Consider the following 70,968-nt stretch of genomic DNA (forward strand, 5'->3'; position numbering starts at 1 on the left):
CAATGTATGCAAATTGCTGGCACAAGTTTTGACCATCTCGGAATATCTTCTAAGAATTGTCGTAGTCATTCAACCTCTTCACCACATTTGTCAAGAGCTACAAACTTAGATTCCATCGTGGATCTGGATATTACGGTTTGCTTAGAAGATTTTCAGGAAATGACTGCACCTGCTAGAGTGAAGACATATCCACTCGTAGACTTAGAGTCTTTTATATCAGATATCCAACTTGCATCGCTGTATCCTTTGATTACAGCGGGATATCTCGAATAGTGCAGTCCATATTTACGAGTATACCTCAAGTACCTCAATACTCTTGTTATCCCTTTTCAGTGCTCAAGACCGGGATTACTAGTGTATCTACTCAGTTTGCTTACTGCGTAGGCTAAGTCTGATCGTGTACAACTCATTAAGTACATCAGACTTTCAATCACTCGAGAGTATTCTAGCTGAGAGATACTTTCACCTCAATTTTTCGATAGATGTTGGCTCGTATCTATCGGCGTTCGTGCCAACGCAGTATCACCTTTGGTGAATTTCTCAAGAATCTTGTCCACGTAATGGGACTGACTAAGAACAAGTCCTTCTATTGTTCTAAGAATTTTGATCCTTAGAATCACATCAGCTAGGCCCATGTCTTTCATGTCGAATCTTGAGTTCAACATCCCTTTTGTGGATTTGATTATCTTATCATTACTCCCAATGATAAGTATGTCTTCTACATAGAGGCACAAAATGACATAGTCACTCTCTGTGACTTTCATGTAGACACATTTGTCACATTCATTGATCCTGAATCCACATTCCTTCATGACATTATCAAATTTCTCATGCCACTGCTTTGGTGCTTGTTTCAAGTCATATAATGACTTCACCAATTTACAAACCTTATTTTCCTGTCCTGGCATAGAAAACCCTTCAGGTTGGTCTATATAGATTTCCTCTTCTAAATCCCCGTTTAGAAAGGCTGTCTTTACATCCATTTGATGTATTTCGAGATTCCATAGAGCGACGATAGCCAACAATACTCTAATGGAAGTTATTCTCGACACCGGAGAATACGTATCAAAGTAATCAAGGCCTTCTCATTGTCGGTATCCTTTGATTACCAATCTGGCCTTGTACTTATCGATTGTGCCATCTGATTTCATTTTCTTCTTGAAGATCCACTTGCAGCCTGGTGGTTTACTTCCCGGAGGAAGATCCATAAGTTCCCAAGTGTGATTTTGCAAGATAGATTCTATCTCAGATGCAATTGCCTCTCTCCAGTGAGGTCCATCAGACGAGCTTACTGCTTTTGAGTAACTCTGAGGCTCACTTTCCAGCATGAAAGTGATAAAATCTGATCCGTAGGATTTTTCTACCTGAGCTCTTTTACTCCATCTAAGCTCAACCTCAACTGGTTCATTATTTTCTTCGCCTTGTGTTTCATATGCTCGGTTTGAGGAGCTAGCATCCTCTCGGATTTTATATGGAAACACATGCTCGAAGAATGAGGCATTTCTCGATTCGATTATTGAGTTCTTGTGTATCTCCGGTATGTGTGACTCATACACACAAAATCGATACGCACTGCTGTTATGTGCATATCCAATAAATATGCAATAAACAATTTTTGGTCCTATCTTAATCCTTTTCGGATAAGGTACCAAAACTTTGGCAAGACACCCCCACATTCGTAATTATTTGTAGGATGATTGTCTTCCATTCCACAACTCATAAGGGCTCTTATCTATTTTCTTTTAGGGCACCTTATTTAAAAGGTAATTAGCTATTAACACAGCTTCCCCCCACATGAACTCTGACAGTCTAGAGTTCAATAGAAGAGCATTCATCATCTCCTTTAGAGTTCGATTTTTCCGCTCAGCAACTCCATTTTGCTGAGGAGTATAAGAAGCGGTTGTTTCATGTCTGATCTCATGTTCAGCACACAACTCAGTGAATAGTGACATATATTCACCGCCTCGGTCACTTCGAACCACCTTAATCTTTCTATTAAGCTGGTTTTCAACCTCATTCTTATAGAGAGCAAATTTCTCTATAGCTTCATCCTTACTTTTGAGGAGATACACATAATAATATTTTGTGTTATCATCTACAAAAGTGATAAAGTATTTATTACCACCACATGTTGGCGTACCTGTTAGGTCGCACACATCAGTGTGGATTAGGTCACGTTACTTCTTTCAACATGTTGAAAGGATGACCTTGTCATTTTCGCTTCAACACAAATCTCACACTTGTGTTTCGGGTCAAGGTGGAATGTAGGTATGTTTTGCATGTTTATTAATCTACGCAACACATCGTAGTTAATATGTCCTAGTCTACCATGCCACAAACATGAAGACTCAAACATATAAGTGGAAGAGCTTTCATTTTTATTTATCTTAGGCTTAATCGTCATTATATTGAGCTTAAACAGCCCATCAGATACATAGTCTCTCCTTGCAAACACTCTATTTTTGGACAATACAACTTTGTCCGACTCAAAAACATTACAAAAGCCGTGCTTGCTTAACAGTGATCCGGACACTAGATTCTTCCGAATCTCTGGAACATACATCACATTGTTCAGAGTGAGGTCCTTGCCTGAGGTCATCTTCAACACCACCTTTCCTTGGCCCATGATGTCCGAGGTTGCTGAGTTCCCCATGAATAGCTTGTCTCCAGTGACTTCTTCAAAGTCATGGAGCAGCTCCTTATTGCAGCAGACATGTCTGGTGGCTCCAGTATTGATCCACCATTGTTGAGGGTTTGAACCGATCAAGTTTAGCTCGGAGACCACAGCGCAGAGGTCGTCCATTTCTGGTCCCTCATTCAGGTTGACCTCTTGCTTTTTCGTTGGCTTCCTGTACTCCGAAGATTTATGACCTACTTTATCACAGTTGAAGCATTTCCCAAAGAACTTCTTCTTACTGATACCTCCTCTAGGTCCTAGCTTGGAAGACTTGGGATTCTTCCGTTTCGAGCTTTGTCCGTGCTCAACCACGTTGACTTTCACAGTAGCCTGAGAGAACAGCTTCCTCTCTGAACTCTTGTTGTCTTCTTCAATGCAAAGTCTGACTATGAGTTCCTCCACATTCATCTCCTTCCGCTTGTGCTTCAGGTAGTTCTTGAACTCCTTCCAGCCGGGAGGCAGCTTCTCAATGATAGCTGCCACCTGGAAGGTTTCACTCATAACCATTCCTTCCGAGTGGATCTCGTGCAAGATCACCTGAAGCTCCTGGACTTGGCTGATCACCGTCTTGGAGTCAACCATCTTGTAGTCTAGGAATCGGGCCACGATGAACTTCTTGACCCCTGCATCTCCCGTCTTGTATTTCTTGTCCAGGGACTCCCACAGCTCCTTAACCATTCTCTTCATGCTATACACAGTGTACAGCGAATCGACAAGGCAGTTGAGAATGTAGTTTCGGCAAAGGAACTCAGTATGAGTCCATGCCTCCACTGCACTGATGGTCTGAGCATCAGCATCCTCAGCATGCTTGGGAGGGTCCTCGGTCAAGAACTGAGCCAGATTGAGCGTGGTTAGGTAGAAGAGCATCTTCTGCTGCCACATCTTGAAGTTCAGTCCACTGAACTTATCTGACTTTTCCCCATGATTGATTGGTACAGTTCCAATCGGGACGGAGGGGGCCTTTATTTGTTGAGTCTGTTGCACCTCAACATTCTGTTCTGTGGCCATCTCAACAGAAACGAGTCTGTTTCAAGATTGTTGGACACAAACAATCTGTAGCCGGAGATTTTACGGGGTATTAGCTGAATTTAAATATACCGAATTTAAATTCACTTATATGTTAAAATGACCTGAGCTGATAATCTCAGGCTGCTAGCAGGGGCTGATTTTCTGACCATGGAGTGGCTGAGTGAGCAAAGCAGCAAAGTCCGAGCGGACTGAAGGTTAACCGGGCCGGGCAACAAGACATGCCGATCGGGCGAGTAGTGAGACCGACCGGGCGTATAGAGGGAGGACGACCGAGCGAGCGAAGATGCTGATTGGGCGAACGAAGGGGCCGACCGAGCAGCGAGGTCGGGTAGGCAGAATGACCGGTCGAGGGAATAGTGAGACAGGCCGAACGGGCGAAGAGGCTGACCGAGGCCTGCGAATGACACAGTTTCCTTGAAACAGATTCGCCCACCTCCGGCTGTACTTCGAGGTCGTTTGTTTCCCAGGATACAACGGTGAAACTACAATCTCCACATAGCACTGGTGGTTGCGGCGAATTGAGAAATACCCGAATGTTATCACCAAGGTTCTATCGAGTGGAAGAAAGAAACTGTTGGAGCAATCCCAATGGTCCGTGCGACCATGTGTTTTGGTGTTTGAGCAAAGGGTTTAAGTTAGGTTCACTCTTGTATTTGATATGTGTATTTGAGTTGTGCAGGTTTGCAGGATACACATGTGACTCAGGTTGATGGCTTCGGGTCTGGTGAAGGATGGAGCATCTGAGGGACCATGGACAAGGCAGCGAGGACAAGGGCCGAGGGAAGCGACTTCGAGGCATACGCGAAGGATGGCATTGGGGACGAGCCGCGGGCTTGAATGCATCCGAGGGACGAGAGCCAAAGGAAGTAGGCTTGAAGGTAAAAGGTCAAAGCTGCAAAGGAAGCATCAAGTGAGTCATAAGGGTGAGGGTACGAGTGCACGAGAGATTGTACTCGGAGTAAAATATTAGTTTTTAGGGTTTTACTGTAGCAGTATTGTAGCGCTACTGTAGCGCTACTGTAGCAGTACTGTAGCAGTCGACTGCATGTTTTAGCAGTCGACTGGTGCAAACGGTCGAATTTCCACAGAGGGCAGTCGACTGCATGTTTTAGCAGTCGACTGGTAGGCGGGGTTTTCCAACCCGTGGCCTATAAAACCAAAGCTTGGGAGCTTGGTTTGAGTTGACGAAATAGAGGTGGTTAATCTCTATTAGTAGTCTACTTGTGCCCTAGCGTCAAAAGAGCTCTTGTGAGGGTTGTGGTGAGGTTTCTCCACCCACAAGGAGGTTTGAGCTAGCCGGAAGTTTTCTGGGGAGTAATCCACCGACGGATCGGGATCGTCCACCTTACGGACACGCCGTGGAGTAGGAGCTTTATCTCCGAACCACGTAAATGATCGTGTAGCTTGGTTTGAATTCTTTCCTTTAGTATTTAGCTTTCTACTTGTTTTGTTTGCATTTCCGCTTGCGCACTAACGTTGTAGAAAGAAGCGAGTATTTGGGGGCGCCGTCTATCCAACCCCCCTTCAAGCCGGCCGTCCGATCCCCAACAGAAACGACAGAGAAGAAGAAGAGGGAAAAAAAGATAGATGGAAAGAAGCCACACACAAGAACAAACTTCTACTCATTTATTTGTTCACAGCACATATTCTTATGAAACAATATAAATCAATCATCAAACCTTAAAATATGGACTAAAATCTTCTTCACAATCTCCATTCACTCATTTTCAACACGTGAGTGGTAGAGTTACTACATGATAAGGGTTCGAATCCGTTGGCCTTTTTAATAGCGCACGTATTATCCTCTTTGCCAAGTCACCGCCGGAGAAGCGAAAGGCCCTTCGGCTCGATCGAACTCGGCGGAGGGCAGGATTCGGTAGGGTTTCTTCGTCGTGTGTTTTTAAATCGCTTAAAATTTCTAGAGTCTTGTATTATCTTACTCAAGTGATCGGATATTATCTGCATTTGAGGTTTGTTTTAAGTAAGCGATCGATTGAACTTCGTTAACTTTAGCTTATGGTTTTCTTTTTGTGTGCGGTTCGTGTAGAATTGATGGCGAACATCGACATCGACGGGATTTTGAAGGATCTGCCTAACGATGGGCGGGTGCCGAAGACGAAGATAGTGTGCACGTTGGGGCCGGCGTCGAGGTCGGTGCCGATGCTGGAGAAGCTTCTGAAAGCCGGCATGAATGTCGCCAGGTTTAATTTCTCTCATGGGACGCACGACTACCACCAGGAGACCATCGACAACCTCCGGATCGCTATGCAGAACACCCAGATCTTGTGTGCCGTCATGCTTGACACCAAGGTACTTTCTTTATCTGAAGAAACTGTGATGCAAATTTGTTCTTTTATCTGGTTGTTACCTTGAAGAAAAACCTTGACCTGTGCGAGCTGTTTCCTTGATAGATATTTTGGAGCAAATCGAACTTATTTGAGTTTAATAGATACGTTCTCAGTAAAAGGCTTATTCTAGTTAACCTCCCCCAATCTATTTGTTCCTTTCTCCCTCAGTATGGAAGCCTTTGGATATCCTATTGTATGATATTTGTTAATTATACTCTTTTATACGCACCTGTGCAAGAAGTTGGCATTTAATATCAACGCCTGGATGTAACTTGGCGAGTTTGTCTTCAATAGCCTATTTAATTTCACTATTATTAATGGCCATATTAGCACAAAAAAAGGGAAGTTAGGCAAATTCCTAAAATTTCCTTCTTGTTTCAAAACTTCTAAAACAAGATTCCAATTTTTAAGAAGTTCCATCATTTAAAGTTAAATATGAGAGTCATGGAACGTTAGTTGATAGGCCACTACAGTCTTTTCTTTAAGAAACCTGAAATTTGTTCTACATTTTTTTTTGTGGCGGTTAATCAAGATAAAATGGAAAACAGGAGCAAACCGAAGAGTGCAAACAATGAATATTTTGTTCCACCACTAAATACTTTCATTTAGTGTTAGTTATTTATGAATGTAGACCTAACATATTTTGGAATAAATAATTGTCCAATAGTTGTTTCATAAGCACCCATATTTATTTATTGGCATCATCTATTTTTTTCTAGTGTTTATATGAGGGTTTCTGGAAAGGCTTTGGAGGATAAAAAATCCATTCAACTTATAACTTCTATTCTGGAAGAATATGATTCAGGACTTCTTTCTAGTTGATCTAATTGATTGGGTTTTGTGATTAATACAAAATATTACCAAATAAATGAGTTCCACACAATTTCCCAATCTTGTTTTATCAACAGTGTTGCATCTTGTATTGCAACTTGTGATTGTTTAGTCGTCATATCATGCTTTAATTACTGATTCTGTTTCAAAAACTATATCATATCAATAGAGTTACTTGCATGGAAGGAATCATAATTTAATTTTGGAGCAGTAACGCATCCCGCAGATCTGATTATGCATAGCATTTATTGGAAGATAAACTTTTGTCTATTATGGGGTTACAAACATGGTAAACCAAGTTAATGTGCCATTCAAAGTCAAAAAGTTTACTCGAAAGTTTTTAAACTTAATGCGCTTATTGCCAATTTTCTTCATTTTGCTGATTGTCATTATTTCATTCTATGAGTCATGAGTCCTTTAGTTTATAGCTTTTGTATTTTAGCATCCATGGAAATGACCATTTTCTGACTTGCTTTTGTACTTTACCAGCCATGGAAATGCTCATTTTTTATAGTTGCTTTTGTCATTTATCATCCATGGAAATACCCATTTTCTATAGTTGATCTTATGGTTTCTGATGAAAGTTTTTCTATTTTTCTTTTGCCATCATCATTTATTTAGATTGACAGGTTATCAGAGTATCTCTCTTGTCTCTTATCGTGTTGACACAGGGCCCTGAGATTCGTACTGGCTTTTTGAAGGATGGGAAACCTATCACACTTACTGAAGGCCAAGAAATTACAATCACCACTGACTACAGCATCAAGGGGGATGAGAAAATGATTTCTATGAGTTACAAAAAGCTTCCTGTTGATTTAAAACCTGGGAATACAATATTGTGCTCTGATGGTACCATAACTTTGAATGTCCTATCATGTGACCCAAAGGCTGGAACTGTGAGATGTCTTTGCCAGAACACAGCAACCCTAGGTGAGAGGAAGAATGTCAATCTTCCGGGTGTTGTGGTTGACCTTCCAACACTAACTGAGAAAGATAAGGAAGACATTATGGGCTGGGGTGTTCCAAACAACATTGATATGATTGCAGTGTCATTTGTTCGCAAGGGATCAGATCTTGTTTCTGTTCAGCAGTTCCTTGGGCCATATGCAAAGCAAATAAAGTTGATGTCAAAGGTACTTGTTTCCTTATCTGCTACTCCATTTTAGTTTCTTTTCAGTAGTAATTAATTACAGGAGAAAGACATAATCCATCTTGTATAGTTTGTATGGACGAATTGCACCAATTTGATTAGTTTTAGAAGGTAAACCAAAAAGCAAGAATAAGTAGGAACATTTTATTTTTAGTTAAACTATTCAACTTGTTGATAGCTTTGTTTTGGATCTACTTGATTTATGAGATTTGGATCATGATTTTGGTAACTTTGTCACATGAATCTTTTTCTCATATTTGATTAATTCAGTTAATCATTTGCTGGGAGAAGATATGTTTCTCTCCTGCTATAAAATCAGAATTATGTGTAGGCATGGGTATTAGTATCGCTATAATAAAAAATCAATTAGCAAGATTTTTATCGTACTATTGTCTATTAAATTTTATGCACAAAGTAAATAAACACAAATAATACTAAAGAAACATAAGTTAATTCATTTTGTCTTAAAGCAATAACTCACTTTTTGGCGTAGGTTGGCTTTTATCTCTACCCAAAGTGACAACCAGGGTTGAAGGCTCTACAAACGATTGATTTGACACTAGGAGCTCATTTCTAAACAACATGATGCATAATGAATTTTAGTTCCTTGCTCATTGTCTACCTTGAGCACTATTTTGACTTTCTGACTGAGAACTTTAGGATTGAGCTGATCATTCATGTGTGGTAGTCATTCCGCAAACAATAACTGCTGTTGCTGAAAAAATAGTAATTTTTGTTTTCTCTCACTATTTGTCTATATATGTAGGTTGAGAACCAAGAAGGTGTTATAAACTTTGATGAGATCTAGAAGGAGACAGATTCTTTCATGGTTGCTCGAGGTGATCTTGGAATGGAGATACCTGTTGAGAAAATTTTCCTTGCACAAAAAATGATGATCTACAAATGCAATCTCATCGGCAAGCCTGTAGTTACTGCCACTCAAATGTTAGAATCAATGATCAAATCCCCACGTCCAACCTGCGCTGAGGCTACAGATGTCGCAAATGCTGTTCTAGATGGAACAAGACTGTGTCATGCTCAGTGGTGAAAGTGCAGCGGGTTCCTATCCAGAGATGGCGGTGAAGATTATGCGTCGTATATGCATTGAGGCCGAGTCCTCTCTCGACTATGTGGCTATTTTCAAAGAGATGATACGATCTACTCCTCTGCCCATGAGCCCACTGGAGAGTCTAGCATCTTCTGCTGTTCAAACAGCAAGCAAGGCCAAGGCCACATTGATTATGGTCTTGACTCGCGGCGGGACAACGGCTAAGTTGGTCGCAAAATATCGACCCCGAGTGCCAATTTTATCAGTTGTGGTTCCAGTGTTGAGCACTGACTCGTTTGATTGGTCTGTCAGCGATGAGTCACCTGCAAAGCAAAGCCTTGTTTACAGAGGTTTAATTCCATTGCTGGCAGTGGGTTCCGCCAAGGCTACTGATTCCGAATCAACAGAGGTGATCCTTCAGGCGGCACTCAAGTCGGCAGTGGAGAGACAGTTTTGCAAACCAGGTGATTCTGTTATTGCAATTCATCGTATTGGCGTCGCCTCTGTTGTAAAGATCTGCATTGTGAAGTGATTTTTGAATCGATAAGGTTGGTTACATTCTGATCCCAATCTTCTGCTGTTAGTGCTCATTTATGCCTTTCCCAGTTTGTTATGATATGCTCTGTCAGTTTCCATGCTCATCCCAATTGATAGACAATTTTATTACGTCAGGAGACGCTAGAAACAGAGCTCCTTTTTTTTCGTTGTTGTTAAATTGCTTGTTGTTGTATTATGATCTAAAGCCACGAATGCTTCTGGTCTCCAGCCAGTCGATAAAGATTGCCTTGTTCTAAATTGCTGACGTAATTAGGAATGATGCATGACTGATACTTCTCCTGTGGATTCGATTATGTAAAATTTACTAAAAATATGTTTACCCCTTCAATTGAATTTGCTGGACAATCAATCTTTTTTCTGAGATAACGTAAGGCAACGAGAAAGACAATAAGATATCGATAAAATTGTCATTTTATTAATTATACAGTTTAAAACTTGAAAAAAAACATGTTTTCTTTTTATTATTAGTGTGTTATTAATCAATGAACAAAGCGGATGAGGCCTTAGCCCAATGACCAAGGCTAATGAGCACGTCTCTCTGTCAGGAGGTGAGTCAATATTCTACTTGTACCCTTATGAACAAATAGGAATATATATCATGCATCGCAATATGACATGAGCAGTTTTTATGGAGCTTGTCATCTCTAAAATTAATATTTTCTGATTTATTATGATAGATGAATTTTTTTTATAAAATTAAATTTATCATTTTCAGAATTAATCTATTCGAAAAGCTGAATATCTTTATTACTAACAAATCTAACCCCCACCCCAAAAATAAGGATAGTTATTTAGTTTATGTGATCAATAATGGCGACATACCTAAGTGATTTGGACTGTTTGATGGCAGGGAAACAAAGTAAAATGTTTAATATTTCAAAGGAAACTTTCCTTTTGAAAATATTTAAATTGGCCCGTCAATTATTGTTACATTACTCCCAATTAATAATATTATTTGTTAAATAAATTAATGGCGTTAATAGCAAGTATATTTTAAACAATTTAGCTTTTCTAAAAAGCTAAACTTTAGTGTGGAAAATAACTTTTTCTTTATTTTACTTGTTTTTATCTAGAAATTTCCACAATGACTTTTGACCTTTTACAAATATTTTTTGGGTGTTATGATACATTAAATTTTGATCATAATAATTTAAAACTCATGTTCGATACATCTGTTGTATGAGAATTTATTCACATGTCATTAAATTCACTCATGCGACTTTAAGTGAAAATTAATGATGGTTTATGACTTGATACATTGAGTTTGGCCTTCTTCCATTATCTCAGTCAAATTGACTTGGGCATTGCCTTGATTTGGAAGCAATCTCACATGAAATCTTCCCATCGTTCTCCAGATATTTTCCTAATTTATTAATTTTGGATTCAATTGACTCAATTTTTTTTATTAACTAATTATTTATTTAGTTAAAAAAATTCCTACACAAATCGTATTTTGTTATTTAATGTGATCTTTTAATATATTATTAATCCACTTCATTTCTAATTTTCTATGATCGGGGAGCTCCAAAGTCAAAAAAAGGCGCATACAAAACTCCGTGCGCCTTCGCGTGCAAAGCTAAAACACTAATTTACACCGAGATTGGTCACTCGTATCCGCGTGCGCTGATTCTCTTACCCAAAGACACTCTAGCTACTTTTCTCACCCGCTTAGTCATCGTTGCTCCGCGGTCCCAAAGGTGGGCCCCTGGAGTCCGCGCGCACGAGCGGCGCGAGCTACGACGAGAAAAGCGGCCACTAAAAACTAAGCATTAATTATTACGATCGAGGCATCGACGCACACGTGATGCGAGCCTACGAATTTCCCAGAATACCCTTGTAGCTCCCCTCCGGGTATCTGCGTCCCTCTCCGTGATATCGGTCGTCGATTTCGACGATTCTGGCATTTCGACGGTGGAGATATGCTTACGACTGCGGCACCGAGGGAAGCAGGTAAAGTGGTAATTTTGGTCGGCTTGACGCCAACGTTTGGTAGCGTGTTTGACCTGCTCGCTTCAAAGCTTTTCCGGTGGAAGTTTAATATGATTCGCTTTCGAATGCTGCTCCTCTCTCCATCGCTCCCTTCCGTCTCGCCGTTGATTCCTTCCTCCTCCCTCTCCCTCCCTCTTCGATCTCTTCTCTCGGCGTATCGTGGTGCGATTCGATTCGTTTCTCTTTGAGTTTCATCGGTTCCTGTTGGGATATTGTTCCGATGCGGTCGTAAATTGTCGCTCTTCGACGGGATTTGAGTTGTATTTGCTAAAATTGGTCCGCGATCGGGGGAATTTTCTCGGGGTGGGTGACGTCTTCTTTCTTCCGGATTTAGGAGGAGGAGGAGGAGATGAGGGGCGTCAATAATAGCGTGGAGACTGTGAATGCGGCGGCTGCAGCGATTGTCGCTACTGAGAGTCGCGCCCAGCAAGTGACCGTCCCGGTTGGTTTCCTTATCGTCTTTGTTAATTTGCCATCTGTCGCTGTATGATTTTTATGTTAGGTTTCTTTTAGAGTTTTGCTTGTTTAGATCTGCGATGGCTTTGGTGTGTTACCAGTAATTTTAACTTTTGATGTATTTCCCAGGGCACGCAGGAGACATGGGCAATAGTTCTGTTACCATGATTTTTTGAATTTATCCTGTTTACTTTATGTGTGTCAGTCAGTTAATGACTAATTCAGGTGGGTTACTAGACAATCGTGTAAAGGTTTTATTTATTGGAATTTTGGGAGTTTCTTGGTGGGTGTTTAGTTCGTACTGTTTAATAATGATAAACTTTAGGAAATACCTAGCGATGCAGAGCATAGTAAACCATAATTAAGCTTTGCATAATGTGTTGTGGGGAAAGGTGAGATTACATATTATGGTTCTTTTCTGGTAAGGTAGGATTTACATGGTATTGGTTGGTGTGAAGGCTATGGAGTCTAGCCAGGTAATTTGAGGTAGGGAGACACTACTAAACTGAAAAAAAAGGAGAGAGAATTGGCAGATGCTTTATTCATCATTTTTGCACAGATAAGTTATTTGAGTTCAGATGTTTATTTTGATTCACGAATTGTGCTTATTTGTTTCTTTCACATTTGCTAAATTGTAGATAAAGAGTGAATGACTGCTTGATGAGGATGTCTTGAACTCTCATGTGCCTTTTAGACTAAAAAGAAATTATAAAAATTGTGGTATGGTTCATTATTTTGGATAGTTAGCAAACAATCTGTTCCAAATATCAACGTAAAAAAAAAATGAAAGTGGAAGATTATATGTTTGAGGTTATTAAATATGAATCATTAAAATAATATTATCTTGGAAGCAATCAGTTACTCTAGTGGATGCTAAAATAAAGAAATTTGGTTGAGATGTTATGAAACTATTCGAAGGTGACCAATAGATTGCATGATTAGATGAATTTAATCGATTAATGTTGTAGTCATAAGAAGTAAAAAAAAAAAAAAAGGTAATCCGGTGCACGAAGCTCCCGCTATGCGGGGTCCCGGGAAGGATCCATTGTACGCAACCTTACCCTGCTTTTTGCAAGAGGCTGTTTCCAGAGTCATAAGAAGTAGAGAGTGACTAAATAAAACTCTAGTTGATGCAGCAACAAATGATTTAGTTGATTTAATGGTTAAGACACATGTACCTGACCCTAAATAGGAATAACATGACCTGGCAATGATGTAAAATTAAACAACCTATGTAGTATTTAAGATCCAACAAAACCTGGAAAGGTTAAAACTTTCCTATTTCTTATTAGTTTCCATGGAACATGATATATGATCTCAACTTGGTTAAGGGTGGGTAAACCTGGACTGAGAACTTGACAGAGATATTTTTTGATAAATTGGAATAATTTGATAACAAGAAGATAGAGCAGTAAGGATTCTTAAGTTGCAACAAGCACGTTGGGAGCTTAAGCAGATATGTTGAACATGATGCTCTCTGTTATGTCCCTTTAGATCAACAGATCAACTTCATGGCGTAGCCAAAATATTCTCCAATATTACAGGCTGTGCTGGCATCATATATTCATATTCATTTGTTTCTAAAATATTTGGGTGTATTATATCTTGAGGTGTTGGATTTACTGATATAGGACAAATTGTATAGATATTAAAAACTGTAATCAAATTGACAATGCTTAGACTAAGCAGTTAAAGATAAATGATTTGTTTTTTTAAAAAAAATCTTAACCAGAGTATGTTAGCTCAATTGATATGCTTTCTGAATTCCAAGGAAGAAGGAAAATGTCTGAAGTGAAATGGAGTAATCATATTGCAAATCTAATTCAGATTTTGAAATTATGTGAACTTTTAAGAAATAGTCCAAATCAGGAAAGTAAAGTTGAAATAGATGGGAAAAATAAGGTAGATTGTTGTGATTTATTCCATGCCTAATATATATTTTTCCCCTTCCAGTTACTAAATCACCATGTTCATTTTCCTTCCCTTTCCTTCTAGTTGCAACTTCAGCTTCAGTCATTTGGCTGGACAAGCATAAGTTTCATTGATGAAGTTTTGTATAGCGTAAATAAAAATCTGCCTCCTGTTTCAATTTTATGCAAATCCTCTTAATTGCATTTGTCCTATTTACTGACTTCTAGTGATACCGAAGGCCATTCCAAGTGAAGAAGTTAAGTTCTCATCAATCCTCATGGTTTGTAGGTTTCTTCTGGGTATACAGTGGATAATCGTTTCAAGGATCTTTGAAAGGAATAGACACATAAAAAAATATACCTCTTAGCAGTGCAATTTATGCTCTTTTAATTATCTTGCTTTGTAACAATAACGGTAACTTTGCGCAATGCTTTATCACTAGATTTATCACTAGTAAAGGAGTAAAGGAAATATGAGCGGCTATCCCTATTCATTAGTTGTGTATATTCTGATATTCAGTCTTTGTCACTATATAATCCATACCTTACATCAATAATATGAAAATTTGACAATTTACTTTAGCACATGAAAGAGAAAAAACATTATGGCATAAGTCCAAACAATAAAAAGTATGGTAGCCCATCAATAGTTAGTTGATAAATAGTTTATTTTTAGCTGGTAAATCTGTAATTGTTCATAGGTGCATTTATGCATTGGTTATGGGAAGGCAGATCAATTACATTACACGACTTCTTGCAATCAATTAGATTGTTCTTGTAAAGTTTATCTATACCTTCCAGTACTATTCTCATTTTTTTTCAAATCATTGTTTATTTCAATGGAAATCCCATATTACCTAATTATTGTGCCGAAAATTATTATACATATATTATATTTCTGATGTTTTTAGGTCAAATTATTAATGATTACTGAAAACAAGATAAATTTTGTACATAGTAGACTTTGTTGTTAACAAAGCATATTGAGATATGTCTTTTCAACATTTATTGTATGAGCTTATACAAAGAACAACCAATATTTTATTATTAGCTGACATTATTATTTTTGTACATCAGGTTCCTGATGGTTTATGTTAAGATAGTTTTCTCACTAACTACCATTCTAATTGCTTTCAAGAAGACTCAGGAGGTCTATATTGCAAATCTTTTGGGCTCCAAGAAAATCTTGAATCTGTTTTGCACCTTAAACCTTAATTAATTGTGCTTCTTGTATTGATTGAAAAAAGTGAAGGCGTAATAATCACCATTTGTGAGAATTTGTCACTATTGTGTGACAAACTAGATAGTATTCTGCAAAATGTATTATTAAATTCTAGTGTGGTATTTTTGCTTGTGTTTTAAATTCTTTTTGGATAAATGAGTGTGCCTGTTCATTTCATACCAAAACTCCTATCTTAGCCATGGTCCAGGAACAATTATAATAGGGTGATTCACTTGTCTAAACTCAAGTCTAATCCCAAATTTGAGGGATAATTCCCTTTATAGTTTGTTTCTGGGAATACTTTTTATGCTTCTTCTTGGTGGTTATTCATGTTCTCTGGAGTATCGTCTTCTGACTCTTGTTTATCTGTTACCTAGTTCTTTTTTTATGCATTTTCTTTTATAACTTGTTGGCTTGCCCTTAGTGTTTGGTATGAAGAAACAATCTGAAGAATTATCAACTTAATAACTAAAATGTTTTTTTTCACCTTTTTAATGAATCGTAATGGATGGAATGGTCCTCCACTAGGGATGGCAGCATGTTGACGTTTACAATTTTTGGTACTACATGAACCTGTATGTGTTTAAATATCTGCTACTTCAGCCATTCAAATAGATGCGTTGGTTGATAAATAGGCACTTGAACCCATAGGCATCGAACTTAAATCAGTAAAATATGTAGGTGCCTGCAGTTTTAAAAACAAACTCAATTCTGATTTGAATCCATTAAGTATAAATTAAGTACCAGAGTCCGACTAAGATGGGTGGATATCCACGGATACTTGATTTTCAAGTACCCATTACCATTCCTATTCTCCACCATGAGGATTCCTCAAATAAATTACACGGACACCATTTCTACAATGATTACATAACCTACAACCTTTGAACAATGAAGAGGGAAACCTGCTGCTTATTTATGTCAAACATTTGCTACCTATTTTGTCTAACAATGTTCAGGGTCATTTTTTTTGTTTTCTGCTTCTTTGAGCTGAATGATTTGCGATTTATATATACCTGTAGTTGTGGCTGATATCTTTAATTGGTAATTTAATAGTTTCGTCAAAGTAAAGGATGATTATATCCACAATCTATAAGAGTTCTGTTTGTTATTTGCATGCAAAATTCACGGGTTTCATGGTGTTTCCTAATACTGGCTCATAATATCTCTAAATTCAATTCCTGAGTTCTTTATATTTTTTTCTTTGAATTGCCAGAGAAGAAGATGGACTGCCTGGCTCAGTGTGTATTGGTGCTTTGGATCGCACAGAAATGAGAACCGCATCAGCCATGCTGTCCTTGTTCCTCAACTTGCATTTCCTCGGTCGGATACCCCTGCAATTGAGAACCCAAACAATCCACCTGAAGTGAGGCTTCCATTCATTGCCCCACCTTCCTCTCCAGCTTCCTTTCTACCATCAGGAACTCCCTCTGCCATGCAATCACCTGTGGCTCCTATTTCTCTCTCTGTTCTCTCAACAAACACCTACTCCCCAAGTGGTCCGACTTCCATCTTCGCCATTGGGCCTTATGCAAATGAGACTCAATTGGTGTCACCCCCAATCTTTTCCACCTTCACAACTGAACCTTCCACTGCTCCTCTTACTCCCCCACCAGAGCCTTTGCACTTGACAACCCCTTCTTCTCCTGAGGTACCATTTGCCAAATTGCTGACTTCTTCCTTTGATGCAAACTGCAAGAAAGCTGAGGCGTATGAGTTCCCATCCTACCAACTTTACCCTGGAAGTCCAATCGGTCGCCTTATCTCACCAAGTTCAGCATGTTCCGGTCCTTCCTCGCCATTCCCTGATCCTGATTACCACTCAGCTGACATCTCTTTCCAATCATTCCCTATTGGCAAACCACCGAAAATCTTGAGTGCTGAAGGAGTGGCTGCAAGAAAGCTTGTTCCTTGGAATGCTCGGATTGGTGGATCACATTTGGACGGTAATAAATCTGCAGCAGCGCCAGCAGTGGAATCTGCTGTTCCACCTAGGAATAATGAACACGGAATGGATCACAGAGTATCATTCGACTTAACTGCTGAAGAGTTCACACGCTGTTTGGAAAAGAAGGTAGCAATCTCCTGCGAAGGGACTTCTGAAAGCTTTACAGCAAGAACTGATGGGGTTCTTGTGACTAACGAGGCAGATAACAATAGGAGAATTGACATTGACGATAGCTACCATGACTTGACTGAGAAAGTCCAATCTTCTCTCAATCTTCCTCCAACTAAAGAATTTAATTTTGACAACTCAGATGGGATTTCAGATGCACCTAGTGCTGGTTCTGACTGGTGGGCCAACGAGAAGGTCATTGGCACAGCATCTGAGCATCAAAAGAGTTGGGCTTTTATGCCGATGATACAGCCAGGGGTGAGCTGATCAGCCATTTTGCTTGTATTTATGCAAATCAAAAGGAGGAGCTTTTTGTCAACTTTCCTTGGGGAGCCCTATCTCAATCTCGATAGACTGCCATAGTCATATTCAGAGGCATCTGTGAATATCTTTGGTTAGATAGTGAAGCACACTAATATAGTGTTTGTCTGCATGATTTAATACTGGAGGTCATTAACATCTGCATCAGACAGGTTTAGAGAAGCTTTCGAAGTCTTTATATGAACACCTGTGATACATTAACGGCCTTGTTGCCCTCCTGATTAAATAATCAGGAAACCAGTCTTTTTTTTTTTTTTTTTTTTTTGTAACATCCTTGTAGTAGAAACTAGAAACATACGTCCTGCTTCATAATTCACCTCTAGGATTTTAATTATCTACAGCTTGCTACTTGTTTGACAGCTGCTCTTTCTAGGTAACATATAGTTTCTTATCCTTCAAGTTCAATCCTCTTGAAGGTAATGAGGTCTTGATGTATCTATATCATCATTGTTTTGATCAGGTCGTCTTCATAGACTTACGTGCAGATGATCCAAGGAAGCACGAAATGGAGACAACTTTTCTATGGAGGATTTCTCTGTAGTTGCCCGATATCAGTGGTCTCAAATCAGATAGTTGTAAAAGAGCTCTCCTAGATTAGATACTATAGAAGTAGAAGGGTTCTTCGTAGCCACTTCATAGAAATAACGTTCTTAAACAAAAATGATTAATCAGAGTAGGTAACATCGAACTTAGGATGTCAGATTTGATTTCATGAAAATTTCTTATCGGTCATTAGGATAAATCGGGAGGAGCTCAATATTTTTTAGTTGTGTGTCTTATTTGGAGAATTTTTTTTTATAAATTTATCATAGATAGAGTTCAAATTATGAATGTCTGAATGACAATTTAAATATCTTATTGCTGCATCATAGCTCCGGGGGCATCGGAAATAACATTCCTAGAACTTCCATTGGGTTTTTAATTTTTAGATATGGATTATAATTTGATGATAAAGTATCCAATCTCGACTACGAGAAGTAATTGGGTGACTCGTTGGGTCGACGGTATTGGCTTCCTTGATTATTTTGAATATTCGAATAAATAATAAGAAATGCAAGTTTTTCTAAGAAAAAAAAACGAAACTGGAGCGAGTGAAACATTTGCAAAATTTACGAACTAAAATGGAATTAAACCTTCTCATGTTTCCAATACTCGCGAAAGATCGACGGCTAGGATGTGCACAAGACGAACCCCACGACGCGTATAAAAGCGTAGTCCTGCGTAGCGTACTACCGTTGCCGTCTTGTCAGAAAAGTTGAAGTACAAGTCAACAAAAAAAAATAAAAATCTCGCCTCTTCGATTCCTCGTCTTCGATCGATGGAAGGCGGGCGGCGTCGGCTCCTCCCCATTTCTACCGTAGCCACAGAGGTGTCCTTCCTTGTCCCTGGCTTCCTCTTCCAACCACAGACGAGAAGCTCGTTGTGTACCTGGACGGCAAGATCCGCAGCCAGCTAATCGCCGAGGCGAACCTCGACTAGCGCAAGCCATTGGACCTCCTCGGCCGCTCCAGATTCGCAGCCCCAGATTGGGTACTTCTTCATCCCTCTGGACCGCGAGTTCTCTGACCGATCACGGACTCACCGCGTCACATGAAACGGGTACGAAGGATCTCTCGCGCCATGTTCTACTTTTCCTAATGTAAAATTTTAATCTCGCGCGTTGTTAAACAACTAAAACTGAGAACCGTTGTCCGAGGAGGCAGGGGCGGAGCTAGAGTCTTTGATTTAGGCAGCAATATAATATAATTCCGTGGAGCCTCGCTTGGGGTGGGTCAGCGTTATTACATTTTTTACCATACAACAATATAATATAATTAATAAAATAAAAAAATAAAATTTTATAATCATACAACACCGTAAAATAATTAGCTTACGATAACAGAATTCTCAGGGTAGAAAACTCTCTTTCAACCGTTGCAATCGCAATCAAAAGAAATTAGAAATCAAAGTAACGATATATATTTACCACAACATTCAGAACATTTACAAGATGATTCAATAACATTTACCACATTACGAATGACACTAAAGAAATTAAAAATTAAAATATTTTTCTTAGTCATAGCTATAAGAGTTAGTTGACCATTAAATTTAACCACCATCTTACTTGCATGCTCTATCAAAACCCTATCATCTCAATTTAGACATGCTCAAATTATATTTGGATTGACAACTTTAAGTGTATAGTACCGGAACATGTGGTTCGAATCTCGGTAAAGTCGAGATAAATACCTCCCTTATGTACTAGTCATTATTTCAAAGGCTAGTAGCCGTCCATGATTTACCTCCTCCGTGTTAGCCTTGGGACGGGTTGACACTTGGGACAAGTGTATTCGTCTTTTTACCACCATGTAGTACCGGAACATGTTCAATTCCGATAAAACACTCATTTACATGCTATGCTCACTACTATCCACATAACTTAAAACCACTGTCATTTAGTTCTTTTTTGACACGATACGAGATTCATCGACAAAAATAAAGAAGTTATTTGATACTCCTTGGAAAGATAAGTCCTTTATAATAAAGCATGACCATGGTGATTACATGGCAGATTTACAACATTTGTTGGCATATTTGGTTGCCCAAATGGGTTCTATATCATATATTCATATAATACATCCTTAGTTAACTCCTCCTTGGGGTAGTTAATATTGTTCGTGTGATTTTGTTTTTTTTTTTGCCGGCATGGACAATTAATACTTCTCCTTGGAGCTAATATTTTTTAAAATTTTTTTCTCGAAACCAGTGTGGGGCACACACTGGGCCTACATTAGCTCCGCCCATGGGAGGAGGCGTATGGTATGACAGATCTTGAGGAAGAGTGAGAAGAGGAAGTGATCGACGGTGTGGGGAAGATGAGTTCAAATCGAAAGAGGGCTGTTTGCAGTTCAGTATCTCCTCAGGTGATTGTTCAATATGTCCTGGAAATTCATTGTTTGTTACTCTTTTAGCGTATCTCTGGCTTGAAGTTTGCAAATTCATTGTGCTTTCGTCTAGCAATTTTGAATATCATGTGATTGCTGCAGCTTGCACATGCTATTCTATAAGTGTAGGAAATTGATTAGATGAAGGATCTTTGGTTGCTTGTATTGTCGGTCTAGAGGAGATCACCCTTGGGAAGATCTTTCTGATGCATAACCTAAGTATCTTCTTCAATAACAATTCCTTTGATTATTCTAAAGATAATATAGTCGTTAACAAAACACATTATGCCTTTCGTATCAAGTATAATCGCCTTTCATTTGGGATGCAGTATTACTAGTCATTGTAAAATGAAACACGCTTATGCTTCTATCACTACATTGTTGTTCAGCATGGATACATTTCTTAGTAGATTTTCACATAACCTATAAGTTATTTTTCTGTTATCAGCTCGCAGCTAGTTGCCCTATCTCACAATCAATACAATAACTGGTGAGATTTTTATGCATATGTTTAATCCCCTTGCTAAAAATTTCTTTTGTAGTTCATATACTACAATAACTTGCCACAAAATTATCATAATACTGTATCTCCTATCACTTAATTTCAATTTTGTTTTGTTCCCATTCCACTAGAAATTTAGGATACCGGTGCATCTTTAAACTTGCTATTACGGCTCATTGTGACCAAATTTATCATTTTGAAAGAGAACCTAATTTGTAATTTACTCACCATCCTTTGTTCCTCATTCTTTTTGAAGACGTTGTTAAGCTAATTATAAGGTTTTTTTTAAAATCCTATTTTCAATAATCTAACAGTGGTAAAATTTTCTATTTTAGAATAGAAAAACAACAACTTTTTTCTTTTCCACTGCAGAAAAAAACACAGAGAATTAAACCAACAGAAAAATAATATATGGCATCAATGTTCTTGCTTCAAAACATTATTTGATCTTATGATTGATTAACTCAACAGTTAAGTTGCTAATTCTGGATCAATGTCTTTTTCAAAAGAAACTGAGAAAACCGTTGTGTTTTCCACAATTTGTGCATTCCTTTGAACTAATTTCTGGATGAAAATAGTGAGAATTGGCAAGGAAATTCTTCCAATTTGGGGGCGGAATCTAATTGCAAGGACTTCAATAGCCTTCCAAATGAGAGACGGCAGTTTCATTGGATAATGTTCTTGATGATGTTTACTGATTGAGTGTAGTTATGAACTAGTTATGAACACTTGATGTTGAATGACAAGGAAAAGAGACCTCTTGTCTCTTGATGATTTCAGTCTCAGTCATTGCCACCTAAACTAGACATGAACACATCAAGTTGAACGGAACTAGCTAGCAGATCTTTCAGTTATCCCGGGAATCGTAATGCTCAGAATGCTCGATCTCCAGCAGCAGAATGTTCCCATCATCGAGGTGAGTTAATCAGCTTTCTGTATCTGATTGATTTCAACAATATAAAACATAAATCTTGTTCCTTTCAAAAGATTTTGTGGAATATTTAGGATTTTTTTTATCTCATAAAAACCACCACACAAACACAGAACGAAAATATGAGTCGAAGGGATAATAAACAAAGCTTTTTATTTATTTTGACTCGATTGGACCGGATTAGACAGTTAGAAGTCGTCGTCCTCGTAACCGTCGTCGGCGACGTCGTCCTCCACCTTATCCGCCACATCGTCGGCGATCTTGTCCTCCACGTAGTCCACTCCCTCCGCGATCGCCAGCCCCCCGAGCAACCCCGCCGCCGCCCCCACCGCCAACCCCGTACCCATCCCCATCTTCGACTTGCTCTTCTGTTGCTCCTGCCCGTAGCCCACCGGCGGAGGCCCGTAATCGTACCCGTACCCTCCTGCCCCCGAGGGAGGGCCGTACGAGTACTCCGTCGGTGGTTGCCCGTAGCCGTACCTGGCGCCGGAGGGCGCATAGTCCCTGGGAGGCGGCGCGGCGTAGGGGTCGCAGTAACGGGCCGGCTCCTTGATCGCCACCGTCACCTCGAGCTTGCCTTGGGGGCGGCCGGATGGGCGCTTAAGCTTCAGTTTCTTCATCAGCTTCGCGCCGGCGCCGACCTCGTCGAGGACTTCCGCGAGGCGGAGTCTGGCCGATCCGACGAGGGGCTTGACGCCCTCACCGCCACCGGCGTGGACGACGTCCATGTAGATGGCGGCGTCCTCGAGCGGGACCCCCGGCGGAAGCGGCAGCGTGAGCTTCTCGTCCCAAATCGGGTCGTCGTCATCGCCGGCGGTGGCAACGCGGGTAGAGCACTTGGCGGCGGGATCGACCCATACGACGACGTAGGGGCAGAGATCGCCGTTGCGCCAGTTGACGTTCTTGAGATCGTGGCCGGAGGCGATGGTGAGCTCGACTTCGGAGCAAGATCCCATGGCCACAGAGAAAGAAGGACGGAAAAGAAGAGGAGAGGCGGAGAATGGAACGGAATGGGGGAAGGAAATGGAGATTTATAAGGCGGGGTAAAGTGGGCATATCCATCTCTGGGCGGTGGCGTAGCAACGAAGAGAATAAAGAACAAACCGAATGGTGGAATATTCTTGTGTTTACTATGACGCGGGATGAACGCGCATGGGCTCGTCAGGATCGGAGAAGGCCCAGTAGAGGCCTGTATAAATTTATTCAACACTGTTCCGGCTGAGTGTGAAAACCAGATAAGTTGAGTCAAGTTTCACTATATTCAAATTTGTTTATTTATTTATATTAAACTTGTTCAAATTTATTTAAACAAAACCACTTTATGATAACTGATATATTTTTTTCTTTTGTTGATGGGTACAACATAAATTATGATGGTATTTGGACTTAGACCCAAGATTAGGTCAACACTCTTTTACTTTGTTTGACAACTTGAGATTAATAATGCAAGAGATGAAAGACAATAGGAATTAAATGAATGGCCTAATAAACCAAATACTTTGCTTTAGTTAAATATAGCCGTGCTTTTCTCATCAAGAAGCATTATATTTTCATTGATTACCAAGTCATATGGCGTTTTCAAATAGGAAATGAATCGAAGAAGTTATGATGCAGTCATGTTGAGTTTAATTGGATAATCTTTTTTATCCCAAAAGCTTAAGATGGATGCTAAGCTTGATTTCTTTTATTGTTATCGACAAACATATCACTTCCTTTATCAGTTGCATTACCTTTTCTACCTCCACCATGCTTTAGGCAAAATGAGCAGACCTTTACTATATTTGCTGTAGGTGAAGAGATTGCTGCAGAAATTAGGAATTTGCCTTTAGTATTATCCTTGAAGTTAGAACTTGTTTGGATCTTACAACCCATACGAGTATTTAAAACTAATAGGTAAAAGCTAGTAGGTTATTTGTTTGTTAAAGGAAATACTCATTAGAATGCATTACTTTAATAGCTAATCTTGATCTTGAGGGACTTTTCCCAAATTCCAACCATTTAAAAACCTGGCTCATCATGATTCCTAGGTAAGATGTCCAATCCCAATGTTATCCTAATTTGTCAATCCTAGCACTACCATTCTCCATTATGAAGGAAGTAAGTTTGAATAAACTGTCTTATTTCTGTCTAGCTATAGTACATTCACAAACCCTGTCAAGTATTGCATAGCATCAGTACCCGGAAAAGCCTCTTCCAAGTTCCAGGAGCTTGTGGCACACCTCATTCTATCAATCAAAACTGAAGGTGATGTTCCATGAGTTGGTCTCTCATGCACAATTAAGATGGCCAAATGCTACTGACTGGAGGTCCTCCATTTCGAGATAGGATGATCTCCTTGCATTGGGCTCTATGTCAAGTGAGGCCATGGCACATGATGAATTATCATCAATGAAAGAGGTGTGATCACTGTCCATATATGAAAGTTGATCATAGTATTGAGTAGATGGGAAGGAATTTGGACTGATAACTCCATTCTCGAAGTGCAGCATCGCTTCTTGATTTGAAAAAGTGCCTGAAATTAAAGGCTGGGTTATCCTCCCTTCTCCATTCAGATTGAATCCATGTCCCAGTTGGTAAGGTGGTTGCTTCTGATTCAATTTCTCATCCTCTAGTATGGAAGTCATGGAGTATCCACAAGCTAAACCTTGAGCAGTTTGAGCCTTCAAGGAAGCTAATTGTGCTTCCAGTGTTACTACCTACAAAGCAAGAAAAGACATTATTGCAACCTAGAATCTCAAAAATCTTACTGAAGTAGAAAAAAAGGTTAAATAGGATTTTTTTTTTCTCTCTAGATGTTGATAAGAAATATCATTTCAATGCTTCAGAGGATTGAAATTTATTAGTGTTGGCTAACTTCTTTTTATCCTGAAAACTAATGAAAGATTACATGTGCAATCACATTGGTGAATTGCCAATTTGCTCAACTGTACTAAACAAAGTTTATTGTTGCATGTCTGGAAACTGACTTTGTCCGAGATTACTGAATATTTGATTCACATTTTTTGTAAAATCATATGTACTAGTTGATACTCACTTGTTGTTGCAGCGCAAAGATGTGAGCAACACAGCCATAGATAGGATCTTGAAGCCTAGCTTGAGCCTCATAGGAGATGGTAAGTGCGGCCTCTGACCTGTCAGATACTGGGAGGTGCATGAGGAGCTTTGAGGCATTGCTAGCTCCAAAGACCTTGTGAATAGCTGCAAAATGAGTGGCACCTTGTTCATGGCAGAAGTAGGGAGCAAAAACACATCCTCTCACACACTTCCTCCTCAAGAATTTGCATGCACCGCAAGGAGAACCAAGGCCTGTCATTCTTGGATTCTAAGGACTTTGATCTTTTCTTCTCTTTTATTTCCTATTCCTTGGTCTTAGCCTATGTGGTGAATCATCATCTCCTTTTAAACACTAGAATGCTGAATAATTTATTAGCTTTGGTCCCCTTAATGGCCTGCATTAGGCCATTTTTAAAAATAAGCCCTGGCCTTCCATCATTTCATCTGCAATTCTATACTTTTCAGATTCCATTCAAGGAAGACAAAGAAGTTCACGATGACACAACCAATTACAGTTTGCTTCAGAATTCTTCCTTGTGGTGGTGAGTTTAGCCCGTCTTCTCTGATTGTAAAACACGTTTCCATTTGATTATATTACTTTCTCTCATTTAGAATTCAATCAAGAAAAGGCCAAAAACTCAAAAGAGCTTTGCTCTCCATGCTGAATAGAATGGTGTGTTTATGCTGATTGATTGATTTCAATCAATTTAGTAAGTGACTAGACAAACCACAACATTGTCCTATCATTTCATGGTCTATTTCAGTAAATTCAAACTAATCCTAGTTCCTGTTGAAGGATTGGGACATCAAGGGTTGGTGAAACATTATTATCATCCTAGAGTAGCTGACATGTTCTTCCAGTTTCATAAAAACTCAAAATTTAGAAAGAATAAGAAAAGGTCTTCTCTTCTTAGTGAATCAGAATTTTGCCAGTGGTAACTCAAACCTAAGTATGATGCAAGTTTTGTGGCAATGCCAACAATGGTTTAACTAGTGATATCCCAGAGAAAGATGATTACTTTTAAGAGAACAAAGCTCACTTCGACTACTATGGCGTGCTTATGATCAATATCACTCACTTCATTGTCTTCTTTGCACATGCAAACTATATTTGAGTTGAATGCTCATGCTTACTCCTGTGAAGGTTTATATATATTTTTTCTCTCTTCTTCTTCAAGAAACTGCCTTCCTATTGGTTGTCTTGCATGAACCCGTGCATGCCAACCATTGCTGGCTGGGTCTATAAACCTGTGCCGTGCCATGCCGTGCCGGTTTTCATGGCATATTTCTTCCTGCAAGACATTGCTTTGTGTTTGCCACTGTTCTGATCATCCCCATTTTGTTTGCCATCTGACTAAATGTGGAAGTATGGCTGGTTCTGTAGACACTCAAGCCAAACCACTTTTTTTAAGCAAGAAGTAGGGAATTCCCTCTACTCAATGCCAAAGCTGCTCCTTTTTTAAGTGATGGCAAACCCATTTGCCCAATATAATAAGATTGCATGGACTATTATTGTGGTTGTGACACGAGTAGGAGGGAGCACAGAGAGAGCACTTGAAAAAGATAGGTGTTAACTTTGAAGATGCCTAATTTTTGCAAAGCAGAAAGAGCATGGAAACTGCCCCCACCTCTTTCATGTCATTCTAAAGTTGCTTTCTAACATCCATGTTTCCACCAAGTTGCCTTGCAATTTACTTCAATTCTGTTTTCACTTTTTTTTCCCTTCTCTTTTCAGTCAATTTTCTATGATGCATGAATTGTGTGACTAGAGTCTGAAGCAGTACTTGAGATTTTTATGTTGCAACTGATGACATGATATACATTCTTCAGCTGAATGAATGCTACTGCTTTTCTTTGAGTTCAGAGACAGAGAAGCATGTCAGGGTTCATGAATCATCACTTGGTGAAAGGACGGATACCAGACTTTAAATGGAACATGTAACGCAATCCTAACAAATTATTGAATTTACTGGCCCACAAAGTTCTCCAACGCAGCTTTCCCGAGTTCCAAGTAAGTTTCAATCCCCACTCTCCCTAGGCATTTTCCTAGCTGCTTAGAGTATGGATTTCAGAGAAAATTTCATTTTACCACTAAACTTTTGTTATTTTTTAGAATGGCCTTTAGAATTTCACTATTATCATTTTACCTTTGTACTTTTGTGAATGTCGTCAAAATACCCCCTGTAGTTTCTCTCTATTATCATTTTATTCTACACTTTACGATGTTGTTGATTTGTCCATCCGTGATTGTTAATGGCAAAGAGGATAAATTGACAATTTAATTCTATGAAAGTATGAGGATAATATGGTGAAATTGCAGAAATTATCTCGACAATAATTGAGAAAGTGCAGAGGTAAAATAACAATAGTGAAACTACATGGCCATTTTGAAAAAGCAATAAAAGTTTAGGGGTATAATAAAATTTTCTTGGGCTCTGCCACCACATTATATAAGCTTTTCTATAGTCAAAATTCAACTATTATTTCATTTTACATAATTATTTTTAAAAAAGAGTTTTTTTTTTTAATGAGGGCAGTGTAACTATTATTTCATTTTACATAATTATTTTTAAAAAAGAGTTTTTTTTTTTTTTTTTAATGAGGACAGTGTGTCTTATGGCAGCAAATGGCCTGTCAGAATTGCACAGGGAAAGCAGAACAAAGAGCAAATTAGGGGCTGGCCTTACCTTGCCCCAAAGGAAGGCCATGTAGGATTTTAGGGGGAGGGCCCCTAAATTGGGGAAACCAGAGGAAGTGGGAATGAGGAAGAAGGTTGGGGAGAAGGTAGACATGGCCAAGACTATATATATAGATATATAGAAAGGGCTCAAACAAAGACCTCATTTTAATTTGGGTTAGTGTGAGGTTTGCATCATTAGGATTAAGTGCTCTAATAATTAAAGGCTATCATCATCATTATTGACTACTTCTCTCTTAATTAAATAATCATCTTTTAGGTTTCTGTACTTGTTGATAAAGGTTAGTGTGAGTTAGATCCACCTAAGAATTTGAAATGAGTTTAATAAAAAGATTACAGCCATCCATCGAGATGCAAATTGAATTTGATAAAAATAAATGATTTGACTTTGAGTGTTATGTTTAATCATTGAGCTTATTCTCTCAAAATAAGCAAATTCTATTGAATGAAGTTAGTTATACGAGGAGTCAACTTTGAGAATAGCACATGCTAGTGTTACTAATAACTCTTTTTGTACAAGAGATTAAGGAGAAGGACAGTGCTAAATGGTTAAAATCTAACCAATTAGAATAGATTTTCTCCTAATTTTTAGAGTCATTATTAAGAATATCCAAGTAATATCATATTTTATGAGTCAATTATATTCTTTCCCATATATTTTCATATTTAATTTTTAAAATTATCTCGCTATATATTAATGATTAATTGCATTTCTAAAATGGTATGCATTGATTAAACCTTACGGTAAATCTAGATGACCAGATTTACCATAAGGAGAAATTAGTTGTACTCCACTTCAATATGGCTGGCTACCTTCAATCTTTTCGATGAACCCTGACTCTAGAAATGATGTTTACAAGTGCCTCACGAATGGCCCAAGACTATTTTTTTCACCTCTTCTTTTATCCTAACAAGCTTTTCATAGCAAACAAATAGTTGATGATGATCAACTCTCCTTCGACTTCCTTTTAAGAGAAAGAGAATCAATTGACTATTTAACATTGTTGTTAAATAAATTGATCTTAGATGTGTAACTTCAATGGTAGCAAAAGGTAGAATCCGCCATCTAGCGGTCCCACATGATCGGTCCCACGACCATCTGTAAGGAAGTAAATCGGAAAGTTATACTTGGCTAGTATGTTAGATGTATAACTTCAAGATAGTTAGGCAAGTGAGATAATTTTATATCCACGTTGGGTTAAGAGTCCACCTTGTCCATCCATGTACTAAATGTGAGGCATGAGAGTGCAAGTTAAACCCTCGTGTTAAGAACAATGCTTGTTTCTAGATTTATGAAGTTCTTTTTAAAATTTGTAACCTCACACGAACTTAACTCAGGCCAGCTGCAATATAAAAACCAGTGAATTAATTAAGTGATCGATTGATATAAAACATTCACGTGTTGGTCAACAATATACATCCAAAGCTTCATCCTTCACCTGATTCTAGGGTTCAATCTGTCTTCTTCCTCTCAATCACTTTGCAGACATATTTTCTAACCCTAGCTAACATAGCTTCATATTTATATATAGGATGATCCTTGGTTGTTCAATTAGTATATGTATATGTGCTGAAGAGATTACATAATTGTTATTTGATGGCTTTCAGTGTTTGTGGTGGACTGGAAGTTTGTTCTGGTCCAAATATAATAACACTTCCTTGGACCCAGGAATAGATCCAAGACAGATATACAATTAGAGTCAGTCAAGAGAAAAATCAGCTTCAAAGTGCTAGGGATGTAGTCAAACTGCTACCATGATTTAAGAAAGTTTGTACTTGGGAGAAGGATGCCCTTCACTCTCTGTTTGTAAGTATCAATCATACTTTTCAAGGTCCTTTTTGATCTAGATTTGATGAAGGTCTTCCTAGGACGTACTTGAACTGCTGCTAAGATTTTTGTGATTAAGAAAGTACTCAGGTTCATGAAGGATGCCCCTCAAAAAAACTAAAACTAAAAATATAGGTATCATCTTTACAATTAATTAGGGTAAAAATTCTTATGAATAATTTCTTTATTGATTTACAGGTCCTGTTTGAATTCCTTTTTTTATTTAATTCAAACAAATGCCCTCATTTATTTTAGTTTATGATTTTCATAGGTGTCTTTATTTCTTGTAATTCAATTAGGTGTTTTCATAATTAGTTTGTCTACACCTTAACTAGACGCCTTCATATAATATAATTTACTTTTTTACATCAGATAAAACTATTTTAATCATAATATTTTAAAATTCATGCATGGCGAGTGTCATACACAATAAAAATCATTATCAAGTATGAGGGGAAGAAATTTTCACCCTAGTTCTATCATATTTCCTTGCCATTAGTTGGGTCTAATCATGGTATTATGATATTTTAGCAATATAATTTAAGTTTATGGACTGATAAGCGTTTGAACACATGGATGATCATTAAGTTTAGATAACTCAAAACTTTTTAAAGAGTATTCGAGGGTCAAACAAAATTAAAATGGATCTCAATATACTTTAGAAGTTAAGTTGGGTTTGATAAAAATGATAAATATCCACTAATTTTAACTAAATTTGAATGTTGAAGTCTCTAATAATTATATTTCAAATATTGGTTAACATAAGGTAACACAAGTTTAGTGACACATGACCGAATCATATATTATTTAGTGCCACCATTAATACATACTTATTTGCTACAATTAATACATACTTATTTAATTTTTTTTGTGTACTTTAAATTTATATCACTTTGATATTGTTTACAAATACTCACATTTAAGTTTATATTATTTAAAAATTAAGAAAATATACCATCTAGTATCATAGAATGGGCTTAGGATCCAATTTTTTTTTAAAAAAATATTTGATAAAAATATTTAAAACTTGAATACATTTTTATTAAATATTATTTAAAATATTTAATATTTATTAGTCATCATACACAATATGCATAAATTATATAAAATGAATATTTACACTGAATTATTTAATGTTAGTATGACTTATTTTATAAAAATCTTAATCCTAAAATAAAGTATAAATTAAGTTATTAATCATACCTCAAGTTATATTAATAACTCAAGTTATGTAGTAAGAATGTCTTGTATTACTCAAAGAACTGATGAAATACCGATGAGATATGGAGATAAATAGATACAGTTATAATTTTTCTTGAAAAATCGATGAGATACAGATGAATTGATACAGCTATATCGATATGTAGAAGAGCCGAAACAGATGAATTGATACATTGTGATATAAAAAAGATAACAAGAATAAAGGTATAGTAAAAATTAGAGAGGGAGGGAGGAAGAGAGAATGATGAAGAACTGATGAAGATTGAAGCAGCGAGAAAAAGTTATGTAGATAGTAAAAATTAAATTATGTGTTTATGATTTAAGAAGGATAAGAAGTTAAAATTATTAATACATCTTGAAATTATTTTTGGTGTGAAAAAATATTAACATAACTTAATTTTGTACGTCACTAAATTAATTGAGTCTCGATTATTAGTTCAGATTTTTTTAATTAAATAGTAAGATATTTAGTATTAAAGTTTTATGAAAGAAATTGAAGGGGTAAGCTCTGATGCTATGCGCCATGGACTTGCTTTTGGTGTTGGGGCCGACTTAGCTTATTTACATCTACACAGGCTAAACATGACCCAAACATGTTAGGTCATGTCAATTCTTGTGGCTTGACTCCTTAGATTAGATATCATCTACAACAGTAGTGATCCAACTCATTTCATTATGTTCGTACAATCATTAATTGTAGCCCACGGAGGTCTTGAGATCCATTTTTAATTTTAATGGGTGCAAACTATTTTACTTGTGATCGTGTAAAAAGTCATTATACGATGATAAAATATCACTCGTGATTTATTTATCTATATTTCATATAAGACCGACGATACTATATTATTTGAAGTGAGCGGTATCAATTTTTACTCTAATATAATTTAATTATAAATTTCATTTTGTAAGAATGATACTTTATTGTATTTGACACTAGATATCTAGCTTACGTCGATTAATTAAAGCACATTCATAATAGGCAGTCCATCATTTCGACGTTCTTAAGTTAACCATTAATTAAGAAAAAATTATCTTTGGAGGCAAGTGATAGGCGGGACGAGTTATACGAATTGTAAAGATTTACGTCTTATCAGCCTCATGATTTGACCTTAAGACTTCGTGTGACAACTAACCTGTCACTTAATACCTCAGTTAAGCTCGTGGGAGTCTTATGGGTGACTTATATGGTGACAAAAGATAAATACGCTCGCCCCTAGTGCCCCGCCAATCCGTCCCAGAATCAACATGGAGGAGGTAAATCACAGGTTGTTACTAGCCTTTGGAATAGTGATTACTACATAAGGGAGACATTTACCTCGACTTTATCAAGATTCGAATCCCATACCTCATGGTGATATATAACACCTCATGCGCTAACTATTAGACCGTCCCGAGAAGATCTCATAGATGACTTACATAAAGGTAGATCCACTACCTTAGCGGCTCCCCTAGTGCCGACCCCACGGATATGGAGGGAGGTTCATGCAAGTACACAGGCCATAGGCACATGACGCTCATAGATGACTTACATGCAACTATGAGTCGTAGTGCGCTAGCGCTCTCTTTCCTTTGAGGTGCGGGTAGAGGGGAGAAAGAAATTACTACAGAAAAATAATTTTTCAAACGAAGAAAGAGAACAAGAAGACAAACGAATCATGCAGAAAGCTTTGGATGGAAGAGGAAAAGTTGCAAAAGGTGGAACCGTCACCTTAGCGGCTCCCTGGGTTCGGCCCCACAGATATCCAGAGGGGGTAAATCACGGTTAAGCTGGGCAGGAGGGATGACTGGGGGTCGAGTGGAATTTAAAGCGCAGCAGACCGAGGTTTTACGTCCGTGTGCAACTGGCGACCCCTGAACCTTCGTTGCAAGCGTCAGGCACCCTTCCAGTTGATCCAACCCGTGGGGGAAGAGGAAAAGTATCGTGCAGAAAGCTTGTGGATGAAAGAGGAAAAGTATTGTGACTAAAAGATATTTATATAATGGTATGATATTTTTATTTTTTATTTAAGCTCTCGTGATTTTTTTCTTGGGCTCTTTTGAAAACATCTCATGCCAATAAAAAAATTTTATATTCTTTTAGACCTATAACTTTTTTCAAATCATTCTAATATGATATTTTTATTAAATTCCAACAATCCTCCCCTCAAACGAAGGATCATCATTATTTTCATGGTTTGGGCCTCCTCGTGAGCATTTGGTTACTCTTGACCTGCTACAGACCTCCCCGCGAGTATGCGATCACCTTGATATACTTTAGACCTCTCCATAATCATCTGCATCCAGTCACCCTAACCTGTTCCCCGCCTCCTCGAGAGCATTCAGTCACTCTTGACATGCTCCGGGTCTCCTTGAGAGCATTCAGTCACTTTTGACCTGCTCTGGACCTCCCCGCGAGCATCAGTCATCCTGACTTACTCTGGGCCTAAACACGAGCATTCGATTACCTTGAACTGCTCCTGATCTCCTCACGAGCATTCAATCACACTGACATGCTCCGGGCCTTACCCGCAAACATTCAGCCACCTTGACCTGTTCCAAGCCTCCCCGCAAGTATCCGATCACCCTGACCTACTTCAGGCCTCCCCGCGAGCATTCGATCACCTTAACTTACTCTGAGCCTCCCCGCGAGCATCCGGTCATCTTGACCTGCTCCTGGTCTTCTTGCGAGCATCCGATCACCTTAACCTACTTCAGACCTTACTCGCAAGCATCTAGTGATCCTGATATGCTTCGGGCCTTCCCGTAAGCATCTGGTTATTCTGACCTGCTCCGGGCCTCCCCGTAAGCATCTGATGACCTTGACCTGCTTCAGGCCTTCTCGCAAGCATTCGGTCATCCTAACCTACCCCGATCCTCCTCGCAAGTATCCAGTCACCTTTGTTGATGCAACCTTAGGTCAAGGTTGACCTGGTTGACCCGACTCGAGGTGACTTGACTCGAGTTGTATTTTGATGTTTGACTTGGAAGATTGTCGGTGCAACCTTAGGTCAAGGTTGACCTAGTTGAGTTGCATGTCGATGTTTGACAAGAAGAGAGTTGTATTCTTGATGTTTGACAAGAATAGGTGTTTGGGAGATTGTAGGTGCAACCTTAGGTCAAGGTTGACCTGGTTGACCTGATTCGCGAAAAGTCCAAGTATGGAGACTTGGCACTGGAAAAGTCTAAGTACGGAGACTTGGCACGGGGAAAAGTCCAAGCAGGTGGCTTGACACGCGGAAAGTCCAAGTATGGAGACTTGGCACAGGGAGAGAGTCCTAACTGGGATGTTAGGCAGTGTGGAAAGTCCTGGTGAGTGAAGCCAGGCAGTGGGAAAGTCCTAACTGGGATATTAGGCAGTTGGAAAGTCCTGATGAGTGAAGCCAGGCAGTGAGAAAGTCCTAACTGGGATGTTAGGCAGTGTGAAAACCCTAGTGAGTGAAGCTAGGTGAAAGTCCTGGTGAGTGAAGCCGGGCAAGGGAAAATCCAGATGGATCAAGGATGATCGGACATCTGGTGTTGAGAAGGTCAAGTAGGTCAAGGGAGTGACCGGATACTTGACACAAAGAGAAAAGTCAAAGTGGGTCAAAGGGATTGACCGGACACTTGGTGAGGAGTCTTAGCAGGTCAAGGGAGTGACCGGATGCTAAGCATGATGTACCAACAGGTCAAGGTTGACCGGATGTTGGTTTGGGAGACTTGGGACTTGGTTGCAAATTACTGAAAAAGTTAAGATCAGACACTGATCGGTCTACGGACCGATCTCTCCACCCTTCTGTGTGTAATCTGATCGGTCCGGGGACCGATCAGGTCAGCCTGGCACGCAGAGCCCGCTACCGATCATTTTCTGATCGGTCTACGGACCGATCAGAAGGTTCCCTGATCGGTCCAGGGACCGATCAGCGACTGCTGATCGTCTCCCGATCGGTCTACAGACCGATCAGGGTTTCCCTGGATCGGTCCAGGGACCGATCAGGAGGCTCCTGATACCTACGACTACTTCTTCTTCTTCCTTCCTGTTGCGAAGTGCCTTTGTTGTGCTTGAGCTTTGTTGAGCTCCTCCTTGTCGAAGCTTCGCGTGAGCTTCATTCCACGACTGGATCAGCTGCTGCTGAGTTGCTTGTTGCATCTGTCCGTGAAGTTGCTACTTCATCCGGGACCCCAGTCGACGAGAAGGCAAGCTACTGTGTTTACATTCCTGTTGTATTTTGTTCTTGCTATTCTCTTGTACTCTTAGCTTGCTGTTGCAAGTGATTGTGGCGAGGTTTCTCCACCCACAAGGAGTTTGATTTAGCCGGTTTTCCGGGGACTCATCCACCGACGGATTGATAGGCTTCGTCCACCTTACGGACACGCCGAGGAGTAGGAGTTTCATCTCCGAACCTCGTTACATCCTTGCGTAGAGGTTTGATTTCTTTTCCTGTTTTCTTTCTGCATTTAGTTTCCGCTGCGCTAACCCTAGTTTGTAGAAAGAAACGCGAGCAATTGGGGTCGGCTATTCACACCCCCCTCTCTAGCCGTACGAAGAGATCCTAACAAGTGGTATCAGAGCAAGGCCGCTCTTCGACGGATTCACACCCGTGGGAGCACAAGCTAGAGATGGATCAATTTGGAGAAGATGTCACCATTCCACCCTTCTACGAATGCGGTGACTTCGCGTATTGGAAGGTAAGGATGAAGTACTTTCTTATGACTAACATAATGAATTGGTTTTGTGTACAAGAAGGTTTTACTCCTCCGGTGGATAAGGAAGGAAAACCTCTTGAGAAGAAGGAGTGGACCAGAGAACAAATTCACAAATCCGAAATCAACGAAGAGGTAACGAGAATAATTGAATTTTCATTGCCTACTAACATCTTGTGTAAGATAGGTTACAACAATGCCAAGGAATTATGGGATAACTTGGCCAAGTACCATGAGGAGAGCTCCACTTCAAATCATGAAGAGGAGACAAGTGAGTCATCAAGTAGCTCACATCATGGAGGAGAGGAATTAGAAGTTGAGGGTTACTCAACATCTAAGGACGAAGAGGAGGAGAGTTCTTCTTCAAGTTCGGAGCAAGAAGAAGAAGCTTCTACCTCCGAAAGGGATGAAGAAGAGAGCTCGCATCCACCCTCAACCCTAGGTAACTCAAGCAATTTAAGTTCAATTAAATTACACATTATGTGCTTTGAGTGTAGGGAACATGGACATTACAAGAGTAAGTGTCCAAAGAGGGTAAGAAAGACTCCACCGGCGCCAAAGGTCAAGGAAGCCGGAGTCCCGAAATGCAAGGGCAAGGAGCACATCGTGTGCTTCCAATGCAAGCAAAGGGGACACTATAGGAGCCATTGTCCGAGGGGGAGGCAACCTCACAAGGGCAAGAGACCGGGCACATCGATAGGGGGAGCTAAGGCAAACCCTAAGGTAACCTCTAAGGTTTATTTTTGCAATTCTAATAAAATACATGCTAGTAATTTTATTGCATTAGTCAATAATGATAAGCATGTTAACACTAGAAATCAATACATGTGCTTAGGTGCTAAACATGTCAACCTAGATAGGGATACTACTAGGAATGCTAACCCTAGGATTAACACTTCTAAGGTTAAGGAAAACCTAGGTAGAAACCCCAAATCAACTAGACACATGCCTAGGAATGCCTCAAAGAACAATGACAAATTAAAACTTGAGGTATTAGAGAAGGAGAATCAAGTCTTGAGGTCAAGACTTGATACTTTGGAAAAGGCTCTTAAGAACTTGGAGAAGTCATCTCTAGGGTTTAAGGGTCAAAAGCCAATGTCCAAGGACAAGAAAGGTTTGGGTCACAAACCTAAGTCCCAAGTGGTCAAGCCCACTTATCATAATGTTCCATTCGATTATGGAACAAAATCTAGGGCTAGGAAGACCATCACCAAGGTCACAAGGGGAATCACCCCTAGAGTTGATCTTGATGAGTCCCAAATGACCAAGGCTTTAAAGCCTAAGAGGGTCATTAAGAGGGTTGCTAGGGAAGTTATCCCTAGTGAATATTTAGTGAACCCAATGAGCTCTAATAGGTATTGGGTTCCTAGGAGCATCTTCTCTACCCCATAGATGGGTTAGAGAGTGTCAACTCCGATTAGAAGGGTAGTTAACCCAACTTTGAGGAAATTGACACTCAAGGAACATTTTCAAGGTTTTGAGAACTTTTGAAAATGAAATGGAATTATCATTTACTCCTTTGAAGAGTTAAATGTGCCTAAAGATTGGAAATTTCATTTTTAATCTTAATTGACACAATTTGGGAAAATCTAGAGTTCAAGAAGTGTCAAAATTAGGATTTTGGCATTTTGGGACAATCTAGGATTAAATTTGAAGTTAGCCAAGTGGTTAAGGATACTTAGATAGGTAATCTAGGTATATTTATTTATGTTAAATCTTGCCATGATTGTTTGCCCTCACATGTCATGACATCATGTTTAGTTTTATTATCATTTGAAATGTCATGATAATGCTTAGGCTAGTTTATATGTCATGCTTTATTTAAGTTTTCAAACTTTATGCCATGACATCATGACATTGGCACATGTTTTTACTTATTATACCATTATATGCCATGTCATCATCTCTTGCATTATAATCAATGAAATTGATTTAAGGACAAACATATAATTTGATATTGAGATCAAATTGGTGTTTAGAAAATGCATGAGAACTTAGCCTAAGTTGACCTTAATCCATATCTCACATCAAATTGACTTGAATGTGGTTTGATACACCTTAGATGTGTGTGAGATATTAGGATCATGAGTTAGGATCAAGGTGCATAGTCCTTGTACCTAGATGACCCTAATTCAAGAAATGGAGGATCATAGGGAAAGCTTGTGTACAAGTCATGTACATTTAGCCCTAAGATTATGGTCCAAAATTAAAAGGTTTAAAATCATTTTGAAATTGATTTGGAAAACCTTGATGAAGCCATCTTAGTGATTGCATTCATCATTGAACATTGTGATACAAAGTTGAGTTAAACTTGAACTATTTCAAAGTTTTTGAACTTTGTATCAAGATTGAAAAATGGAAGTTATTTTCATAGAAAACTATTTTTCCATGATAGTATATGTTATGAGGAATGTATCCTCAAAATTTCACAATTTTTCGACTTTTCTGGAATTTTCTAGGAGTTTCTGAATTTCGGGAAGGAAATTTCAGAAATCAGAATCAGGTTGGGGACCGATCAGGAGGTTCCCTGATCGGTCCAGATCTGTGTGGATCGGTCACTGGACCGATCCAAGGAAGGTCTGATGCGATCTGGTGAAGGCCTGATCGGTCTGGGGACCGATCCATGGGGTTTCTGATCGGTCTGGGGACCGATCAGAGCGTGCCAGTTTCTGATTTTCAGCTGGTGGTCTGAAATTTCAGCTGGAAGTTGGGTTTTGTGGATTTCTAAAGGTTTGGAACTCACAAAGACATTATTGGTGCAATGGTCAAGGGGGAGTTAACCTTTAGGGGGAGTTTTACCTAATTGTCAAGGGGGAGTTGACTGTTAGGGGGAGTTTTTACTCCTTAAGACTTTTGAGGATTAATGATATGAGATTATCACTAAGTTGATTGTTGAGTTTAGTATCAAGGGGGAAATTAAGAGTTTCAATGAAAGGTATGAGACTTTCATTAGGAAGAAACTCTTGACCTTGATACTCTCTTTTTTTTTTCTTTTTGATGTGTGTCAAAAAGGGGAGAGTGTTCATTGGAGAATTATTGGAGAACCCAAGTTAGGTTATCGGGTTAACCTAAGCTAGGGGAAGAATGTCAAGGAATGTTAGAGGAAGAACATTGGAATTCTTTTTTATGTGTGTCAAAAAGGGGGAGAATTATTGGAGAACCCAAGTTAGGTTATCGGGTTAACCTAAGGGGAGAATGTCCAGAGAATGTTCAAGGAAAGAACATTGGACATTGGAAGATGGTTGGAAAACCTAAGTTAGGTTATCGGGTTAACCTAACTTGATTATGGGTTTTGTCAAACATCAAAAAGGGGGAGATTGTTGATGCAACCTTAGGTCAAGGTTGACCTGGTTGACCCGACTCGAGGTGACTTGACTCGAGTTGTATTTTGATGTTTGACTTGGAAGATTGTCGGTGCAACCTTAGGTCAAGGTTGACCTAGTTGAGTTGCATGTCGATGTTTGACGAGAAGAGAGTTGTATTCTTGATGTTTGACAAGAATAGGTGTTTGGGAGATTGTAGGTGCAACCTTAGGTCAAGGTTGACCTGATTCGCGAAAAGTCCAAGTATGGAGACTTGGCACTGGAAAAGTCCAAGTACGGAGACTTGGCACGGGGAAAAGTCCAAGCAGGTGGCTTGGCACGCGGAAAGTCCAAGTATGGAGACTTGGCACAGGGAGAGAGTCCTAACTGGGATGTTAGGCAGTGTGGAAAGTCCTGGTGAGTGAAGCCAGGCAGTGGGAAAGTCCTAACTGGGATGTTAGGCAGTTGGAAAGTCCTGATGAGTGAAGCCAGGCAGTGAGAAAGTCCTAACTGGGATGTTAGGCAGTGTGAAAACCCTAGTGAGTGAAGCTAGGTGAAAGTCCTGGTGAGTGAAGCCGGGCAAGGGAAAATCCAGATGGATCAAGGATGATCGGACATCTGGTGTTGAGAAGGTCAAGTAGGTCAAGGGAGTGACCGGATACTTGACACGAAGAGAAAAGTCCAAGTGGGTCAAAGGGATTGACCGGACACTGGTGAGGAGTCTTAGCGAGTTAAGGGTGACCGGATGCTAAGCATGATGTACCAACAGTCAAGGTTGACGGATGTTGGTTTGGGAGACTTGGGACTTGGTTTGGGCAAAACCAAGCTCGGATCGGTCTGCAGACCGATCCGGTGATCGTTGTGTATCGATCGATCGGTGACCAATCGGATAACAAGCGAAGGTGGGCTTCCGATCGGTGCGGGACCGATCGAATGGGCTGATCGGTCCGGGACCGATCAGGAGAAGTGGGATCGGTCCGGGGACCGATCAGATTCCACACAGAGAGCAACTCAGTGAAGCCTCTGTGAGCTTGCCGATCGGCCTGATCGGTCCCCACGACCGTCGAGGCACCGATCGAGGCTTGACTGATCGGTCCACGTCTAGTTGCATAGCGGCTAGTTTCTTCATTGTATTCTTCACGGTATAAAGGGGTCGAGGTCTGCACTCTTACTTCTTCTTCTTCCTTCTTGCGAGTGTTGTTGTGCTTGAGCTTTGTTGAGCTCCTCCTTGTCGAAGCTTCGCGTGAGCTTCACTGGATCAGCTGCTCTGAGTTGCTTGTTGCATCTGTCCGTGAAGTTGCTACTTCATCCGGGACCCCAGTCGACGAGAAGGCAAGCTACTGTGTTTACATTCATGTTGTATTTTGTTCTTGCTATTCTCTTGTACTCTTAGCTTGCTGTTGCAAGTGATTGTGGCGAGGTTTCTCCACCCACAAGGAGTTTGATTTAGCCGGTTTTCTGGGGACTCATCCACCGACGGATTGATAGGCTTCGTCCACCTTACGGACACGCCGAGGAGTAGGAGTTTCATCTCCGAACCTCGTTACATCCTTGCGTAGAGGTTTGATTTCTTTTCCTGTTTTCTTTCTGCATTTAGTTTCCGCTGCGCTAACCCTAGTTTGTAGAAAGAAACGCGAGCAATTGGGGTCGGCTATTCACACCCCCCTCTCTAGCCGTACGAAGAGATCCTAACAACCTTGACTTGCTCCGGGCCTCTCCGTAAGCATCTGATCATACTAACCTATTTTGGGTCTCCCCGTAAGCATCCGGTCATCTTGACTTGCTCTGGGCCCATCCTCAACTTTGTTTAGGGTCACCCCACATGACATCTAGTCTGGACCATGGCTCTGATATCTTTTGTTGCATAAAGAGGTAAGGGCAACACCTCTTAACCTCTAATGCAGAAGAAAAGAAAGAGAGAGAGAAATCACGTGGAACAACGAGGCAAAGACACACAAGAAAGAGCAAACACGAGAAAAAAGAAGAGAAAGAAGAAGAGTTACCATGATTCGACAACGTGTCTACTCCATAAAAACAGCCGAATCTTTATTAAAATTCTATCTATACAATTGAATCATATTCAATGAATCAATCAAAGTCCCACATTGAAAATATTTAGAAAATATCATGAGTTTAAAGGATATAAGATATCTCTACTGACATGAGAGCTTTTGGGAAGAGTCCAAGAGCAAAGTTATGAGAGCTTAGATTATTAGGATACAATAAAAGTCCCACGTTGGAAAGATATGAAAAAGATCATGGGTTTAAAAGGACGTAAGATATCTTCATTGGTATGAGACCTTTTGGGTAGAGTCCAAGAGTAAAGCCATGAAAGCTTAGGCTGAAAGTGGATAATATCATGTCATTGTGGAGATATGTGGGTATACTTTGGTCACAACAAATGATATTAGAGTCATAGTCCATACCAGATGCCATGTAGGGTGACCTTGAACGAAGGTGCGGGAGGCCTGGAGCAGGTCAGAGTGATCAGATACTAGGCCTGAAGTAGGTCAAGAATGATCGAATGCTCATGGGGAGGCCCGGATCAGGTTAGGGTGACCGGATGTAGATGCTTACAGAGAGGCTTGACACAGGTCAAGAGTGACCGGATACTTGCGGAGTGGCCCGAACCATAAGAGTAATTATGGTCCTTCGTTTTAGGGAAGGATTGTTAGGATGCAATTAAAGTCCTACATTAAAAAGATATAGAAAAGATCATGAGTTTAAAAGGATGTAAGATATCTCCATTGACATCAGATATTTTAGATAGAGTCCAAAAGTAAAGTCATGAGGATATATTATGTCATTATGGAGATATGTGAATATCCTTTAGTAAAAAAATATGAAAAATAAGAAAAAAAATTGGTGAAGTCACGCGAGGCACGGTTATGCGATGTCGATTGTGAGCCACAATGGTCATTTGTGACTATGTAGTGCCGACCAAAGAAGTTTACACGATCTCAAGCCGAAGTAGAATTCAAAGCATAAGATTATCAAATAAATTGGAGAAGAAAAATTGTTCGTGTACTTTCTCCAAAAGCTTCTGTAGGATCGAAAAGACGCGCGGGGGGAGGGTGAATAATGTTAGCGCAGCGGGACCGACAAAAGGAGAGTGAATTGACTGAAAAAAATAAAGATAAACCCTTCTCGATCTTTCAACTCAGATTAGTAGCACAATGAAAATAAAATAATTTAATAACTAATAAAATAAAAGAGACTAAAAAGTTACTTGGTTACAACCTATGTGGTTGTTAATCCAAGGCAAGAGAAAATACTAAAAAAGTCTCCTTTGTGTAGGCGGAGAAGTCTCTTACACTCGTTGAACGCTCAGAAATATACTAGAAAATAAATACAATAGTTGTTAATTTCCTAGGTCCAGAAGTCTTTTTATAACCCCTGAAAAATATTATTTGTAACTTGAAGGTGCCTTCAAAGGGGTCCAAGGCGCCTTCTATCGGATAAACTTTATCCCCTTGAAGATAACACATTATCCTCTAATAACGGCTAGGGAAGGCGCCTTCTATGGCTGGAAGGCGTCTTCGCACTGTTCATCGAATGCGTCTTCTAAACCATGGAAGGCGCCTTCTATAAGGCATATCAACTCCCATAAGCGGATCTCTTCGCTTAGGTGATGCTCTAGCTAACCGGAGTTGAGCTCATTCGAACTCAACTCCAACCTTCTCTTCAAGCAGCCTTCCTCTCTGGTTTTCGTCCCTCGGACTGCCACGCGCGTCCTTCTCATCCACCGGTGTAGTCTTCCGCAGCACCTCATCCTTTGGATGCACCTAGCCCGTTGACTCCTTTCCTATGTCATGCTTCTCGCTAGCTACGTCTTCCGCTTGACTTCTTGTGTTCCTAAGCTTCTGTACACTTAAACACAAGGATCAAATACAACATGACCAAACTTAACTTGGTTGATCACATCAAAATTATCACGAGGTACATAATTTCTAGGGATTTTTCTAACATGTCCCTGGTGATTTTTAATGTACTAATTAATTTTACCATAGTTTTTAAATTTTGATTTTTGAAAGTCGTTAGAACATGCATTGTTATTTTTCAATTTTTTTTTATTTTTTATTTTGTATTTTTAAATTATCAAGCATATCTAATGTGTATGAATTTGCTAAGTTTAATTTTAACTTAGTATTATTCTTTTCTAATTGTATTATATTCTTAAATAACATTTTGATAAATTCAAAAGATTGCTTGTGAGATAGTGTATGTACCTCACTTACCTCGCGTTCTGATGCTCCCCCTTCATCGCAGTTTTCTTCTGAGATTCCTTCCCCTTCATCGATACTCATCTCTGAGCTGCATTCATCTTCTCCAAGGTGGTCCGCAAACAGGGCTATTTTAGCGTATTTCTCAACTTCAAACTCCGATGATGACTCGTCTCATGTTGCTTTTAAGTTTCTGCGCCTTGGTTTGACTGGCTATTTCTTCTTCTCTTTCGTCTTCAACTTTGGATAGTCATCCTTGATATGCCCTTCTTCATTGCAGTTGTAGCATTGAATCTTTCTTTGCTCTAAGAATGTTTCTTAGCCTGCACTTTATTAAATTTATTAGATTTAACAAATTTACTAAATTTTCTTACCATTAGGGTCGCTTCGTCTTTATCAATTGACGCTTCAGAGTCTGGATCATCCATTCTTGCCTTCAGGGCAACGTTATGCCTGAGCTCCTTTTTCAATTCTACACATCTAGATTCATGAAGTTCTAAAGTGGAAAATAAACTCTCTAAGGTACTTGCCTCTAGATCTTTAAAATATAATAGGAATATACTATAGACATCCAATTTTTGTGTCATAAGGAAAACATTTAACGCATACCTTAAAGAATCTCGATTTATTACCTGTTCTCTGAGATTTGTAAGTACGATGATTAACTCTTTCAGCTCAGTGTGTAGTTGTGCTTTTGACTCACCTTCTTTCAGCCGGAGGTTGGTTAGTTGGTTCCGGAGTAGATCCCGTTTAGCGAACTTGGTTTCGGACGTACCTTCGTGTAGCTCTAGGAACTTTTTCCAAAGTTTCTTTGCTAATTCGTAGGTGCCGATTCTGTTGACTGCCTGCGGAGGTAGCACGCTCAGCAAATGGAATTTTGCTCGTCCATTTGTTACGAAGTCTGTTTACTCCTTCTTGGTTCATTGATATTCCTTTTTTCACTTCTTTGTGGGTCTTTAGAGCTACAAAATCATATTTAATTATTAAAAGCAATTCAAAGTCTATTTTAAAAAAATATTCCATGCGTTTCTTCCATGTCACGAATTCTCCCTCAAACTTCGATGGATAGATGCTCGATCTGACCATCGTTTCGGTGCTTCAGTCAGTGGTTAGTACTTCTAAAATGTCCCGACTCTAATACCACTTGCTAGCGCAGCGGGACTGGCAAGAGGGAGTGAAATGCCTAAACAAAATAAAGCTAAACTCTTCTCAATCTTTCAACTCAGATTAGTAGCACAATTAAATTAAAATAATTTAACAACTAATAAAATAAAAGAGACTTACTTGGTTACAATTTAGGTGGTTGTTAATCTAAGCCAAGAGAAAGTACTAAAAGAGTCTCCTTCATATAGATGAAGAAGCCTCTTACACTCGTTGAACACTCAGAAATGTGCTAGAAAATGAATACAAAAGTTGTTGTTAATTTCCTAGGTTCAGGGGTCTTTTTATAGCCCCTGGAAAATGTTATCCGCAGCTTGAAGGCGTCTTCAAAGGGGTCTAAGGTGCCTTCCATCAAATAAACTTTATCCTCTCAAAGATAAACATTATCCTCTGATAATGGCTAGGGAAGGCGCCTTCTATGGCTGGAAGGTGCCTTCCAAGTCATGGAAGACGCCTTCCATAAAGCATAGCTCCCATAAGCTGATCTCTTCGCCTGAGTGATGTTCCGGCTAACCGGAGTTGAGCTCACCCAAATTCAATTCCGATCTTTTCCTCGAGCAGCCTTTCTTCCTAACTTCTCGTCCCTCGGACCGCCGCGCGCGCAACGCGTCCTTTTTGTCTGTCGGTATATTCTTTCGTAGCACCTCGTTCTTCAGATGTGCTGAACCCGTTGGCTCATTTCCTGTGTTATCCTTCCAACTAATTTAAAGTCTCCCCTAAATCACATATTTTATGTAATATTTGTTTAGTCCTACGTTGAGCTTTCAAAAGTCACGTTCTAGTTTACCTTAATTAGAAACGGGTATAAATAAGATTTTTAATTTTAATTTAATTTTAAATGAAATGTTTAATTTAACTGAATTGTTTTTTTAACTTAATTAAATTTTAATTCAATATGAATCATTTTTAATGTTTAAGTTAATTAATTAAAATCTGATTAGTTAATTATTTTAATATTTAATTAATTTTCATATTAATTTATTTATTAATTCCATATCAAATTATTTTCAAACTTAATTAATTAATTAATTAACTAATTTTTGAGTTGATCAATTTTCAAGTGAATTTTTAGTTAATTAACTTTAATGTATTTGATATTAACTAGTTCAAATATGAATTAATTTAATGTATTAGTTTAATGCTTTTAATTTTTAATTAAGTTGGTTAAATTTACTTTATTAAAAAAAAAGTGTATCTAAATTTTATTTTAATTTTAGATGGGCTGAATTTGTTAAATTATATTTATTTAAAATATTTGTTTAAAATCTCATCTTTAGTAAAATCAAAAATTTTCTTTTCGAGTACATTTCTAAATTGATTTTATATTAATTATCTAAATTGATCTGGTAATAAGTAGGGGTGGTGACACGTGGAAAGTCAACGGTCAACGTCATGAGTATCCGACCGAGTGGACGTATGTGTGTCCGATTCTGCATTACAGCTCGGCCTGATGCCGAGCTTCTGACACTAAGAAGACTCGAGCATGACTAGCAAGGAGGAACGAGGACCGAGCGCCCGAGCAGCCTCCCCGCTCGGTCGACCGAGGAGCGCAGCTCCGGCCCTGCAAATAGGGTTTCTTCGCTCAGCGAGCCAGAACCGAGACAATAAGATGATTTGCCGAGCGAACATCCCGCTTGGCCCGGCCTTAGTGACGCAATAGGATGATTGGCCGAGCGAACATCCCGCTCGACCCAATAGAGAACAAAGGAAGCAGTTGATGATATCTTCTTAGGGACCAGTGTCATCGACAGGTGGCATGGTCGGCGGCATGGTTAGACAGAGAATCGTACGGAGGAAGCTTCTACTGTCTCGTCAGGGATATGTCGTGCTATTGAGGTATGACGTCAGATACGCTTTTCTGACACGTCCATTCCATGTATGCTTTGAGGAGCGTGCACGCCTCGGGGATCGTCCACGCGCCTCTGGGGAGTCCTATATAAGGACCCCCATACTTCGATGGAGGTATGCTCACTTCTTTAGTGTAGCTACAGTACTCGTTTCCTCTTTTCTCTACTTCTTTCCGCCAGAGATCTTACTTGAATGTCGGAGGGTCATCGCCGAGGAACCCCTCCCCGGCTCGGCGTTGTACTTGCAGGTCCACGTCAGCGGGAGATCTACGCTTACAGAGTCTTCGACCAATCAACGAGAGTGTCACATTCCAGCGTCCATCGACTCAACTTTCGGACATGAACATAAGTTAAATGTTTTATCAAGATTTAATTTTATCTATATCGATATTGATTTAGTTAATTTATTTAAATTATTTTCAAAAAATTTTAAATTTATTGGATCTAAATTATTTGATATATTTATAGGAGTATTTTGGTAAATGTCTAACATGTAGATTTATAAAAAGAAAATTTTAAGGTATCATACATATCTCTTAAGCTACTACAAACAAGAATATTTTAGTAAATGTTATTTACCTTAAGCGTAACCCCTAATTCTAAAGGCTTTTTTGTTGGTTTGGACTCGTGTTTGAGTTCTATTTTGACTTAATCCTTCAACGTTGATAAATCCTCATGAAGCTTGGCCAATCGAGTCCAAAACTTGTAGTTGTATATGGTGTCTCCAAATATGCACGTAATTTTGTTAAGTAATAAACTTAAATTTTAACTTATTACCTTTGTGTTTGTTTCTATGTTTTGAGTGGATTGCCTTGTATCATGTCGTAGTCGAAGGCACTCATCATTATGAAGCATGTCACCTAATGCTTCCATATTCTGGAGTTGTTCATTTTGTATGGTGGAGTTTCATGGATACTTTGTCCCAACATCTCTTTGTACATTATTTTTCTTGCACAACACAATTTCAAAGAAATATTCTAAGATTTTATCTTAGGATAAGTAGTGCGGTAAAAAATAATAATAAACGTGAAAGATGGCTCGAATGATGTTGTACCAATATCAAGAAAATACAAGAAAATGAGAAATTTGTCAGAAGAGAATATTACATCAATTTTGAATCAAGGTGCAAATCTGAAAATATAAAATCGAAAAAAAGGCGAAAGAAAAAAAAATTTACTCGGACGATGGTTTCACTAATCTAGAGCGAACCTACTCTAATATCAATTATAGATCGAAAAGCTCTAAAGGAGCGGTGAATAACATGCATCGCTTTTTCACTTTTTCGAAAAACACGAGTTAAAGCTGCAAAAATAAAGAAACGAAGAATAAAGCTAACACAGGTTGGTTATATTTAATTCGAAGCTTTCAATGACTTCTACTCTAAGGTTCACACTCGTTGAGTACTTTCGTTGGATAATTCACTATAAGCTTGAAGATTAATGTATGAAATTGAAAGTACAAATAAAAATAATTATACCGACGACTTTGTGTTAAGCTTGGGCATAGTAGTCGGAGTAGCGTTTCGACATCGTAGAACAGTTTTCGGAGTAGCAGGCGAGTATGAAAGTTGTAGCAATTGATTATTTAAAGTTGTTGGTCGAAACTTCTTTTATAAGCCTTTCTAGGCGCCTAGGTCACCCCCCGACACCTCCACTGAAGTCTATTCAATCCAACTTTGTCGTTGAGTTTATCTATCTCAGGGCGCTTGGATCCCTTCCAAGCACCTAGGTTGCTGATGTGGCTGTACATTGGCGAAGCTCTATCCAAGTCACCTCTATCCCTTCTCGGGCGCTTGGAAGTTAACGTAGGCCAGCCAAACAGCATCTGCCGACTCATTTACTCGCGAAGTTGGATTCGAGTCATTTCGAGCGCCTGGATCATCTTTGGTCGCTTGGATGCCCGAGCACATGGATCCCTTCCAAGCGCCTGAAATGTTCTAATTCCAACTTTAATTTCCTGTATCACAGAGTTAGTAAAACAGAAATAATAAATATAAGTATTAAACATTTACACAGTCTTGGGACTATCCGATCCTAACTTTAGATTTCACTGAAATTTTAGGTTGGATCGATGCCTACTGTTCCCTCAACGGGGAACATAAATTCACTGGATCTCTTTCTTCCAGTACTTACCTTCACCTACTAATTACAGACTTACTTGACTTTGATCTCTTGACCCACTAAGTTTTTCTACTAGATGTCACATCTAGACTTCAACTAGTTGTCCGGTCTTACCGACCTAACTAGACTTCCTGCCAGATATCAACCTATCTGAGCTTTCTGCTAGTTATCAGGTCCTCTAAACCTAACTAGACTTCAACATAGTATCAGCTCTCAGTAAGTCTTTTAGTCCTACATACTTGATAAATAAATTAGAACACATAACACCTAACTTTAATATTTTGTCATTCATCAAAATCTCAACAAAACCTGAGTTTCATTATCAGTGCTAACTATACCAATCGTTCCGACCTGCGCAAGGCATGAACGCCTCATGCGGTGCCTCTCACACGGCCGCCTCATGTAGTGCTTCCTTGCCCGGTGTCGCCTCGTGGCCGCCTCGCTCGGTGCCGCCTTTGCGACGCGCACAGTGCCCGTGAGCTCAAGTGGTTGAGGCAGATATGCAACGAAGGACAGCTGAGGGCTTTCTGCCCGATTTAGGTGGATGAAACAAAGCCAAAAAAATAATTCGCAGATGGATCTATCTATGAATTCATCCATCCATTATTTGATAACAAATAAACATTAGAGAGGAGGAGTAATCTATCATTCTATCCCTCCTTGCGAAACGAGCAGTAGAAAACTTCCTCAACAAAGTTTTTTTCTCAGTTTTTAAATTCCCCCTCCTAAGTAAACAGAGCATTGGCTCACCACAATGACTTCCTCCCCATCGCCGATCACGCTGCTCCACCACTTCCAAGTCTCTCTGCCGCCGGACTCAGCACCGGCCGCCGCCGCCCTCCCCCTCACCTTCTTCGACATCGTCTGGCTCCCCACTGGTCCCGTCGAGCGCCTCCTCTTCTACCGCTTCCCCCACCCCACCTCCCACTTCCTCTCCCACCACCTTCCCCTCCTCACCTCCTCCCTCTCACGCGCCCTCCTCCTCTTCTACCCCCTCTCCGGATGTGTCTCCCCACCTCGCGTCCCCTCCCCCTCCCCCGACGCCAAGTTCCAGATCCGGTTCTCCCCCGGCGACTCTGTGCCTCTCGACGTCGCAGAGAGCTCCGAAGACTTCGACCGGATCTCCGGCGACTACCCGAGGGCGTTCCGCGATCTCCACTCGATGGTACCCCGGTTGCCGATTGCCGATGACGGCTCGATCCCGCTGATGGCCTTGCAGATCACGGTGTTCCCAAATCAAGGCGTTGCCCTAGGCGTCGCCGTTCACCATGTGGCCTGCGACGATTCAAGTTCGATCCACTTCTTGAAGTCATGGGCCGCCGCTGCGATCGGAGGACACTCGAAAGAGTCTCCGATCTCGCCGCCGCTGACCGATCGGACGGCGATCGCAGATCCGGACAGTTTGTACTTCAAGATCCTAGCCGAGATGCAATCCCTGCAATCTTCCGCGCCACCATCGTCGCCGCCTCCCGATCTGCCTCCGGAACTGGTGATCGCCTCGTTTGCGATCGGGCAGGAGCAGATCGAGCGGCTGAAACGAGGCACCTCAGCTAGATCCGGCGACGGCGCCCGCGTCTCTACCTTCATAGTGGCCTGCGCTTTCGCTTGGGCGTGCTTGGTGAGGGCTCAAGCGTGGTTCTACTCTACCAAGAAGACGGCGTACCTGCTGTTCTCTGTGGAGTGCAGGGGACGGTTGGATCCGCTGGTTCCGGCGAGCTACTTTGGAAACTGCCTCCGGCCGTGCTTTGTGGAGGTAGGGGTGAGGGATCTGCTGAACGGCGAGGGCGTCTTTGCGGCGGCGGAAGCGATCGGGAAGGCGATCAAGGGGCTGGAAGAGGGAGGAGTGCTCAAGGGGGCGGAGGGATGGTTGCAGAAGATAATCTCTCTAGTGCCAGAGCGGCCAATGTCTATTGCCGGGTCGCCGAGGTATAGGGTTTACGATGTGGACTTCGGGTGGGGGAAGCCGATGAAGGTGGAGATGACGTCGATCGAGAAGACGCCGGGGACTATTTCGATGGCGGAGGGCAGGCAAGGAGGGATCGAGATGGGGCTGGTGCTTCCGAAGCCGGAGATGGAGGCGTTTGGCGCCTGCTTCAGGGATGGCCTCAAGTTGCTTCTTTAAAGGCGATCACCATGGCTGATTGGAAGTAATCCCACAGAATGTCTATTTAATTTTGTTAAGCATCTGTTCTATCCATTATATGCATTCGTTCCAAGAGATTGATTTGGTTACCATAAAATGGATGGAGAATATTTCGCCAAAAATATTATGCACGGAAAAAGACTAAATAAATATGTGTACATAACCAACCTATAATTATCACATACTTATAATGACGTACAGATTTTCCTAAGGTCGCAAGTATTAAATATATTTTTATATCATATAATAAGTGCGATAAAGTGATATAAAATCAAATTTTAAACAAGCTATCAAGATGCACAAAGTTTCTTCACAAGACCACAAATATTAAATATACTTTTAACATCACATAAAGATGTAACAAAATTTAATACCAAAATATGATTATATGTTTATAACTATTAACCGAACAAAAATTTAATATTTAACACTCAGTGTTAATCTCAATTGAATACTGAAATATATTATCTATTTTTCTTTTAAAAAAAACTCAGGATTCTAAACAACTATCAGATTGTATATTTTTTTAATACTAAACTAAATTTTAATCAAAATTCGGTTCACACCACGTTGATAAATTAAGAGTATTATGAGAATGAGATTAAGAGGATTCTAAGCATAAGAGATTTCAATGACAAACTATATGAAAAACTAAAAATAAAGAATTCAAGGTAACTTTTTCTTATTAACATCTCACAGAAATTCATATAGGCGATAGAATAGCTTATGTTCTTACGTGGATTCTCCATGAATACATTACAGTCAGCCAGGCTGATTATACAGTAAATAGGCTAAATGCTACCTTTAATGCTAGGCAGCCTCAAGTTATACATAATAGTGAAAACTTCACTATATCGAGGTAATCAAACCATAAACTCTGAATAAAAGATAATTTCAGAGAGATATTAGTCCGCGAACTCAGTCTTGCTCCTAAGGTGCTCCTTAAAGCCCATAATGTCACCCTCCCACCTGGTGGCAGCTTGATTCTCGCACACCCAAATCTCCTCGGCCACCTGGTTGATCAATCTGAAATCATGGCTCACCAGGACTAGGCCACCGTCCCACTCGTTCAGTGCTTCAGCTAATGAATCAATAGTTTCAATATCCAGATGATTTGTTGGTTCATCGAGCAGCAGCAAATGAGGTTGCCTCCAGGCCAGCCAGGCAAAAATTACCCTGCTCCTCTGACCATCGGACAAGTGTTTCATGGGCATCACCTGTGCTTTTCCTGACAGTCCAAACTTCCCTATCGCAGCCCTCATTTTCTCTTCCTCATTGCCTGGGTATTCCATCATCATGTACTGGAGGGCTGACATATCGAGATCCAGCTTTTCTGCAAGATGCTGATGAAATTGTGCAATTCTGAGATGATTGTGCCGCCGCACCATTCCGTCTAAAGGAACGAGATCACCCGTCATTAGCTTGAGCAATGTGCTCTTGCCAGCACCATTAGGCCCTACGAGGGCAATTCTTGAATCTAGATCCACCCCAAAATCTAGGTTTTTGTAGATGAGATTGTCTGGAGTGTAGCCAAAAGTCACGCCAACAAACTGTAGGACTGGTGGGGGTAGTTTACCAACATCTGTGAAGCGAAAGACCAACACTTTGTCCCTCACCACTTTCTCTGTAAGTCCGCCACGCTCCATCTTAGCAAGGGTTTTCTCCTTGCTCTGAGCTTGACGAGCCAGTTTTGCAGAACCATGTCCAAAACGAGCAATGTACTCTTTCATTGAAGAAATTTGATCCTGCTCCCATTTGTACTGCTTCATCTGATTTTCTTCCAGCTCTGAGCGGGTTTGGACATATTGATCGTAATTACCAGTGTACAGCTTAAGCTTCTTGTTCTGCATGTGTATGATGTTGGTACATACTCCATTGAGAAAATCCTGGGAGTGTGACACCACAACTAGGATTCGGTCGAACTTCTTTAGAGTCTCTTCCAACCAAACACATGCTTCCAAATCTGCAATGGAAAATAAGAACAAGCAAACCTATGTAAGTAGCATTCAGAAAGAAGCACAAGGATAATAATGAACTTATCGTCTACTAATTAGCACAAAGTAAAAATAAAATAAAATAAAAAAATTGAGGAAAACAGGCACTTAAACGATCAAAGGTATAGAGCATCCTGCAATCAAAATAAGTTTTAAACCAAAAAATGTCATGATAATGTATATGGCTTTTGTTGGACTATGAAAAAAAAGAATATCAAATGTAAATATATAGTGATTGAGAAAAAAGAGAAATGAAAAGACAGCCTGCTAGAACAAGAATCAAATTTGATCTTGTGTAAAGAATTACTCACTCTATGCAATTATTTTACTTAACACTTCGAATTTGTTTAAAAGTTTGGATATAACTTCCAGATGAGACATTTTGGAAAATATTTGGACCAAAACCATGAATAAATTGCATGCTAGAAAGTGTGAGTTAGTAACGAAAATAAATGGGATACGGTTCAAAGGAATCCAATGTTGATACACTACCAAGATGATTTGTTGGTTCATCAAGTAAAAGTATTGTTGGATTCATAAAGAGGGCTCTAGCTAATGCAATCCTCATACGCCAACCACCAGAGAAGTCTCGGGTTTTCTTTGTTTGCATTTGTTTATTAAAACCAAGACCATACAAAATTTCAGCAGCTCGCTTTTCAGCGGTCAATGCATCAAGAGCTTCCAATCGCTCATAGATGCGATCCAAAGCTTCTCCACCACCGCCATCCTGTAAGGAGCCATAGCCATTTGCAATAAGATTGATTTTATCAAGCATGATAATAATCTATGTGCTAGTTGTGACATAATAGTTGTTCCAACAGACAAACCTCGGCGGCTAATATTTCAGCTTCTTTCTCCAACCTCAATCTTTCTTCATCACAGCAGATGACAGCCTCCAGAGCAGACATATCAGAAGCTTCAATTTCCCTGCTAAGGTGATATATATCCATGTGCTCAGGGATGGGTAGCTCTCTGCATCCAATAGCTGTCAGAAGAGTTGACTTCCCGCAACCATTAAGTCCTAACAAACCATAGCGCCTATAGAAACATCAGACAGATTAGCGCGCAGAGAAGATGAATAAGTAAAATTTGATTTGTCAACCCAATGATACCTTCCATAGTTGAGCTCCAACTCAGAATCTACTATCAGGTCATGCCCATGAAAGGTTAATGACAAGGACTCAATCTGGAATGAGCACATAAATTTTTTTATCAGAATGATATTTGATCGAAAGGAATGAAATAGAAATCTGATGCATGCAGCACAAAAAGTTTTATAAACAAAAAGAAACATTATCATTTTTTTCTCAACCCCTAGATATTGGATGGTGAAGAGGAGTCTTGACGCAATGATAAAGTTAGCTGTCATATGACCTAAAGGTCACGGGTTTAAGTATCAGAAACAACCTCTTTCAAAGCAGGATAAGGTTGTGTACAATAAACTCTTCCTTAGAACGCATTGGCGGGAACTTTGTGCACTGAGCTGCCCTAGATATTGGATGGTCAGTTCTACTAATAATTCCCATTTAATTTATGCAAGTAATAAAATAGTACCGTATGAGAAGCTTGAATGTGCATCCTAAACTAATCTTATAAAAATGAATAGTAACAACTTTATGCAGAACAAGTATGGCTAGTGAGTAGAAATAATCACAAGAAATAAAATCATATGAAAACACAACACCAATTAATTCCAAACTTCAAGATCCTAGTTTTCAAAATAACTACTGCAACGTGCTTATATCTATCCAACATTATAACAGTAATTTCTAATTCCCGCAAACCAAATACAAAATTATTTATTCTTAAAGATCTAATTTAACATCTTTAACGAATCTTTAAGGGGAAAGATACTCTTAAGAACACTGTTGATAGTCAAATAATCAACATATTAGAGAAAGAAGGCTTCTCTTTTTTATCATAAAAGAATTTTCCAATTTAAAATTGTTATATGCTCCTATGTGCCTAAGCCAATGAAAAATTGATGCAAATTACAAGTTGAGGAATAAACCCATCATTGTCTCTTTCAAGTTAAGTAATTTTCAGATTGAAATTCAAGTGTAAAACTGCATCCATAGTAAGAGCAGATCATCAGCACGTAAATATATACAGCAACATAGAGGAAATAAATCTACAACACCAAAATTGTGTAGGCCGATTAACAAATTTTTAAGCTAACAAAATAATATCTTCCCAATACAGAGGATGCATTAAAGATAGCATATTATTCATCATAAAGGGAAACATAAAAAAAAATAAACAAAAACAATCCAGCATCAAGAAATATAAGTAAATTCACCTCCCAGCCAGACTCGTGCATAGATTTTGTTCTCAAAAGTGAATGAACCTTATATTCAATTGTTCAGGTCCGATCATCAAACTTACCATTTTTTACTGTCTTCTATCAAAACCAACCTTATCAAACAGAAAAACAAACACAACCAAAAGAGAACGAGGAAGAAAAGAACTTACATGTATATCTCTGGATTGGGGATGCGAAGCAAGTACTCCAGTGCAAGTCCGATCTGAGATCTGGAAGGCCCCCACTCCATCAGCAACCTTCGCAATCCCGTTGGTCACCTCAGACGTCTTCGACGACGCCACGGCAGGCTTCCCACCCCTCTTCGCTGCGGCTGCGGCTTTCTTGGCCGCCGCCTTCCTCTTGCTCGCGTCCGATACCATCCTCCTGCTCAAGTTCCAACAGATAACCTTCCGCCAAATCCGATCGAACCAAAAACTCGCTGAGGGGAGATCGAACAACAAGAATAAGTGATCGGAACGGATCGGGAACTGAAATACGAGGACGTAACGATTCAGAAGTCCCCGAGGGCTCTACTCTTCCGCTAGGGTTTCGCTGTTCCTCCTGCCAACAAGAAGAGCAGTTCAAAAGAAGCCTTTCCCCTTAAGGCGGCGTATATTTATAGGCCCTTCAGGTTCGCATCGTGGTCGCAAGTGGACGACTTTAAAGCCTGGATCGGCCGTCCACATGGGACTTCACCACCGTCTTGTTCAAATCTAGACGTCGATCATGCAGATTCGGCCCGGCCATAAGGCGACTCGGGTGGACCTGTGTCCAAATCGAACTAGTCGTATGAACGGCAAGATGCCTTCTGATCGCACGTTCATCAGCACCTACGCGGGCCAATTTCCTCCTTTAAAGGCCGATGTAGTTGCTTGGCCCATCAACGTCGTAGTTTCGAGCTCTGACGTCATTTTCGTTCCAAAACTACGTCACGATTTCCCATTCCATTTTTTTGTTAAGAAAAATTGTCAAGAGAGTCCGCGTAGAACTTGCGTGGACGAGACGGCCACGCCTCAAAGATCCTGAAAATTCTGGACTCCTTTAAATGCAAAATCTTAGTTCTACGCGGACGAGACGGCCACGCCTCAAAGATCCTGAAAATTCTGGACTCCTTTAAATGCAAAATCTTGATAAAATATTGGCAATCTATTCTCACGCACGCGCGGCTGAAGCTGATAGGATTATTTGTCTTTCTCCCAAACAAAACATCAATAATGACTTTCACGTCACAGGCTATCACTTATCAATATCGACTTCCACTTTCAAGTTTCATCTCAATTTCTCCTGAATTGATCACCTCATTAACATTAAGTAAACACAACTCACATGCCACTGTACACTTTCATAATCAATTAAATCACTCTAAAAAAAATAACATCATGCCAGATAACCATTGATCTGGTTTGACGGCAGTATGCTTTGTGGGTTATGAAACACATTATCCGGGTCGACTTTGGTCTTGGCTCGAACCAACCTCTCATAGTTCCCCAAGAAATAACTCTCTCCCCATGACTTTACGTTTGCCATTCGATCGATCGCCGGTTCGTCCTCTATTGTCCATCCGTTGGTCCCTAAATCTAAATCCACGTAGTTTATGTATGCTGCTCGTGGATTATCGGATACCTTATCGGCCATGAATTCGTAGAACTTGCGCATCCACTCTATGTAGTTTTGGTTGTTTTCGTCAGCATTTGTTTGCCATTCGATCAGATATTGGATCGCGTAGAGATTCCCACTCCGATGGGGGAATGGTAGATGATCGCTCGGGATTCTATCCATGGCTCCCCCATACGGGTCCATAATTAAGTATGCCTTCGGCTCCACTAAGAGCTGATTGAGGATCGAGATTAGGTCCGATTCGGGGATCGGGACCCGTACGTAGTCGGATTTGGCCTTGAAGGATTTCTTATCGATGAGGAACCGGTTTTTTAGATCCGAAACCGTGCTCCCCTCCGGCAGACCAGAGAAGAACACCACCGACTCGATCCAACTCATCTGATGGCAGTCTGAGTCTGCGAGTTGCAACTCGGGGAACGTTTGGGTCATGATGGAGAGCGCCTCCGAGGCCGGGCCGAGGTAGAAGCCCTTGAAGGTGGCGGACATGCCGCCGACCTCGCCTGACTCCGGGAGGCCGGCGCCGACGAAGGCGGAGAGGTAGAACTCGTCGGGGAGATTCGGCGCGACGAGTTGCCACTTGTGGAAGAGCTGCGCGATCCGGGGAGTCGACCCGGGGCGGTTGATGATGAAAGCGGCGACGCGGCTGGGGACGGGGAGGAGACGGAGTTTCCAGGCGTAGACCGCCCCCCAGGCGCCACCCCCGCCGCCTCTAATCGCCCAGAAGACGTCCTCGCCCATGGCGTCACGGTTCATGATTTGGCCATCGGCGTCGATGAGGACGGCGTCGAGGACGTTGTCGGCCGCGAGGCCATACTTCCGGGAGAGAAGGCCGAACCCGCCGCCGGCGATATGGCCGCCGCTTCCGACGGTAGGGCAGGACCCAGCGGAGAAGGCTAGATCGTCGGAGGCGGCAGAGATGCCGTGGTAGGTCTCGCCGAGGGTGGCGCCGGACTCGACCCACGCGGTACGAGACGCCGAGTCGACTATAACGCGGTTGAGGCGCATAAGGTCGACGACGACAAAGGGGGCGGAGGCAGAGTAGGAGAGGCCCTCGTAGCTGTGGCCGCCACTGCGGAGGCGGACGCTGTATCCGGCCTCGCGGGAGCAGAGGACTGCGCTCCGGAGGTGGAGTTGGGTGGCGGGGAGGACGACAGCTGCGGGGAGGGCGGCGGGACCGGGGGCGAAGCGCAGATTTTGGATGGAGAAGTTGAGCAATTGGTAGAACGAGGAGGCGGCTGCCTCGGTGGGGTCGGCGGACGGGTACGTGAAGTTGTCGACGCCGGCGGTGGCGAGGCATGCGGTGAGTTGACTCAGTCGGTCGGAGTACTGATCGCTCCTCTCGCTGGAGCTGTACCATTCGGAGGCTAGGCGGCTCAATTCGTCGTCGTACTGATCACTCTGCTCGCCGGAGCACTTCGTGAGGGCGGCTACAGAGAGGGGCAAAAGGAAGAGGAGGATATCGATGCAGCGAGTCGCCATCACCGAGCAGAAGAGCAACGAGAGGCTCCGAGGCCTTGAAGTTGGAGGAGAATTAATACAGACGAAGAGGAGAGGCGGCCATGGCCGGCCTCGTATTGCGTACGTCGGTCACGTGGAACAGAGTAAAGATGAATTGGACGGTCGAGACGAGAAGAATCGGGGGAACCAGACGGTGGATGAGATAATTGACAAGGATGAGGTAGCGTGCAGTCCGGAGGCTCCCGCGAGAAAGAAGACAAAGGCGTCGCTAGAGGGCCGTGGTCGGAGGGAGGATTAGTATAAGCTTAGTACTGATCATGGTGTTCAAAATTACGTACATAGATATATTCATTTATAATTGTAATCAACTATCAATAAATGTGCATACAAATTAGTGTGGGCCGGCAAAGCGTTGAGAGCTTCCATTTGGGGTTTAAGGTTTGTCCTCGAGGGAAAGTGTTAATGGTTTGTTAGGGGATGGAGGTTCTATGAACTGTATATTCTAAGGAATGGAGCCAAATTAAAATAGAGATGGAATAAAGGGAAAAGAGAAGTAGTTGCCTATATAGATGGAATTTTAGTGAGAAGAAAGTGGAAAGATCATTTTAAGATTACTATCTTCAATGATTCATCTATGATGACTGTAATCTCCACAACAGTAAATTATAACTTTGTCATTAAATATGGATAAATTACTATGTTATGCTATATTTTAATGTCAACTAGCTCAATTATTATATAAAAAAAGATTTTAAATTCAATAGTTAGGCCACGAGAATTGTTTTATTTCATCTATTTTCTCATTTAGAACATAATATGCACATAATATTATGATTCATTTGGATGGATGAGTATTGAGATTATTAATTGTGCTTGTTCTTGTCGTATGCTCATAATTTATAATATAACGCGTGAACACAATAAATATAGTCGTTGATATAAAATAGACGGCTGGTGGGGGCCTAAATAGGCAACTTGTTTTTTTTTTTTTGACATTAAGCATTCAATTTTTTTAATCATTAAAATTCTCATTGTCAATTGAGATAATTGATACTTATTCGTGGGACCTTTAAAAATAAATTTGATTCCAAACAAATATACTGATGTGATAATTAAAATCAAGATTGATCAACTTTCAAATTATATCGATATCATATCAAAATAAATCTAGTGTCATATCGTCGAGTGCTCTAACCCGTCGGACCAAAAGGTTGATCAGACACATTAGGCACATCGCTCGGCTCAACCAAACTCTATATTCAAGTATAGCAGTCAAGTGCAAGATGAATTCCCAACATAAAATCAGACCGAACATATTATCCGAGTAGATTCTGTTGGATCGAGAATCGTTAGAGGGGGGTGAATAGCGCTCGTGGCTATTTCGTTTGTTTCGAAAAACTTCGACGAGTAATAAACGCAACGGAAAAAATAATCACACAGAGGAACACAAGTAGTTACTTGGTTCGGAGCCTGTGGTGACTCCTACTCCAAGGCCCACGATCTTTGATCGCTTCCGATGGGCAACAACTATAAGCTTGGAAAAAGGTTTACAGGATTGATTACAAAAGAATGTAACGAAAATTATACCGACAACAAAATCAACAGAATCGGAGTGCCGGGTTGTCGGGGGCTTGTCGTAGCTTATCCGGGACGTCTCGTTAGCAGCTCGTTGCTCGAAGGTTGCTTGGAATCAGATGTGTTGAGAGCTGCTTCGAAGTCCCCTTTTATACTGTGCTGGAGGCACCCCAAGCCTCTCCGAGCCGCCTCCAAGCCCCGAGTCCGCCGCGGAGATAAGCGCTGAAGAATTCGCACCTTATCCCATTGGAGGCGCCTCCAAGGCTGGTCCAAGGCGCCTCCAACGCCTGGTTCAAGGCGCCTCTAAGCCTGCTGCGCTGGCTTCTGCTGGCTCGCACCCGAGGCACCTCCAAGCTCCATGGAGGGCCTCGGACACTATTCATCTGAGGCCAAGTGTACTCTTTTGTCCTTGCAAAATGTGTTAGTCTATAAAATACACACATACCCTGCAAGACAAAATTAGTACACATGAATATGATAAAAATAATATTTGACAGTCTCTAGACTGTCCGGATCTGACTTCGGATTTCCTACCCGAAACCCTAGGGCGAACCGATGCCTACTATTCCCTCTACGGGGAACGCGTCCTCACCTACTTCACTCAGGAGATTTACCTTTTGCTAGTTCGGTCCTCCAGACCGACTGGACTTTTGCTCAGGGTCCTAAGCTTCCGGTCTTCATGCTAGATGTCCGGTCCTTGACCCATCCAGACTTCTACCTGGTTCGCGACACCAGGATTTTAACCTAGGGTTACCGCCCCCTAGGATTTTTGCCCGAAGCTCTGAACCGCCAAGACTTCTCGCATAGGGTTACCACCCCCTAGGGTTTTCCTCTTGTCTAACCGCAGCTAGTACTTTTGTAACGCCCAAAATTTCTCAAAAGACTTTTATAAATATCCTAGTATTTTTCTGGAATTTTAGGATATTTTTACAGAATTTTTAGAGTAGCTGAAGTAGCAAAAACAAATAGAAACGTAAAATAGCTTAAGCAGGAATTGAACCCGAGACCTAGCGAACTCTATGCCTTATAGGGTGACTCTAATAACCAAGTGAACCTAACAAGGCCGTGCTGAAAGGAAAAGGAATCAATTATATTTATGTTAGAGTTGGGCCGAATAAACCACTTAATATAAATAGGAGGCTTAAGTGGGGATTGGTTTATTTGAATCGTTAAATTTCCTCTTCCTCAACCCTCACCGCCGAACCCTTCCCTCTTCACCCTCGCGGCGCACAAGCTCAAGGAAGCCTAGGGTTTCATCCCTAGGGTCGTAGGAGCACCTCCCGGCAACATCAAGGATACGAGGACACTCCTCTCCGCAAGAAGAACGCATAGACGCGAGAAGATTGTCGAAGAGATCTCTTCTCCGGGAAACCTAGCATATAGATTTGTAAGAAACTTCGAACAGAAGGTAAGAAACCCCTCACCTGCAGTATAAGTAGCTATTCACATGTTTTTCCTGCATTAGTTTAGTTGTGTGCAGATTTTTCAGTACGTAGGGTGTGATGTAGTGCACACCAAGTGTTTGATAGAATGCTTAGCTCAGTAAAAATGCCCCTATAGGCATTCCAATAGTTTAGATAAATGCGGTAGAAGCATTTTATAGCACAGTTAGTCTTGCTACAGCTTTTATAGGACTACGGTCCAATGGGTGGGCTCCCACAGTCGCCTCTAGGTTTAGATAACCTAGTTCTAGGTTCAGACAACCTAGTAAAAGCAAGACAAGAATTATTAGCTTATGCACCGTATTTTACTTTTCAGTGGCACTGTATTGGACTAGATGTCCATTGGGCTGGGCTCTCATAGTCGTCCCTAGGTTTAGATAACCTAGTAACCCTACTAAATTCGGGACTTGCAACCCCGGGTCTAGTTAGGGATACGCGCACAGCAAGTACAGTTGTCGGGTCCATCAGTAGTATAATTATGTATTTTCATCTATTTATGATAAATAGCTTTCAAAACTTCACAACATAGTTTATGTGAATACAGAGCAGCTTAGCATCAATTAGCAGTAGTGTAGCTTAGCTTTTATTTCAGTTTAATTCTTATGGATCCACATGATGGATTTATGCTTAGCTATGATTGCCATGTATCGTATGTGATTATGCCATGTTTTAGAATCCATGGTTAGCAATGTTCAGCATATATTTCAAATAGCATATTTTAAAAGCATAAATCGCATCATATGCATGTTTTTGAGGTAGATGGTTTCTTACTAAGCTTCCAAACTTACAGATACTTCTTTTTCTTATACTGTAGATAAAGGTAAAGGAAAGATGGACTAGCAGAGGTTGGAGGTCAATGTTACAAAGATGTGTGTGGGCAGAAACTTGGAATGAAGACCCTTGGGAACTAGAACCTTGGAATGCAAATTTAAAGAATTAGAACCTTTTGTTCTTTTAATGTTTATGCACTTTTAGAATGTTTAAGAATTCTGAATTGTGAAACCATGCTTATGCCATGCCTAGGACACTAGCTAGCTTATTGATGAGTAGTAAATCATGCAAAATGTTAGTAAAGACTAATTACAATGTTCTCTAGGCATTTTAGGTTTATTATATTGAGTTGTGTATGATCGAGCTCCGAAATCAGAGTTCTGCAGCGAAATCAGAAACTCCAATCGATCGACCGATCGATTGGTTGATCGATTGAGAACTGATTTCCGCGAACAGTAAGCTCTGGAATCGATCGCTGGATCGATCGGGGAATTAGTCTCGCGAACAGAGAGCTTCTGAATTGATCGCTGGATCGATTGGTATAGCTGGATCAATCAACCGATCGATCCATAACTTCTCCCGTGCACAGTAGCACGCTGAATCGATCACTGGATCGATTAGTCATAGGTGGATCGATCAATCGATCGATCCATAAATTCTTCCGTGTATAGTAGCACGCTGAATCGATCAGTGGATCGATCAGATGACTCCAATCGATCAGCCGATCGATTGGAGTGTCTGATTTTAGCTGGAAGGGTCTCAATTCAGTCTTTTGAGCAAATAGAAAGTATGAGTTCCTTCCCTAGTGTATGTATGACAATGGAAAGGTCTTTGAACCTAATCTTACAGGCTGTAATAGTCATTAGCAGAGTAAGGTTTTATTCAACACAGATTTCCGCACCTCATAGTTTAGCACTGTTGGAACCCCAAGGTTATTTTGGTGTGATCAACAAGTTAAGTTAGGTCCTGCGTTGTATTTAACCTTGTGTCTAAGTGTGCAGGAGCTTAGGAGCACAGGTACTCGAGCGGAAGACGCAGCTAGCGAGAAGGACGGCACGCGGTGCGTCCGAGGGACGAGGTGCTGCGGAAGAGTACACCGGCGGACGAGAAGGAAGTGCATGGTGGTTCCGAGGTACGAAAGCCGGAGCGGAAGATTGCTCGGGGAGCAAGAGACGCAGCTAGCGCGAAGGTCGGCACGAGGTGCGACCGAGGGACGAAGTCTGCGGATGAGTACGCTGGTGGACGAGAAGGGACACGCGGTAATTCCGAGGGACGAGAAGCCGGAAGGAAGCACGCTCGAGAAGACCGGAAGATGGGTTCGGGTGAGCCCTATTCCGGATGTCAGAGATCACCTAAGCAAGCGGAGCCGGAGCAGAAAGACCCGGACCAGAGGCGAGCTAAACCAAAGAAGAGAGCACGGACCAAAAGTCAACTGGGTTGACTTTTGGCTCCGCGGCGCCCGGAACTATCCGGGGCGCCCGGAGCTGTCCGGGGCGCCCGGAACCATCCGGGGCGCCCGGAAGGAGCTTTTTCACAGGATCGAGCTTTGACTCGATCCAACCGTTGGGGGATAAATTTTATCCCCCCCAGGGCGCCCGGAACCCATCCAGGCGCCCCGACCAAGGCTATAAATATAGCCTTGGTCCAGAAGCTTTTCAACAATCACGATCATTCTATTTCCAAACACTTGTATGCTTTAGTTGTAGTTAAGCTTCTGTTTTCTGTGCCTAAACGCTGTAAGAGGCTTCTCCGCCTGAAGGAGTTTTTGAGCTTAATCTTCCTTGGATTAACAACCACATCGGTTGTAACCAAGTAAACATCTGGTGCCTCGTCTTTTCTTTTATGCTTTTATTTATCTGCTTAATTCATTTTACAAGTGTTAGCTTAATCGTTCGAGGAAGGGTTGTCTGTTTTTAATTGACAGGTTATTTACCAACCCTTCTAGCCGGCCCAACGGTCCTACAAGTGGTATCAGAGCCGAGTACGCCTCAGAAGGACTAACCGCCGTCTGACGCAACAAAAACGATGGCCGGAGCTAGCGACTACCCACCTGCATTCGAGGGGGAGTTTTCCATCTGGAAACAAAACATGGAGGTATACCTTAACTCAGATTCTGGTATTTCTTTAATAATGAAATTTGGTTATGAAAAACCAAAGAACACGAACGGAGAAGGACTCGATCTACGCCTCTGGAACGAAAAGCAACGTGAGCAGTCTATGGCAAATGGGCGGGCAAAATATTATCTTCTGAATGTAATACCAAAGGAAGATTTCAAAAAGGTCGCAGATTATGAAAGCGCAAAAGAACTTTGGGAAAAGTTCTTGCAGCTCTACGAAGAACCTCCAGAAGGTGACACCTCAATAGACACCGAGCCACCGACAGAAGAGTCCGAAATCGAGGTAAGTACTACAACAGCCGAAGTACATCCCGAGATCGATGAAGGGGAGAATCTTCGGAAGAAAGCAACTCGATAGGGGGAGAATCAATTACTGACAAGGTAAGTCAGGTATGGACTCGAACCTCTGATCAATTGAATGATTCAATCGAAGAATTGCCTGAAAATTTTTGCGAATCATCGAAAGAGTTTTTTATATTAGAAAATCAATTGTCAAACTTATCCTGCAAATTTGAAATATTATCGAAAGAGTTCTTCGAATTTCAAAATATCTTAACAAAAGAATTTTGCAAGTTGGAAACTTTGCTAAAAAACTTTTGTAAATCACAAAGAAGTTTTTCGAAAGAATTATGCAACTTAGAAATATTATCGAAAACTTTTTCTGGTCCTAAAAATTTGGAATTACAAATTACTTTATTGAAAAAGTTTTATGAATTAGAAATTGATTCATCGAAAAATATTTTCGGATTAAGAAATCTATTATTAAAAGATTCCTGCAAATTCTTATTGTTAAAAAATTCTGGCAAATTAGAAAAAATTCTTTCAAACGAATTTTGCACATTGCCGAAAGATTTTTTTATATTATTGAGGAATTTTATCAAGTTAGAATTTATGCTATTTAAATATTTTTGTGAAGTTGAAATTCAAAAAATAATAGAAATTAACATGATACAAATTGTTGCATGTTTAATATTTGTGGCTTTAAATTTGAAACAGTGTGATTTAAGAAGTTTTGATAAATTAAAATGGAAATTTAAATCCTGTTGATAAAGAGCATTAGAACAACAATTAAATAAATGCAAAGAAATTTTTTTTACGTTATCAATTCTGATAAATTTTCTTGCATAAATATTTGGGCTTAGAATGATTTTTTTTGTGAAAATTATTGCAAAATTTTCAAAGATTCTCGAAATTGCTCTTAATGACTTAGAAATTTTTTTGATTTGATTTAGAGATATTTTTTTCTAAGTCTTTAACCCTTAGATTGTTTTTTTTTAAACCCCATTTTTATTGTGATCAAAGGGGGAGAAGAGAAAGTATAAGTCTAGGGGGAGGTAGAAATATTGAAAATTAAATTTTTTTTGAAATCTAATTTTTTCTACCCTTTTGCACTTAAATTGCAAATTAAGTTAATTGACTTAATTTTATTTTATATCTGTGTTGACCCTAGCTTAACTTGGGTTGATCACACCAAAAAGGGGGAGATTGTTGGAACCCCAAGGTTGTTTTGGTGTGATCAACAAGTTAAGTTAGGTCCTGCATTGTATTTAACCTTGTGTCTAAGTGTGCAGGAGCTTAGGAGCACAGGTACTCGAGCGGAAGACGCAGCTAGCGAGAAGGACGACAGTCCGAGGGACGAGGTGCTGCGGAAGAGTACACCGGCGGACGAGAAGGAAGTGCGCGCGGTAGTTCCGAGGTACGAAAGCCGGAGCGGAAGATTGCTCGGGGAGCAAGAGACGCAGCTAGCGCGAAGGTCGGCACGAGGTGCGACCGAGGGACGAAGTCTGCGGATGAGTACGCTGGTGGACGAGAAGGGACACGCGGTAATTCCGAGGGACGAGAAGCCGGAGGGAAGCACGCTCGAGAAGACCGGAAGATGGGTTCGGGTGAGCCCTATTCCGGATGTCAGAGATCACCCAAGCAAGCGGAGCCGGAGCAGAAAGACCCGGACCAGAGGCGAGCTGAACCGGAGAAGAGAGCACGGACCAAAAGTCAACTGGGTTGACTTTTGGCTCCGGGGCGCCCGGAACTGTCCGGGGCGCCCGGAAGGGACTTTTTCACAGGATCGAGCTTTGACTCGATCCAACCGTTGGGGGATAAATTTTATCCCCCCAGGGCGCCCGGAACCCATCCAGGCGCCCCGACCAAGGCTATAAATATAGCCTTGGTCCAGAAGCTTTTCAACAATCACGATCATTCTATTTCCAAACACTTGTATGCTTTAGTTGTAGTTAAGCTTCTGTTTTCTGTGCCTAAACGCTGTAAGAGGCTTCTCCGCCTGAAGGAGTTTTTGAGCTTAATCTTCCTTGGATTAACAACCACATCGGTTGTAACCAAGTAAACATCTGGTGCCTCGTCTTTTCTTTTATGCTTTTATTTATCTGCTTAATTCATTTTACAAGTGTTAGCTTAATCGTTCGAGGAAGGGTTGTCTGTTTTTAATTGACAGGTTATTTACCAACCCCTTCTAGCCGGCCCAACGGTCCTACAAGCACAACATAATGTAACGGTCCTGTCTCGCAGTCATAGACCAGTAGGAGGCGGGTCCTTATGTTGGAGTGTATACTGAAAGCCTAAGCTTTGTAAACATTCATTATGTATAAAGAATCATATTTGGTCAAATTGTCTACATTTGTTTGTAGTTATTCATTTAATTTATATTGTAGATAACATAGTATGTGGTGTCACATGCAGAAGATGATGTTATCAGTACCTTATAAATTATAAACAGTAGCTCACGACCAAAATAGAAAGGAACAAACTATTAGAAGGTCGTAGTGTAATTAGGTATTAGTTTATCTTGACTATATAATTACACTAGTACACTCAGAGTGTATTAAGTAGGACCATTTGAAGTCGTTTCTTTTATACTGACTTTATAAAGGAACAAAGACTTCGGTTATTATGGAAGTGTGTGCTCTTAATCCTAATATAATAACAAGCACATATATTTGATATTTATTTCTTTAATTTATCAATGGGTGAGATTTAGTTCGATGAATCAATAAACCCGATAAGTTGGGAAATGGTATCACTTATAGTGTGTGTTGTTGATTATAGAAGGAAACTGTGTCCTAGAGATACTAGGTTGATAATGTCCTCAAGAGGAGCTCATAAAGATTGTCATGTTAAACCCTGCAGGTGGACCTAGTCCGACATGACAATAAGGTTGAGTGGTACTACTCTTGGACTTAGATATTAATTAAATGAGTTGTCAGTAACTCACTTAATTAGTGGACATTCGATATCTTAAACACAGGGAGACTAACACACTCATAATAAGAAGGAGCCCAAAAATGTAATTTGGGATTGGTGCGGTAGTTCAATAATAGTTCTCTAGTGGAATGAATTATTATTGATAAAATTAAGTTGTGTGTTCGGGGCGAACACGGGATGCTTAATTTTATCGGGAGACCAAAACCAATTGCTCCTCTCGGTCCCTATCGTAGCCTCTTATTTATATAGTATTATACCCACCTATACCCACCTTCTATACCCACCAATAGGGGGCCGGCCAAGCTAGCTTGGGAACCAAGCTAGGGCCGGCCTAGGTATAAATTGGGGTGGTCGGCCCTAGCTTGAACCCAAGCTAGAGGGGCCGGCCATATTAATTTAAAAAGGGATTTTAATTTTAATTTTTATTATGTGGGAGATATAATTTATTAAAGAGAATTAAAATTAAAATATCTCTCTTGTAAAAGATCTACAAAAGATTAAAGAAAGATATTAGATCTCTTTCCTTATTTGTAGATTGGTGAGATATTTTATTTTCTCTTTAAAAATTATTCACATGTTGTAAAATTAAAATTATGAAAATTTCTTTTTATCAACCATGAAGAGATTTTTGAAGAGAAATTTTAATTTTAAAATTTCCGAAAACAAATTAGGAAGTTTTAATTGTTGATTGAAACTTGTCCAATTTATTCTTCATGATGTGGCCGACCACTTGAATTTAATTGGGGAAATTTTATTTTATTTTTCTCAATTAAATCATGTCAAGGAAATTAAGGAAATTTTATTGTAATTAAATTTCCTAATTTGCCTAGCCCGAGGAATATAAAAGAAGGAGCGAGGGTGCCTTCATGAGACACAACCTCTATTATTTCTCTCCCTCTTTTGTTCCTTGGTGTGGCCGGCCATCCTTTCCCTCTCTTCCTCTTGTGGTGGCCGAACCCCTCTCTTTCCTTGGAGCTTTTGTGGTGGCCGGATACTACTTGGAGAAGAAGAAGAAGAAGAAGGAGAGGAAGCGAGCATCTCTTGGAGCTTGATTAGTGTTTTGATTTTCTTCCTTGGTGAAGCTTCTTTCTTTGTGGACGAACCTAGCTAGGAGGAGAAGAAGGTGGTTGGTGGTTTTTCATCTCGGAAGATCGTTGCCCACACAACGTCCGAGGTTATAAGAGGAATACGATAGAAGATCAAGAGGTCTTTCTAGAAGGTATAACTAGTAGTTTTTCCTTTTCCGCATCATACTAGTTATTTATGGAAATAATACCAAATACAAGAGGCTTACGTTCTAGTATTTCGAATATGTTTTTCGATCTTGTGTTCTTTTGTTTTATTTATCCTTGTGATTTGATTGTTCTTTTCGGTTAACCTAAAGTTATTTTAGGAAATTAAATATTAGCTTTCTATAAAAGGTTTTGTCTAGTCGGTGGTGGTTGCTCCCATATCCAAGAAGGCCATGTGCCTCGCCACGTCAGTACTGGGAACCAATTATGGAAATTAATATTTAATGGAATTAATAACTTAAGGCGATTTGGGTCGAACGTGTTTCGCAGAAGACCCAAGTCAAAACCTAAAAGAACGAATAGATTAAGTTTTGGATCAAACGTGTTAAGTTCCGCAGGCGATCCAAAATTTAATTTAAAAGAACACATGGTAGCTAGGAAAAGGTTCAGATCTTTGTACAAAATTTTTGTACAGTGGAACCTCTAGGTTTTCCGAGTAGCAACCAACAATTGGTATCAGAGCTAGGGTTTTGCCTCTGTGTATTTGGTATTAGTTTAATTATGCACATGTCATACATAATTTAGGCAGGTTAATAGTAGGATGTGCTAACTTTGTGGATGCAGGATCCAACTATTATGGCTTTTAGTTATTATGTGTGTGATTGGACCCTTGGACATGTCAAGGGCATTTATATGTGTGCATGATTGTATTAAAATACAGCAGCTGTATTTAGTTTTATTAGGATTTTATTTTTGATCTAGATACATGTACATTCCTTTTATGGAATATAGGATCAAAAATGTAAAATTCTATTTATGTCGCGGATCGAATCTTGCAAAGCGTGGAACCTTCTAAGGACCAGAGGCGCAGCGGAACTAGGAGCAAGATGGATGCGACAGCTAGACCCGGTAGCGGTGGCCAAATATGGCAGCAGCTTGGGATGACAACACACGGAGGACAACTAGAGATAAAAGCCATAATAGTTAAAAATTAGATTTTCTATTTATTGCTTTTATATTGTGTTGTGTGTATGTGTTAGTTTACATGTTTAGTAGGCTAGCATAGTTAAAATTCCTCATTTATAAATAACTAAGTGGGAGAGAGATTTTTAAATAAATCCCATGGTCTCCATTACTGGTTTGTAAGTGATGCAAACAAGCTTGCGCGTTGGCTCTGAGTGCCTTCCTCCATAACGGATGAGCTTGTTTGTGGATCACTAGAACAAACTTCCATTTTTGGATGACTATAGGAAGTTAATTAAGAGCATGTGATCTTCCCCAACGGAAGGGGCATAATCTTATTAATGGACTTAGTGTCAAGTAATGGTATACACTTAGACACATCTAATAGTATCCTCCCCATCGGAGTCACTGCTATTATTTGTGTGACCAAAAGACACCAACTATTAATTTTATTTGTCAAAAAGTTAGGTTGACAAGATAATAAAATTAATGGGATAAAACCCTCCTTTTACAAATGTTGAATTTGTATACGTCCACACTAACGTGACATACAAAATTCACGGTGTTTTGAGGTGTTGGTTAATTTAAAAATAGTATTGTTTGAGGAATCAATATTATTCTAAATTTAGAGTTCTGACCAAAAGTTATTTGTGATTCTTAGGATGACTTTCAACCCACTGTCCATCATACTTCAACAGAATAGACTTACTGGACCTAATTACATAGATTGGAAAAGAAACCTAGACATTGTTCTTACTGCTGAAAGCTATAAATTTGTACTGACTGAAAGCACCTACTGGTGAATCTACCCAAGAGGAGATTGAATATCATAGGAAATGGGTAAAAGCAGATGAGATGGCGCGGTGTTACATTTTGGCTTCAATGTCAAATGTATTGCAACATCAGCATCAAGATTTACCAACAGCCTATGATATTATGAACAATCTCAAGGAACTCTTTGGTCATCAGGATAGGGCTTCTAGGCAAGAAGCCATGAGAAAGATAATGACAGCCACCATGCAAGAGGGTACTCCTGTAAGGGATCATATCCTAAAGATGATGGCTTATCTGAACGAGATACAAATCCTTGGAGGAGAAATTGATGGGGAAACCCAGATCGATATGATCCTCCAAACACTTCCTAGAAGTTTTGAGCAATTCCGCCTAAATTATAATATGAATAAAAGGGTATATTCATTGGCGGAACTACTGACAGAACTTCAGGCAGCAGAAGAATTATTTCGTCACAATGCTCAAATTCACTATGCTGAAAATGGTTCTATTTCTAAGCCGAGAGGAAAGAAGAAGAAGAAACAAGTCGGTTCAGCAAAGAAAGTGAATAAGTCTCAGAGTACGGGATTTAAAGCTGGAGTGAAGAAGCCGAAGGGCAAGTGCTTCAGGCAGGACATTGGAAGGCGGACTATCCTCGTAGGAACCAAAACAAAGGTATATCTCATGCTCTAGTTGTTGAAACATGTTTAGCGGTGTTATCTACCAAGACCTGGTGTGTAGATACGGAGCCACTGATCATTTCCTTGCAGGGGTTCCAGGAAACCCGACGACTATCTGAAGGAGAAATTACCGTCTACATGGGCAATGCTACTAAGGTGGCAGCTGTTGCAGTGGGAGACGTTTACTTATCTTTTAGTAGAAATAGGAATTTGGTTTTAAGAAATTGTCTTTATGTACCAGTTTTAGAAAGAATTTAATTTCAGTTTCTAAACTGTTTTTAGATGGATATTCAGTTTCTTTCAGTAACGATGTAGTTATTAAGAGAAATAAAGTGATTATATGTTCTGGTACATTAGTTGGCAATTTGTATACTTTAAATCCAATTTCTTCCACAAAGCAAAACATGAAAATTTATAACTCATCTTCTAACTCAAATAAAAGAAAAGAACCTTCGGAAATGAACCAAGCATATCTTTGGCATCTAAGGCTTGGTCATATTAACTTAAGTAGGATTCAGAGGCTTATAGCCGATGGACTTTTGGGTTCATTAGAGTTGGA

General features: G+C 40.3%; 6 protein-coding genes, 1 long non-coding RNA gene and 1 pseudogene across 9 annotated transcripts; 4 read left to right on the forward strand and 4 right to left on the reverse strand.

The window, feature by feature from the left end:
* Window positions 1-5,432: 5,432 nt before the first annotated feature.
* Window positions 5,433-9,880, forward strand: LOC122012782 (annotated as a pseudogene).
* A 1,792-nt stretch (window positions 9,881-11,672) lies between these two features.
* LOC122012783 lies at window positions 11,673-17,989 on the forward strand. The gene is made up of 2 exons (XM_042569425.1): window positions 11,673-12,072; window positions 16,435-17,989. The coding sequence occupies exons 1-2, from the start codon at window positions 11,980-11,982 to the stop codon at window positions 17,599-17,601; spliced, it is 1,260 nt and encodes a 419-aa protein (XP_042425359.1). The 5' UTR covers window positions 11,673-11,979; the 3' UTR covers window positions 17,602-17,989.
* Window positions 17,990-18,896: 907 nt separating this feature from the next.
* LOC122012788 lies at window positions 18,897-27,587 on the forward strand. 3 transcript variants are annotated; one of them, XR_006120324.1, is made up of 4 exons: window positions 18,897-19,254; window positions 20,405-20,561; window positions 25,535-25,611; window positions 26,929-27,587. It is a non-coding gene; the product is annotated as an uncharacterized LOC122012788 (long non-coding RNA). The 3 variants fall into 3 exon arrangements; XR_006120323.1 differs by having other exon boundaries at window positions 26,934-27,587; XR_006120325.1 differs by lacking the exons at window positions 25,535-25,611; window positions 26,929-27,587 and adding an exon at window positions 21,663-22,056 and having other exon boundaries at window positions 18,899-19,254.
* LOC122012786 lies at window positions 22,152-23,049 on the reverse strand. The gene has a single exon (XM_042569427.1). It carries the CDS (start codon window positions 22,969-22,971, stop codon window positions 22,204-22,206), a length of 768 nt encoding a protein of 255 aa, XP_042425361.1. The 5' UTR covers window positions 22,972-23,049; the 3' UTR covers window positions 22,152-22,203.
* LOC122012787 (LOB domain-containing protein CRL1-like) lies at window positions 23,936-25,491 on the reverse strand. The gene is made up of 2 exons (XM_042569428.1): window positions 25,050-25,491; window positions 23,936-24,711 (listed from the first exon to the last, which is right to left on the reverse strand). The coding sequence occupies exons 1-2, from the start codon at window positions 25,326-25,328 to the stop codon at window positions 24,283-24,285; spliced, it is 708 nt and encodes a 235-aa protein (XP_042425362.1). The 5' UTR covers window positions 25,329-25,491; the 3' UTR covers window positions 23,936-24,282.
* A 20,985-nt stretch (window positions 27,588-48,572) lies between the features above and the next one.
* LOC122012790 (anthocyanin 5-aromatic acyltransferase-like) lies at window positions 48,573-50,367 on the forward strand. The gene has a single exon (XM_042569429.1). The coding sequence runs from the start codon at window positions 48,883-48,885 to the stop codon at window positions 50,248-50,250; it is 1,368 nt and encodes a 455-aa protein (XP_042425363.1). The 5' UTR covers window positions 48,573-48,882; the 3' UTR covers window positions 50,251-50,367.
* A 580-nt stretch (window positions 50,368-50,947) lies between these two features.
* On the reverse strand, window positions 50,948-55,139 carry LOC122012791 (ABC transporter F family member 1-like). Its single transcript, XM_042569430.1, has 5 exons — window positions 54,738-55,139; window positions 53,378-53,451; window positions 53,093-53,303; window positions 52,758-52,992; window positions 50,948-52,234 (listed from the first exon to the last, which is right to left on the reverse strand). Exons 1-5 carry the CDS (start codon window positions 54,945-54,947, stop codon window positions 51,177-51,179), a joined length of 1,788 nt encoding a protein of 595 aa, XP_042425364.1. The 5' UTR covers window positions 54,948-55,139; the 3' UTR covers window positions 50,948-51,176.
* Window positions 55,140-55,302: 163 nt separating this feature from the next.
* Window positions 55,303-57,689, reverse strand: LOC122012793 (reticuline oxidase-like). Its single transcript, XM_042569431.1, has one exon. The coding sequence runs from the start codon at window positions 57,661-57,663 to the stop codon at window positions 55,945-55,947; it is 1,719 nt and encodes a 572-aa protein (XP_042425365.1). The 5' UTR covers window positions 57,664-57,689; the 3' UTR covers window positions 55,303-55,944.
* Between the last annotated feature and the right edge of the window lie 13,279 nt (window positions 57,690-70,968).

The sequence above is a fragment of the Zingiber officinale genome, chromosome 8A (genome assembly GCF_018446385.1).
Source record: "Zingiber officinale cultivar Zhangliang chromosome 8A, Zo_v1.1, whole genome shotgun sequence".
Classification (NCBI taxonomy): domain Eukaryota; kingdom Viridiplantae; phylum Streptophyta; class Magnoliopsida; order Zingiberales; family Zingiberaceae; genus Zingiber; species Zingiber officinale.

What these genes read in the sequence shown, in the direction of transcription:
- LOC122012783 (XM_042569425.1), top strand. Translation starts at nt 11,980, where the DNA reads ATGAGGGGCGTCAATAATAGCGTGGAGACTGTGAATGCGGCGGCTGCA. An exon ending in CCCAGCAAGTGACCGTCCCG is followed by an intron (nt 12,073 to 16,434) that starts GTTGGTTTCCTT and finishes TTGAATTGCCAG; the next exon opens with AGAAGAAGATGGACTGCCTG.
- LOC122012786 (XM_042569427.1), bottom strand. Translation starts at nt 22,971, where the DNA reads ATGGGATCTTGCTCCGAAGTCGAGCTCACCATCGCCTCCGGCCACGAT.
- LOC122012787 (XM_042569428.1), bottom strand. Translation starts at nt 25,328, where the DNA reads ATGACAGGCCTTGGTTCTCCTTGCGGTGCATGCAAATTCTTGAGGAGG. An exon ending in TCTTTGCGCTGCAACAACAA is followed by an intron (nt 24,712 to 25,049) that starts GTGAGTATCAAC and finishes CTTGCTTTGTAG; the next exon opens with GTAGTAACACTGGAAGCACA.
- LOC122012790 (XM_042569429.1), top strand. Translation starts at nt 48,883, where the DNA reads ATGACTTCCTCCCCATCGCCGATCACGCTGCTCCACCACTTCCAAGTC.
- LOC122012791 (XM_042569430.1), bottom strand. Translation starts at nt 54,947, where the DNA reads ATGGTATCGGACGCGAGCAAGAGGAAGGCGGCGGCCAAGAAAGCCGCA. An exon ending in TTGGAGCTCAACTATGGAAG is followed by an intron (nt 53,304 to 53,377) that starts GTATCATTGGGT and finishes ATGTTTCTATAG; the next exon opens with GCGCTATGGTTTGTTAGGAC. An exon ending in TGAACCAACAAATCATCTTG is followed by an intron (nt 52,235 to 52,757) that starts GTAGTGTATCAA and finishes TTTCCATTGCAG; the next exon opens with ATTTGGAAGCATGTGTTTGG.
- LOC122012793 (XM_042569431.1), bottom strand. Translation starts at nt 57,663, where the DNA reads ATGGCGACTCGCTGCATCGATATCCTCCTCTTCCTTTTGCCCCTCTCT.